At 39.0% G+C, this 72,089-nt stretch overlaps 3 protein-coding genes and 1 long non-coding RNA gene across 6 annotated transcripts in view; 2 read left to right on the top strand and 2 right to left on the bottom strand.

The window, feature by feature from the left end:
- The window catches only part of LOC104099798 (uncharacterized), a 4,947-nt gene extending 2,750 nt beyond the window's left edge, over positions 1–2,197 (bottom strand). For all 3 annotated transcript variants that reach the window (XR_004507932.2, XR_001969977.3, XM_009606904.4), the window contains exons 1-3: positions 1,994–2,197; positions 1,734–1,862; positions 1,501–1,540 (exon numbers count right to left, since the gene is read on the bottom strand). Coding sequence is in view for 1 of the 3 variants with exons in the window: in XM_009606904.4 (XP_009605199.1) it covers positions 1,501–1,540; positions 1,734–1,862; positions 1,994–2,036 (212 nt within the window). In the remaining 2 variants the exon portion in view is untranslated. The remainder of the gene's footprint in view (positions 1–1,500; positions 1,541–1,733; positions 1,863–1,993) is intronic.
- Positions 2,198–12,940: 10,743 nt separating this feature from the next.
- LOC138908003 (uncharacterized) lies at positions 12,941–34,350 on the bottom strand. The gene is made up of 8 exons (XM_070198633.1): positions 33,796–34,350; positions 32,976–33,709; positions 31,843–32,254; positions 31,708–31,801; positions 31,449–31,587; positions 31,163–31,310; positions 30,239–30,341; positions 12,941–13,269 (listed from the first exon to the last, which is right to left on the bottom strand). The coding sequence occupies exons 1-8, from the start codon at positions 34,348–34,350 to the stop codon at positions 12,941–12,943; spliced, it is 2,514 nt and encodes an 837-aa protein (XP_070054734.1).
- A 1,207-nt stretch (positions 34,351–35,557) lies between these two features.
- On the top strand, positions 35,558–44,120 carry LOC104092244 (uncharacterized). The gene is made up of 2 exons (XR_685382.4): positions 35,558–36,197; positions 43,627–44,120. It is a non-coding gene; the product is annotated as an uncharacterized lncRNA (long non-coding RNA).
- A 14,283-nt stretch (positions 44,121–58,403) lies between these two features.
- LOC104092243 (peroxisomal membrane protein 11-4) lies at positions 58,404–59,285 on the top strand. The gene has a single exon (XM_009597781.4). The coding sequence runs from the start codon at positions 58,509–58,511 to the stop codon at positions 59,184–59,186; it is 678 nt and encodes a 225-aa protein (XP_009596076.1). The 5' UTR covers positions 58,404–58,508; the 3' UTR covers positions 59,187–59,285.
- The last annotated feature ends 12,804 nt before the right edge of the window (positions 59,286–72,089 follow it).

The following is a 72,089-nucleotide window of genomic DNA, read 5'->3' as shown; positions in this document are numbered from 1 at the left end:
ATTGAGCTTGACACTACATTAGAACCTAAACAAAATTACCTTTTAAAGAAAAAGACATTGGAACCAAAAGGATGCTGTTCATTAATAGTCATACAGAATTCCTATAAACCTATCACATTTTACATTCATTTTTTGACCTTTTTCATGGTACCATTCTGCGTGATTTTACGGATTTGAAACACTACTGACTTATGAGCATGGAAGTGCTTAAGCTTTATGGGAAAGGGAAGCTTTTCAACACATGTACATAATTCCAACTGCTGCTCTCGGTTACTAACCAATGAAACTAGTTCAAAGGATTCCTTTACACCCGTTCCAACTCAAGTATGGCTACTGTCATGCAACTACTATAACTCCAACATAACTGACAGACTGGTTGTTGAAATGCTAATTCAAAACTTTTGATAATATGATCTTACCATGGAAAGAACTTAGCTGAAACTAGGGGATACAAGAAGTTGAATCTTGCTTATGTTAATTACCACAAGATTGAAATCTTGTTTGCTTTACATAATTTGCAGGTTAATTCAAGTTAAGCTCCGAGCCTCCGACTACTTGCAATCCTTATAAAGAAAGTATCAGCATAACTTCTAATATATTTATTTTGAATCAAGAAAGTATATACCATCATATTCACTAAAAGTTTGATCACACATTTGGAAACCAATTCATCTTCAAAAAGTTCGAGGGTGCTAGGAGTACCCACCAATTGAAGTTCAAGCTTTCAACTTTTCTTTCTTCCTCCATCATGTTAAGACACTAGTTTTAAGAGAGCTACTCTTTTCGTCCTAAAAACAATGACAAGTTTTGGGGTACTAGAGTCGAACAATCTTTATTTTATTTGTGAATTCAGAAATCACTCTAATTTTTTTTTAAATATGGAAAGTTGGAAACTACATAAGAAGTAATCAAAATCACAAACTTTTATATTTGAAATGTTTGAAAAGAGGATGTAGTTAACCAAGATCATTTTTTATTTTTTTTTGGAATGGTAAGGTATTATAGATATCAAAAAATCAGCACTAAGAGAGTGCTGTCGTTACAACCCAGAAAATAACCAAAAAAAAAAAAAAAAAAAAAAAACTGTGTGTCTATACAAAAGAGACTATGAATTCTAGCAGGGTTTCACTATCATCAACCAAGACCATTTGACTCTTCAAAAAATAATAGTACCATATAGATTGGGGTAGAAGGAGTAACCTTTTTGTCATTCCTAGTGTCTTGATGAACTTGTTCGACCCAAAATTATTACGTTAAGATTATTACGAATAACTATTCATCATGTGCTTGGCATAGAAATACTAGAGGTAGAAACCTCACAAGTTGCGTTGGCAGATAACAGTATATCAGCTCATTTTTTAATTTGGTTGCGGAAGGAAGTGTTGCAAGGAAAAGCTAACTTATTTTCTGCATGAAGGCCTGAAATATATCTCAGAGTTCAGCCCAAAAAATAAACAAACATTGTCAGTCTCAGAGAACCAAAGAAAGAATCAACCTTACCTTTCCTTCAACTTTGCGTCATGAATTTTCGTGCAAGCTCCTATATTTAAAAAAACAGTCAAAAACAATCAGGAGTAGTTTCAAGATGCCATTCACTAGCTAAAACGTAGATAGTAAAGTTATCCCAGATATCATATTCATGATTAAAAGAAACAAAAAAAAAAATTGGCAAAAATCCCAAAACAGTTGGTACTCTTCAATCAAATCGAGGAGAGTAAGAGTTTGGAACTGACCTAAATCACTCTTAGTATTCACGAAGAGATCGTGGGGGCAAAATCGAACCATATAGAATGCACAAACTTCCCTGTCGTCCCATTTAACTTCCTTGAACCCTCTCCTCTCGTCTTCAGTTAAATTCCGAGCTACAAACTCAAAAACGATAAAATATCAAAATTGGTACTCATCTGTATAAACATAGCAAAAACTATAAGCCTTATAGCAAATAAAAAACAACAAAGCATAAAATAGGAACAACTAGTTGAATAAAGCATACCTGAGCCCATTAGTTCATCCAACAAAGCTCTCTGAGCGTCCATGGCTGGAAAAATAACTGCAAAATATCAGGTATAAATGGAATCAATTCAAAGACTTTTACAGAAATTAGATGTGAATTTTCTTCGTTTACAGGGTGGGTGCTATAAATTAGGGTTTCATCGAAGCTTTGATGAAAACTTCGAGCCAACGGAGGACAAAGGTTGCTTCTCCCTTGGAGGGGCCTAAATTGTGGGTCTGCTTGCGTTTTTTGTTTTCAAGATTAGTCCTCTAACTTAATGTAAAACATTATATTCCCCCTCGAATTTCAAATTGTAAATTACTATAAATTGTAGAGGGCATGACAAATAACACCTTGTTATAAAATAAAGGTTGTAAAGTAAAGACAAGTATAGAGAGAAATTGATATATTAATCAAACTTCAAACATATGTACATAATGAACTGAAATCTCCTATATTTATAGAAGAAAGCAAGTTGTTGTGTAAGCTGCTTCTGCAAGCTGCTGTGTAAGCTGCTACTGTACCAGATATAGATAATCTTCTACCAAGGTAATGTTTATCGATAACGGAGTACCGAAAAGATAAGATCATTATACCAAATATAGATGATATTCTACCGGTGGTAATGTTTATCCATAATGGAGTACCGAAAGAATAAGCTCATTGCACCAGATATAGATAATCTTCTACCGGATATGATGTTTATCCATAACGGGGTACTGAAAGGATAAGCTCATTGTACCAAATATAGATAATCTTCTACCGAGTGTGATGTTTATCCATAACGGGGTACTGAAAGGATAAGCTTCTTCAGGAGACATATTTCCAATAGAGTACTAAATAGATAAACATATTTACGGCGGAGTCTCATATAGATAAACTTCTTCAGGAAGCTTATTTTCAACGGAGTACTAAATGAACATCCATAATATAATATATTTATAACACTCCCCATTGGATGTTCATTAAAAGTTAATGTGTCTCATTAAAACCTTACTAGGAAAAATCCCGCGGGAAAAAATTCTAGTGAAGGAAAAAGAGTACACATATTTAGTAATATGCATAACTAGTTGTCTCGTTAAAAACCTTATAAGTAAAACCCTGGGGGAAAAACCTTAGTAAGGAAAAAATAGTATAGCGCGTATTTTACTCCCCATGATAAAAATATTGTTTCAAATATTTGAGTCTCTGCATTCCAATCTTATATACCATCTTCTCAAAAGTTGAAGTTGGCAAAGATTTAGTGAATAAATCTGCCGGATTGTCACTTGAACGGATTTGTTGCATATCAATGTCACCATTTTTCTGAAGATCATGTGTGTAGAATAATTTTGGTGAAATGTGCTTCGTTCTAACTCCTTTTATAAAACCTCCTTTTAATTGGGCTATGCATGCAGCATTGTCTTCGTATAAAATTGTGGATCTTTTATCACATTCCAAACCACATTTTTCTTGAATAAAATGGATCATTGATCTCAACCACACGCACTCCCTACTTGCTTCATGAATAGTTATTATCTCAGCATGACTTGAAAAAGTAGCAACAATAGATTATTTTGTGGAGCGCCATGATATGACAGTACCTCCACATGTAAATACGTACCCGGTTTGAGATCGAGCTTTATGTGAATCAGATAAATAACATGCATCTGCATAACCAACAAGATCTGCACTACCTTTGTTAGAATAAAATAAACCCATATCAAGTGTTCCCTTTAAATATCGCAATATATGCTTAATCCCGTTCCAATGTCTCAGTTAGGAGAAGAGCTATATCTTGCTAGTAAATTAACAGAAAATGCTATGTCAGGCCTTATAGCATTAGCAAGATACATAAGTGCACCAATTATACTAAGATAAGGTATTTTGGGACCAAGGAGTTCCTCATCCTCTTTTGGAGGTCGGAACAAATTCTTATTCACTTCAAGTGATCGAACAACTATTGGTGTACTCAATGGGAGCGATTTGTCCATGTAAAAGCATTTTAAGACCCTTTCTGTATAGGCAGATTGATGGATAAAGATCCCGTCTGCTAAATGTTCAATTTGCAGACCAAGACAAAGTTTTGTCTTTCCAAAATCTTTCATCTCAAATTCTTTCTTAAGATATTCAATTGCCTTTTGGAACTCTTCTAGAGTTCCAACAAGATTTATGCCATCAACATAAACAACAAGTATAATAAATTCTGATGCCATTTTCTTTATAAAAATACATGGACAAATAACAACATTTATGTAACCCTCTTTAAGCAAATATTCACTGAAGCGATTATACCATATACGCCCAGATTGCTTTAAACCATACAAAGATCTTTGTAATCTGATTGAATACATTTCCTGAGATTTTAGATTTGCTTCAGACATTTCCTTCGAGGATTTTTATATAAATTTCATTATCAAGTGAACCACATAGATAAGATGTAACTACATCCATTAGATGTATTTCAAGCTTTTCATGTAGTGCTAAACTGATGAGATATCCAAATGTTATGGCATCTATAACAGGTGAATATGTTTCATCAAAATCGACTCCAGGTCGTTGTGAGAATCCTTGTGCGGCAAAGCGAGCTTTGTATCTTTCAATTTCATTTTTATCATTCCTTTTTCGCACAAGAACCCATTTATGACCAACTGGTTTTATACCAGCGGATGTTTGGACTACTGGTCCGAAGACCTCTTTTTTAGCAAGTGCGTTCAATTCTGATTGAATTGCCTCTTGCCATATAGATAAGATGTAACTACATCCATTATATGTATTTCAAGCTTTTCATGTAGTGCTAAACTGATGAGATATCCAAATGTTATGGCATCTATAACAGGTGAATATGTTTCATCAAAATCAACTCCAGGTCGTTGTGAGAATCCTTGTGCGGCAAAGCGAGCTTTGTATCTTTCAATTTCATTTTTATCATTCCTTTTTCGCACAAGAACCCATTTATGACCAACTGGTTTTATACCAGCGGATGTTTGGACTACTGGTCCGAAGACCTCTTTTTTAGCAAGTGCGTTCAATTCTGATTGAATTGCCTCTTGCCATTTTGGCCAATCAGATATTTGTCGATATTCTTTGACAGAACGGGGTTCAAAATCCTCATTATCTTACATAATGTTAAGTGCAACATTATATGCAAAAATATTATCCACCAGTATTTCAGATCGATTTAAATTAATTCCTTCAATAGTAGAACTTATTAAAAGCTTGTCACTCACTTGAGTCTCGGGTTCATTGATTTCTTCAGGAATCTCAGAACTAATCAGATCTTGAGTCTCTTCAGGGGATCCCTTCATAGTATCACTTTGATCATTTGTTGTTTTTCTTTTTTGAGGATTTCGATCCTTAGAACCCAAAGGTCTACCACACTTCAGGCATGCTTTAGGTTCACTAGCTCTCATGCTAGTAAATGGTCCTGTTGGGACATCAATTCGGATAGGCATATTCTCTGCAGGGATATGTGACTTAGTTATCCTTTTCAAATCAATAAACGTGTCTGGTATTTGATTTGCTATATTTTTTAAATAAATGATCTTCTGGACCTCCTGATTACATATAGGGGTACGTGGATCAAAATGGGATAATGATGAAACTTTACATACAATTTCTCTTTTGATTTCCTTTTTCTCTCCCGCTAATTGTGGGAAATTTGTTTCATCAAACCGACAATCTGTAAATCGAGCAGTAAATAAATCTCCCATTAATAGTTCAAGATAGCGAATAATAGAGGGTGATTCAAACCCAACATATATTCCTAATCTTCTTTGCGGGCCCATCTTACTGTGCTGTGGTGGTACTACTGGCACATATACAACACATCCAAAAATTCGTAGATGGGCAATATTTGGTTTATGACCAAAAACTAATTGTGACGGAGAATATTTATTATAATGTGCCGGTCTGAGACGGATAAGTGATGCTACATCCAACATAGCATGGGCCCAAACAGTAGTGGACAATTTTGTTTTCATAAGTAGTGGTCTTGCTATCAATTGCAAGCGTTTAATAAATGACTCTGCAAGGCAATTTTGAGTATGAACATAAGCTACAAGATGTTCAATTTTTATCCCAACTGATAGATAATAATCATCAAAAGCTTGAGATGAGAATTCTCCAGCATTGTCAAGGCGAATAGCCTTTATAGGATAATCTGGGAATTGTGCCCTTAATCGAATTATTTGGGCTAATAGCTTTGCAAACGCCAGGTTGCGAGATGATAGTAGGCACACATGAGACCATCTTGAAGATGCATCTATTAGGACCATAAAATATCTAAACAACTCACTTGGTGGGTGAATAGATCCACATATTATATCCCCATGTATACGTTCTAAAAAGGCAGGGGATTCAATTCCAACCTTCATTGGTGATGGTCTAGTGATCATTTTGCCTTAATAACAAGCATCACAAGAAAATTCATTATTTGTAAGAATCTTCAGGTTCTTTAATGTATGCCCACTCAAATTTTCAGTAATTCGTCTCATCATTATTGATCCAGGATGACCCAAACGGCCATGCCAAAGCACAAAAATATTTGAATCAGTAAACTTCTGCTTTACGATAGAGTTGCTTCAACTGTACCAATCTTTGAATATTATAAGCCAAAAGATAAAGTTGGTAACTTTTCTACAATGCACTTTTGGCCAGAAATATTCTTTGTAATATAAAGATATTCCATATTTATTTCATTTATCGTCTCAATATGATACCCATTTTGGTAGATATCCATAAAACTCAACAAGTTTATTCGGGACTTGAAGGAGAATAATGCATTGTCTATTATAAGTTTTGTTCCCTTAGACAGAAATATAGTGGCTCTTCCAGAGCCTTCAATTAAACTTATATTACCAGAAATTGTTGAAACATTTGCTTTTTTCTTATGCAAATAAGAAAAGTATTTATGATCTTTGAATATGACATGAGTTATTCCACTATCAATTACACAAATATCTTCATGATTGGTCTTTGATCCATACATAATTTGAGGATTATCCATATTCTTCAAAATGATATAAACAAAATAAATATGATAGTAAACATCAGTATCAAAGCATAACTTTTATTTATGTACAACAATTACATAACCATACTATCTACTACAAACAACAAAAATTAAAATATTTACATCTCTACAGATTCATCACCAATCACATGACTTGTTTCTCCTTCTGGGAGTGCAAAGTAATCAGCTACATCCAAATGCATGAAGTCTAAATTATCTTCAGAAATAAAATTTGCTTCAGCATTTTTCTCTGTCTTCTTCGGGGAGGCCTGATATAGCTCAACCAGGTGCTTTTGGCGTACGGCATGTACGTGACCAGTGCCCTTTTCCTCCACATCTATAGCATGCATTTTCTGGCTTTGCTGCTTGCACCGCTTCATGCTTTTGCTCATTCCTTTTCCACTGTTGGCGGTGAGAAGGGTTCTTTGGTGCATTATTATTATCATAATTAGAGTTTCTTCCTCGACCACGGCCATGACCATGACTGGGGCCACATCCTCTTCCACACTTAGCTTGGTGGAAGTTCGTCTCATTCACTTCAGGGAATGGACAAGAACCAGTATGTCGGCTTTCATGGTTTTTCATTAATAGCCCATTATGCTGCTCGGCTACAAGAAGATGTGAGATAAGCTCAGAATACTTTTTGAATCCCATTTCTCGATATTGCTGCTACAGGAGCATATTCGAGGTGTGAAAAGTGGTGAAAGTTTTTTCCAACATATCATGATTAGTAATATTATCACTACATAGTTTCAATTGGGAAATAATTCTGAACATAGCAAAATTATACTCACTGATAGATTTAAAATCTTGTAGCCTTAGATGAGTCCAATCATAACATGTCTGTGGAAGAACGACCATCTTCAGGTGGTCATATCTATCTTTCACATTATTCACAGTATGACTGGATCTTTAATAGTGAGATATTCCATTTTCAAGCCTTCATCAAGGTCATGGTGTAGGAATATCATTGCTTTGGTACGGTCTTGGTTTGATGCTTGATTTTTGTCCATGATGGTATCTGCCAGACCCATCGCATCAATATGAATTTTAGCATCAAGCACCCAAGACATGTAGCTTTTGCCCGATATATCCAGGGCTACAAACTCAAGTTTAGAAAGATTTGACATTATTTAGAAAAAGAAAGTTCGGACCTCTGATACTTTCAAAGTATTTGCTCCAGATGGCAGAGTCTCGTGTTGATAACGTGTTATAAAATAAAGGTTGTAAAGTAAAGACAAGTATAGAGAGAAACCGATATATTATTCAAACTTCAAACTTATGTACATAATGAACTGAAATCTCCTCTATTTATAGAAGAAAGCAATCTGATGTGTAAGCTGCTTCTGCAAGCTGCTGTGTAAGCTGCTACTGTACCAGATATAGATAATCTTCTACCAAGGTAATATTTATCGATAAGGGAGTACCGAAATGATAAGCTCATTATACCAGATATAGATGATATTCTACCGGTGGCAATGTTTATCCATAATGGAGTACCGAAAGGATAAGCTCATTGTACCATATATAGATAATCTTCTACCGGGTATGATGTTTATCCATAACAGGGTACTGAAAGGATAAGCTCATTGTACCAGATATAGATAATCTTCTACCGGGTGTGATGTTTATCCATAACGTGGTACTGAAAGGATAAGCTTCTTCAGGAAACTTATTTTCAATAGAGTACTAAATAGATAAACATATTTACGGCGGAGTCTCATATAGATAAACTTCTTCAGGAAGCTTATTTTCTCCCTATATTATTCTAGTTTAAGATGAATGAGGAATAATGTGTCTAGTTTACGTCAGATGAGAATCGAGAAATATACATTTAGAATTTAGTGCAAACAATGTGAATCAAATAAGGCCAGATTTTGTGACAGGTTTCATATGCAAGTTACACCAAACACATATTCCCTTTAATCAATATTCAATAATCTGAAATCTCAATATTCAGAAGTTTGATTTAAGAAATAAGAAGTTCATATTTTTTAAAGTAAAATAAGAAAAATTACAGCAAGAGGCATCAGACCAAATCACAATAACCTTTTCGTTCTTCCTGAATTAATAGTATAGTGGTCTATTTGTCTACCCTTAAAATGAGTAACAATTAAATTTGTAAACGGTTAAAGGATACGTGATTTAGTTTAACACGAATGATCTATGGACAGAAATTAATCAAAGTATAGATAAGTAAAATAATCAAACTAAACGTGAAGAACAATCAAGCATGGCTTCTTAGATGGACACTGAAAATTGACTGCGGTCAAGCCCTCGAGACTGGCTCAGTTGCAATCGAATAATTAAGTAGCTGAGGAACACAATGAACAATGGCTAGAGAACGAAAATGAACTTTTATTGCTTTGATATGCGTGTCAACAGTGGTTTAAAATGAAAAAGTCCTCCCCTTTATATAGTTGGGGAGTTTCAATCCTAGTACAAGTCTATATAAGATAAAAATCTTTTTTTCGGTAAATGTTGATATGCAGTTGATATCGGACGAGATTTGCGCCTGAGGGCGGATATTATGGCTCCCAGCTTATCGTGCTTAACTGTTTCTCTTTTTCCTTAGTCTCTAACCTTCACTCAGCTTGGACCCGATGTCCAGCCGTATCTGATCCCGAATGCACCGTTCGTCCTTCCTGGGCTCCGAAACGAGGAACCCTTCGGGTTTACTCAAGGTTGTGTCAGATCATGCTTTCCTCTCATTTCTTTACCGGGAAATCGGGGGTAACATTATCCTCGATGTTTGATCCACGCCCAATCCACACTTAATAGTGAGTGGAAACGGTAGTTGGAAGAATAGTACCCAACAAGAGTCGGGGTCGATTTCCACAGGTAGTTTAATATAGGTGTTAGGGTGTACACTTGATGAGAGTAAATGAAATGATCTTAATTGCGCTTCCAAACAAGGGATTTTTTTTTCTACTTCTAAAAAATTAACACTAGCAATTATCAACTAAAGGGAAAAGACTAGAAGACTAGTAATTATTTTTGTTATTTTTATCAAATGGGTAAAAGGACTAGGGATGTAACTTTCACCTAGGTGTTAACCTAATGGGTAAATTACGTTAATGCTTGTTTTAGTGATCGAAGTATATTATAACTCTCAACTCTAAATTAACCACTCAATACCTCTCGGTTATAGAGTGATTTTGCCTAACTTGGCTTTCTCAAGCCCAATTAGGTATCAGTTCAAATAGTTGATATGAGCTCAAGTCGGATTTTCCCTATCTTTAGTTCAAACCCTTTAATTAGACTAGCCAGAAACTTAACTAAGCCAATTTTTTGTTAGCCAAGTTTTCCTAGACTAAGTCCCTCATTCTCAAGTAAGAACCAAGTCAAATAGGCATGAATCAATGTTTGCAATTATTAATTCTAGAAATAATGCACGAACAAGGCTAAATAATAAACACTCAATCATAAACAAGCATTAGATTAATCACCCATAAGGTTCACACACAAGGGGCGTATCACAAACCTAGAGAAAATCTAGCTACTCATGATAGATATTGAAGAAAACAAAGAATAAGGACTACTTAAAGCCATAAAACAAAATTAAATTAATAAAACTAATGTTTCTTCACCCAAAAATTGTCAAACATTACCCAAGTAGTACAGTATAATGGTTACAATACTAAAAAATACAAAACTTGCCCTAAAAAAATATTTCCCGTCTATTTATAGTGGCCCAAAATTTGCTGACAAAAATGCCCTTCGGGAGGATTTATGGCCGCACAATTCCATGTGCGGTCCATGCTTTTCTCAGTTATGCAGGTGAAGGACTGCAATCGCACAATTCAGTCTGCGACTGTACTTTAGATTATGCGGCCGCATTTTTCCTTTTGCGACTGTACTTTTAGCAAGGCTTCACACTTGGTCGTTTTGCACATTCTTTGAACTTTTTGAATTTGTCAGTACGACCATGTTTTGTGGCCACACAAATTGTGTGCGGTCCATACTTTTTCAAACATCCTTTGAGCTTCAGGTACCAGATTTGTGGCCGTATAGGTAATTCTGCAGTCCGCACTTTCTTCCGCGGACCGCACTTTTGGCTTGCTGCACTCCTTCTTATTTTATAAGCCGGAGCATTCTTTTTTGAGTTAGATTTCTTCGTTGAGGTCCAATTCTCCAACATTCCTACAATTTGTACAATTTTATTAGTTTTGGGAAGAAAATCAACACTTTGGACTAAAAATAAAGCAAGAAGGTACTATTAAAGTGATTAAAACCCACACTTATTAACTCCCCCAAACTCAAGTCTTTGCTTGTACTCAAGCAAATAGATTAGTTCTCACCTCCTCAAAGTGAAAGGTCATTTTAAAGAGTCAATTATAAGCCATTCATACTCAGTTGGGACCAATAATTACCCACAATACTCATGCATTTTCAACAAGGTGACAAATCACATATTATGTACATATAGCTCTAATGTGACACTTAAGCTTCAAGAATTAACTTCACTTATCAAGGACTCTTGCTCTATCATGTTGATCATGGTGGACTCCAAACTCTTTCTCTTATACCTTCCATTTGCCAAGCTCACTTCAAGAGTTAGCACTCAATTTTCAGATCAATGAAAGGTCACTCTTCTCTCACAAAAGAATATCATAAGTAAGGCTTCAAGTATCATAGGCTTGTCCCTCATGTATATCACCACTAATGTAAGCTCACTCAGCTCAAAATAAAGTAGGACTTCTTTCAGATTGTAATGAAGGCTTTTGGATTAGGGTAAGATACCATATGGAATAAGTGGTTACACCCTTCCTTAAACATTCCGCATTTTCATTTCTTGGATCACATTTACCAACTCTTAGAGGAATTTCCTTTTTTTTTGAGGCTAGAGAGACTTGACATCACTCTTTCTTATTCATTTCATTCTTTTTCTCCCTTGATGCTCATACTAGAGATAGTTGCCTCTTTTTTTATTTCATTAACCTTCATTTTTATTCTCTTTTTGGCATTTTCTTTTTGTTCTTTTCTATTCTTGCCTTCTCTTTTTATATAGATACTTTCTTTTCTCTTTTTGGTGCCTTGATACCTCTTTCAAGTTCCTCAACTCTCCCCCTAAACTTATGCCTTAATCTACTTATTTCATAAAAGTGTCAAGGAAGGTCCGAGTGCCAAAAGAGGATTACAACAAAATGGGTAAAGGCTTGTAGCATTGTTACCAATTAAGAAAGGCTAAAGGCTCAAAGGGGGTTGACTAGGGATAACAAGCATTGGGTGGTAATAAAAAGCTCGAACAGATTAAGGAATGCCTACAATCATCGTCCAAACCAAGAAAACTTAGGTTTTCGCCTTGAAGCATATTTGGGGCAAGTTCTAGACCATTTATACAAATACTTGGACTAGCAACTAGACCATAAAAGATAGAGTCTAAATTCTACAACAATCACAATCAAGTTAAAGATCACTATGATCCAATTAATCACTCAATGATTATCAAAGTCAACTCAAGAGTCTCAAAGTCACTAACTAAAGCTATTTTCTTTCAAAAACCTTGTTTCAAACTATAAACGCAGTTAAGTGTGTTGGTGCCAAATGAAGCATGAATAACTCTAATTAGAGAATGACTTGATTATGGCTTTTATTCATTACTACTACTATTATTATTATTATTACCTAAACACAAAACAGACTTATTCTTCCTTTGGAAGAGTCATCCGGTTCACACAAAAGACTACCTTTGGAAAGAAACATGTCATTAAGAAAACCAAATGCTTATTATTCATACTACTACGAAAAACATGAAAACTACTAACATAAAAAGAAGCTACTAACAAAACAAAAATCGAAGTAAGTAATTGAAGAAGCTAATGAAAGCAATAACACTAAAGATAGATAAAATAAAAAGAAAAAGAATCATCCAATTATTACGGTCTAAATTTATCCAAATGTGTTAAATGTATCAAATAAACTCCACCCCCTTCCCCGAATAAAAGTAAGCATTATCCCCAACGCTTAACAAAATAAGAGTGAAAGGAGCAAGGGCGAAGAAACTCCCTAAGCATCCTTGGACATCTCAGTGTCCCAACAACATCAACTCTTGTTAGCTCAACCAACTGTATATCATCATCATCATCATCATCATATTTGGGAGTGGCAAATATCACGCGCACTGCGTCAGCAGTGTCGGCGGCAAGGCATGGCTCCTTAGACTGGCCAGTTGGAGCACCCTGGGTAGATGGATCTTGGGCGGACTGGTCTGGGTCAAGCAACATATCAAATGGTAAATCTCTAGCTGTATCTAGCCGAGTCACCTCAGCTCGGAGATTGTCTATAGTTGACAGAGATTGTCTATAGCTATAGCTAAAATATCTCTAAATCCCCAATGGATGGAGCAGAAGATAGTGGCGGAGGCATAGCTGTTGCACTGGTAAAGGGCTAAGCTTATGTAGATGGAGTATCAGTCATGTCAGAAACTACCACTATCGGCTCATCAGACTGGCCTGTAGTAGTAGAAGACTGAGCACTCTTCTTTGGGTTGGTCAGATCCTGTAGTGAGTACCACTCAAATGGCTTCTTTGGCTTCACCTTTGTATCAAATGGCTTAGGCTATACCTTTGTATTAGTGAGGTACTCTGTAATAGTGTTCGGGTAGGGGTAAGTCGTGTTAGTCTACTACGCTACCAAAGAGATATTGGTCGATATCAAGGCACCCACATTGATCGGGTACCCGGCCATGATAGGAGCCACTAGAACAACACGTGGAACATGCAAGTTGTTCTCATTCTGGCATGAGTCAAGCCTGCTACACATAAAGGTCTGCCAACATGTTGCCTCAAAGCTCAATGTACTCGTAGATCAGAGGGAGGACCCGCAGGATTTCATAGATCAGCTTCACAGGATCTTTCGTGTTATGCATGCCACGGAGAAAGAGGCAGTTGAGCTAGCAGCTTTTCGACTCCGAGATATAGCCATCCTTTGGTATGAGGGATGGGAGAGGTCCAGGGGACGTGATACACCTCCAGCTATTTGGGAGAATTTTTCAGATGCTTTCCTTGACCAGTACTTACCGCGGGAGATCCGACAGGCTCGAGTCGATCAGTTTCTAGCCCTCAAGCAGGGTAATATGAGTGTTCGAGAGTATAGTCTCCGTTTTGACTCATTGGCCAGATATGCACCATCCATAGTTTCTACTATGCGGGACAGGATTCACAGGTTTATAGCAGGGTTAGCCCCAGAGTTAACCGAGGCATGTGCCACCGCTGCATTGCAGGATAGTATGGATATCTCCCGGATTCAGGCATTCGCCCAGAATATAGAAAGGGGTAGGCGTCGGCAGCAGGGTACAGAGAGGGCTGAGCAAGGGCAACGTAAGAGGATGAGATTTCCCAGGTCTCAGGAGCAATCTCAGGGTAGTTATAGGACCCAGTACTTCGGACGGCCACCTAGGCCTCCGCCACCTCAGTTACAGGGTTACGGGTATGACCGCTATACTCAGTCAGGACCAGGTGAGAGCTCACGGGCGTCGGGTTTGCAGCGACAACGAGGTTCTGCGCAGACATGGTCATTTCCTCCGCGGTGTGACATCTGTGGTAGAGGACACTTGGGTCAATGCCGAGCAGGTTCTGATGCTTGTTATACATGTGGGCGTCCGGGGCATATGATGCGAGATTGCCCAAATAGAGATTCTGGGGGAATGGCACAACCAGCGAGTTCAGCAACAGGATCGTCTATGTCCGTGCATCCTTCAAGGCGTGAGTCTCAGTCTTCGGCTGGTAGAGGTCGAGGCAGAGGTAGAGGTTCCAGTTCAAGTGGTAATCAGAACCGTATCTATGCTTTAGCGGGTCGACAGGACCAGGAGTCTTCACCAGACGTTGTGACAGGTATATTAACCATTTGCTCTCACGATGCTTATGCTTTGATAGACCCAGGATCTACTTTATCGTATATTACCCCATTTGTCGCGAGGAAGTTTGGTATAGTGCCTGAAATACTAAGTGATCCTTTTGCGGTATCTACACCGGTCGGAGAATCGATTATTGCTAGACGGGTTTACCGAGGTTGTACGGTGACAATTTGTAGTCGTCAGACCTCAGCTGACCTAGTTGAGCTAGAGATGATGGACTTTGATGCTATCATGGGCATGGACTGGTTGGCAGCTTGCTATGCCACAGTTGATTGCCGAGCAAAGGTAGCCAAATTTCATTTTCCGGGTGAGCCAGTCCTTGAATGGGTAGGTAATACACCAACACCCAGAGGTAGGTTTATTTCCTATCTGAAGGCGAGGAAAATGATCGCAAAAGGGTGCATTTATCATATTGTGCGAGTTAGAGATGCAGATGCTGAGATACCTACACTTCAGTCTATTCCCATAGTCAAAGAGTATGCAGATGTGTTTCCAGATGAGCTTCCAGGTATTCCTCCAGAGCGAGAGATTGATTTTAGCATCGATTTGCTTCCAGGAACTCAACCAATATCCGTCCCTCCGTATAGAATGGCACCTGCCGAATTGAAGGAGTTGAAGGAGCAGTTAAAAGATTTGCTGGAGAAAGGTTACATTAGGCCCAGTACCTCACCTTGGGGTGCACCGGTACTATTTGTGCGGAAGAAAGACGGCTCGCTGAGGATGTGTATCGATTATAGGCAGTTGAACAAGGTAACTATTAAGAATAAGTATCCACTTCCAAGGATCGATGACTTGTTTGATCAGTTGCAGGGAGCTAGATGCTTTTCCAAGATTGATTTGAGGTCGGGGTACCACCAGGTCAGAGTTCGGGAAAAAGATATTCCGAAGACAGCCTTCAGGACCCGATATGGCCACTTCGAGTTCCTTGTCATGTCCTTCGGGTTGACTAATGCACCCGCTGTATTTATGGACTTGATGAATAGCCTATTCCGGCCATTTTTAGATCTGTTCGTGATAGTATTTATTGATGATATTCTGGTTTATTCCCGTTCAGAGGATGAGCATGCGGACCACCTGCGAGCGGTACTCCAAACCCTCCGTGATCGTAAGTTGTATGCTAAGTTTTCTAAATGTGAGTTCTGGTTGAAGTCTGTAGCATTCTTGGGGCATATTGTATCAGATGAAGGGATAAAGGTGGACACTCAGAAGATTGAGGCCGTGAAATCTTGGCCTAGACCTACCACTCCGACAGAGGTTCGTAGCTTTCTAGGCTTAGCAGGATACTATCGGAGGTTCGTAGAGGGTTTTTCTTCCCTTTCGGCACCATTGACGAAGTTGACACAGAAAGAAACTAAGTTTCAATGGACAGAGGCTTGTGAGCGGAGTTTCCAAGAGCTTAAGAACAAGTTGACCTCAGCTCCAGTTCTAACACTTCCAGAGGGTCTAGAGGGTTATGCCGTGTATTGTGATGCATCAGGTGTCGGGTTAGGATGTGTCCTGATGCAACATGGGAAGGTAATTGCATATGCTTCAAGGCAGTTGAGGAAGCACGAGAGGAATTATCCGACCCACGACCTCGAGTTAGCTGCGGTTGTCCATGCACTTAAGATATGGCGGCATTATTTATATGGTGTTCATGTTGATATATTTACTGATCATAAAAGCCTACAATATATTTTCAAGCAGAAAGAGTTGAATTTGCGACAGAGGCGATGGCTTGAGTTATTGAAAGATTACGATGTTAACATTCTCTACCATCCAGGGAAAGCTAATGTTGTAGCAGATGCCTTAAGTCGCCGATCTATGGGTAGCTTAGCACATGTAGAGCCCGAGAAAAGACAATTAGCTAGAGATATTCATCAATTGGCTTCGTTGGGGGTTCGGTTAGTAGATTCTGAGGATGGTGGAGTTGTAATCCAAAACACTGCAAAATCATCCCTCATAGCTGAAGTCAAGGAAAGGCAGTACGAGGACCCAGAGTTGGTCGAGTTGAGAGAGCGAGTTCCGCAGCAGAAGAAGCCATTGTTAGAGCTCAAGGGAGATGGGGTTCTCAGATACAAGGGTCGTTTGTGTGTTCCAGATGTAGCAGGGCTACGAGACAGGATTATGTCAGAGGCACATTATTCATGGTATTCCATCCACCCTGGATCGACGAAGATGTATCATGACATTAAGGATATGTACTGGTGGAATGATATGAAGAAGAACATTGCTGAGTTTGTCGCCCAATGTACTAGTTGCCAGCAAGTGAAGGTAGAACACCAGAAGCCCGGAGGGCTAATGCAGACTATAGAGATCCCGACATGGAAATGGGAGGCGATAAACATGGACTTTATCATGGGTTTACCTCGTTCTAATCGTAAGTTCGATTCCATATGGGTGATAGTCGATAGGCTCACGAAATCAGCTCACTTCCTACCGGTCAGATCTACATATACAGCAGAAGATTATGCAAAGTTATATATTAAGGAGATAGTGCGGCTACACGGAGTACCAGTTTCTATTATATCTGACCGTGGGGCTCAGTTTACAGCACATTTTTGGAGGTCATTTCAGAGAGGTCTAGGGACTCAGGTGAATCTCAGCACAGCTTTTCATCCACAGACTGATGGACAAGCCGAGCGCACAATTCAGACGCTCGAGGATATGTTACGAGTATGTGTGTTGGATTTTAAAAGAAGTTGGGATGAACATCTACCTCTTATCGAGTTTGCATATAATAACAGTTACCACTCCAGTATCCAGATGGCTCCGTACGAGGCTTTGTATGGGCGTAAGTGCAGATCTCCTATAGGGTGGTTTGATGTTGGAGAATCTGGGTTACATGGGCCAGACCTGGTTCAGCAGGCCATAGAGAAAGTAAAGGTTATCCGGGAGCGACTGTTGACAGCTCAGAGTCGTCAGAAGTCATATTTTGACGTGCGGCGACGAGACTTAGAGTTCAGGATTAATGACTGGGTATTCTTAAAGGTATCACCTATGAAGGGCGTGATGAGGTTTGGCAAGAAAGGAAAGCTTAGCCCACGGTATATTGGGCCTTATAGGATCATTCGGAGAGTGGGCCAACTAGCTTATGAGTTAGAGTTGCCCTCAGAATTGGAGTCTGTCCATCCGGTTTTTCACGTATCTATGCTACGGAAGTGCATTGGCGATCCTACCCGAGTGGTGCCCACGGATGATGTACAGATTACAGAGGACTTGTCATACGAGGAAATTCCAGTTGCCATCCTAGACCGACAAATCCGCAATCTACGAAATAAGGAGGTAGCTTCCGTAAAGGTTTTATGGAGGAGCAAGAATGTAGAAGAGATGACGTGGGAATCGGAGGAAGAAATGAAGTCTAAATACCCCCACCTATTTCAAAATGAAGATATGGTTCGAGATGGGACGCTACAACATAGCTCTATGTAGGCTAGCAGGTCATCAGGTAAGCTTTTATTTTTCACTTTCAATATTTATGATTTACGGTCGGTGAGGCAAATTGCTGCTATTTATAAAGATTGGCCATGTGTGGCATGCATAGTATGTTTCTGGCTACGTGCAGGTTGGTTTTAACCTAGTGTACGAAGGATACTCTGGAAAAAGTTTCCAAAGTCTCCAAGAGTAAACATTCGAGGACGAATGTTCCCAAGGGAGGAGTGATGTTACACCCTATATTTTCGTATGTAAAAATGCGTCGTAAGCAAACTAATGTAGGACAAAAAAATGAGATAATATTTAAAAGTATATAAAGTAAGTTAATCATGTTACCTCTGAGGTTACAAATATTGAAGATCATGAACAACAAGTACAAAGAGGGTTGGACAGTTCAGAAGCTAAAGCAATTAAATAAAACAATGTTTCATCGAAAGTCGACAAGTTGGGAATGTTATAACATGTACCTTTGGGGTGAGACTAGGGTGATTAATATGATAAAGAGATTATGTTATGATTTATATTAGTCATATTACATCCGTGTGTTATGTTTTTAAGTCAAGCGAGTTGTGGAACAAAAGTCGATGAAAGTCATCACAAGTTACATTCATAAGTTTTACTGAAACTTTGGGTCAAATGTAACTGCAATTTTCTCCCAATATACTTAGAGTTATGGTGTGTTCCACCCATCTAATTAAAGATCTATGAGTCTGTTTTCCAACGCATTAAACCATTTATCAATACAACATCGGAGTAGAGAGATATGTGCATTTTTGCGATACTGCGCAAGCTGCTAGGTGACAAGTAGGTGTGTCACCTACTTGCTTAAATGAAAGCCCAAAAATGGGCCATTTCGGGTCGTCCAAAGAGGCCTTTTAAGGGCCTATTTTCTTCATATATTAGACTTAAAATAGAGCATAATAACCAGACATAAGCTCTGCAAAGAATCCTCCCAAAAATTTCCCACAAACCCTAATTGATTTTCTCTCCCTTTCAAGTTCCAATTGGAGGTAAAACTTAGAGTTTGAAGAACCAAGATAGGAGCTGAGTTATCCAACAAATAAGGTGAGTTTACTGCTCTCTTTCATCCATTTTTTCTTCTGTAAATTCATGGTAAGTCGTTCTATACTTGTAAGAACTCACGGGATGGTGATCGGAAGCCGTGAGTTCGAGTTATTCACTTGTAGCGGACTGTTTTGTGGACTGTTTTGTGTTGCTGTTGGGCTGCGTGTTTTATTACTATTTTGTGGAGTTTTGGAGGAGGAAGGGGGTTTATAAACACCATATAAATGTAGGGTGGTTGGCTGGTCGTTCGTCATAACATTTTCGGGTCGTTTGACACTACTACGGTGGTCGTTTTGTGTACGAAGAGATTGGGGTGTGTTGGGCTGTTTTGTAGTATTTGATGGTGTATATAGGGCTGGAAAATGATGTATATATGTTGTTATTGTTCTGTCCTTGTATTGTTGGTGTTATCTTGAAGTTGGAGGAAGGGCATATTATAAGGGAGATGCTGCCCGTTTTAATACAAAATAGGTTTGTCGTTCGTTGTGCGATAGTTGTACCTTTCGTAACTTAACGATAGTATTATTATCATTCTTGTAGATTAAGGTGCGAAGAGGTGAGTTCAACTTGGTGATTGAAAAGATTGTGATAAGGTATGTTAAGGCTAAGCCTTCCTTCATTTTGGCATGATCTCGTAGCTACATGTGTTAGTAATGAGACAAAAGAGAAGTTCATATTCATGAATTTATTCACACTATTCTAGTCTCATAAGTTACAATAGTATTCCTTATCGAGACTCTATATTCAATTTTAGTATTGTCTTCTTCCAGTCAAGAGAGCAGCAAGCCTATATATACAGTATTACAGTATTTTCATTACCATCGAGCTATAATCGATGGGCAGGCCCCTATTGGGCAACCTCTGATCAGATGGAAAGTTATATACCGAGCCTACTGTGGCCGAGCGCCTATGAGCGAGCCCAGCATGGTCGAGATACATAGCCTAGTATGGCCGAGCGCCTATAAGCGAGCCTACTATGGCAGAGCAGTTATATATACCGAGCCTTATAAGGCCGTACAATTATTTTACTTACTATATTGAAGGAGTTGAGTCAGTATCAGCAGGTAAGTATATCTCCAGATCATCTTTGACTCCCAGTTAATTTCAGTTATCATATTATCAGTTCAGTTTCATATTTCAGTTATTTTATTGCCTTACATACTCGGTACATTATTTCGTACTGACGTCCCTTTTTTGGGGGCGCTGCATTTCATGCGTGCAGGTTCAGACAGACAGACGGGTAGACCTCCTCAGTAGGTGTTTTCCGAGTTCCGCCTGATCGGTAAGCTCCACGTCTTTCGGAGTTGCCAGGACTAGAGTTTTGTGTACATCTTATGTATATCTGTATATATGTTATGGGTAGGTCGGGGCCCTGTTCCGATCACAGTACATCTATCAGTAGAGGCTTGTAGGCATATCCTGTTGGTTAGTGCAGTATGTTGGGTTTGTATAAATTGGTGGTTTGTCAGCTGTAGTAGCTATGACGGCCTTGTCGGCCTAGCTTTATATTGATATTTAGTTAGTGCTAGTTTCCATTCAGTTTTATATTTTGCTTCGCAAATTGTCTTGCAAGGTGGCCCCATGGCCAAAGTATGACATTATGTGTTCAGAGTCCCTTAGTCGCAATTTGGTACGCCAGGTTAGGTGAGGCACGGGGTGCTTGTCTCGCTCCTAGGTTCGGGGCGTGACAAACTTGGTATCAGAGCAGTTCTGTCCTAGGGAGTCTACAAGCCGTGTCTAGTAGGGTCTTGTTTATAGATGTGTTGTGCACCACATTATATAAGCAAGGAACTACAGGGCATTTAGGAGTTGGTTACACTTCTTTGAAATCTAAATCGTGCTATAGAACTGAGTTATAGGAAATTTGAATTAAACTTATGTGTTGGTGTTTGCATGCACAGATGACGGTGACTAGGAAGACTACGGCTAGCCAGAGGAGAGATACAGTAGTAGGTGAGGGGACCAACAGGGTACCCCCAGTAGATGGGGCCCAGTCTGAAGCTCAAGGGGAGACCCCTACTCAGCCATTACCGGCTCCTCCACCAACTACGGAGATTCCTAGGGAAACCGCACATCCAGTTCCCCCTCCACTTCCATCAGATCAGGACTTAAGGAGTGCGGTGCATTTGTTGACACAGTTGGTAGCTACCCAGCAACATGCTAGGGCATCAGCTAGTGCAGGAACTTCTGAGGGGTCTGGGAGTTCAAGGGTCCGAGAGTTTATTGCTTTGAGTCCCCCAGAGTTCACGGGGACAGATCAGAGGGAGGACCCGCAGGATTTCATAGATCAGCTTCACAGGATCTTTCGTGTTATGCATGCCACGGAGAAAGAGGCAGTTGAGCTAGCAGCTTTTCGACTCCGAGATATAGCCATCCTTTGGTATGAGGGATGGGAGAGGTCCAGGGGACGTGATACACCTCCAGCTATTTGGGAGAATTTTTCAGATGCTTTCCTTGACCAGTACTTACCGCGGGAGATCCGACAGGCTCGAGTCGATCAGTTTCTAGCCCTCAAGCAGGGTAATATGAGTGTTCGAGAGTATAGTCTCCGTTTTGACTCATTGGCCAGATATGCACCATCCATAGTTTCTACTATGCGGGACAGGATTCACAGGTTTATAGCAGGGTTAGCCCCAGAGTTAACCGAGGCATGTGCCACCGCTGCATTGCAGGATAGTATGGATATCTCCCGGATTCAGGCATTCGCCCAGAATATAGAAAGGGGTAGGCGTCGGCAGCAGGGTACAGAGAGGGCTGAGCAAGGGCAACGTAAGAGGATGAGATTTCCCAGGTCTCAGGAGCAATCTCAGGGTAGTTATAGGACCCAGTACTTCGGACGGCCACCTAGGCCTCCGCCACCTCAGTTACAGGGTTACGGGTATGACCGCTATACTCAGTCAGGACCAGGTGAGAGCTCACGGGCGTCGGGTTTGCAGCGACAACGAGGTTCTGCGCAGACATGGTCATTTCCTCCGCGGTGTGACATCTGTGGTAGAGGACACTTGGGTCAATGCCGAGCAGGTTCTGATGCTTGTTATACATGTGGGCGTCCGGGGCATATGATGCGAGATTGCCCAAATAGAGATTCTGGGGGAATGGCACAACCAGCGAGTTCAGCAACAGGATCGTCTATGTCCGTGCATCCTTCAAGGCGTGAGTCTCAGTCTTCGGCTGGTAGAGGTCGAGGCAGAGGTAGAGGTTCCAGTTCAAGTGGTAATCAGAACCGTATCTATGCTTTAGCGGGTCGACAGGACCAGGAGTCTTCACCAGACGTTGTGACAGGTATATTAACCATTTGCTCTCACGATGCTTATGCTTTGATAGACCCAGGATCTACTTTATCGTATATTACCCCATTTGTCGCGAGGAAGTTTGGTATAGTGCCTGAAATACTAAGTGATCCTTTTGCGGTATCTACACCGGTCGGAGAATCGATTATTGCTAGACGGGTTTACCGAGGTTGTACGGTGACAATTTGTAGTCGTCAGACCTCAGCTGACCTAGTTGAGCTAGAGATGATGGACTTTGATGCTATCATGGGCATGGACTGGTTGGCAGCTTGCTATGCCACAGTTGATTGCCGAGCAAAGGTAGCCAAATTTCATTTTCCGGGTGAGCCAGTCCTTGAATGGGTAGGTAATACACCAACACCCAGAGGTAGGTTTATTTCCTATCTGAAGGCGAGGAAAATGATCGCAAAAGGGTGCATTTATCATATTGTGCGAGTTAGAGATGCAGATGCTGAGATACCTACACTTCAGTCTATTCCCATAGTCAAAGAGTATGCAGATGTGTTTCCAGATGAGCTTCCAGGTATTCCTCCAGAGCGAGAGATTGATTTTAGCATCGATTTGCTTCCAGGAACTCAACCAATATCCGTCCCTCCGTATAGAATGGCACCTGCCGAATTGAAGGAGTTGAAGGAGCAGTTAAAAGATTTGCTGGAGAAAGGTTACATTAGGCCCAGTACCTCACCTTGGGGTGCACCGGTACTATTTGTGCGGAAGAAAGACGGCTCGCTGAGGATGTGTATCGATTATAGGCAGTTGAACAAGGTAACTATTAAGAATAAGTATCCACTTCCAAGGATCGATGACTTGTTTGATCAGTTGCAGGGAGCTAGATGCTTTTCCAAGATTGATTTGAGGTCGGGGTACCACCAGGTCAGAGTTCGGGAAAAAGATATTCCGAAGACAGCCTTCAGGACCCGATATGGCCACTTCGAGTTCCTTGTCATGTCCTTCGGGTTGACTAATGCACCCGCTGTATTTATGGACTTGATGAATAGCCTATTCCGGCCATTTTTAGATCTGTTCGTGATAGTATTTATTGATGATATTCTGGTTTATTCCCGTTCAGAGGATGAGCATGCGGACCACCTGCGAGCGGTACTCCAAACCCTCCGTGATCGTAAGTTGTATGCTAAGTTTTCTAAATGTGAGTTCTGGTTGAAGTCTGTAGCATTCTTGGGGCATATTGTATCAGATGAAGGGATAAAGGTGGACACTCAGAAGATTGAGGCCGTGAAATCTTGGCCTAGACCTACCACTCCGACAGAGGTTCGTAGCTTTCTAGGCTTAGCAGGATACTATCGGAGGTTCGTAGAGGGTTTTTCTTCCCTTTCGGCACCATTGACGAAGTTGACACAGAAAGAAACTAAGTTTCAATGGACAGAGGCTTGTGAGCGGAGTTTCCAAGAGCTTAAGAACAAGTTGACCTCAGCTCCAGTTCTAACACTTCCAGAGGGTCTAGAGGGTTATGCCGTGTATTGTGATGCATCAGGTGTCGGGTTAGGATGTGTCCTGATGCAACATGGGAAGGTAATTGCATATGCTTCAAGGCAGTTGAGGAAGCACGAGAGGAATTATCCGACCCACGACCTCGAGTTAGCTGCGGTTGTCCATGCACTTAAGATATGGCGGCATTATTTATATGGTGTTCATGTTGATATATTTACTGATCATAAAAGCCTACAATATATTTTCAAGCAGAAAGAGTTGAATTTGCGACAGAGGCGATGGCTTGAGTTATTGAAAGATTACGATGTTAACATTCTCTACCATCCAGGGAAAGCTAATGTTGTAGCAGATGCCTTAAGTCGCCGATCTATGGGTAGCTTAGCACATGTAGAGCCCGAGAAAAGACAATTAGCTAGAGATATTCATCAATTGGCTTCGTTGGGGGTTCGGTTAGTAGATTCTGAGGATGGTGGAGTTGTAATCCAAAACACTGCAAAATCATCCCTCATAGCTGAAGTCAAGGAAAGGCAGTACGAGGACCCAGAGTTGGTCGAGTTGAGAGAGCGAGTTCCGCAGCAGAAGAAGCCATTGTTAGAGCTCAAGGGAGATGGGGTTCTCAGATACAAGGGTCGTTTGTGTGTTCCAGATGTAGCAGGGCTACGAGACAGGATTATGTCAGAGGCACATTATTCATGGTATTCCATCCACCCTGGATCGACGAAGATGTATCATGACATTAAGGATATGTACTGGTGGAATGATATGAAGAAGAACATTGCTGAGTTTGTCGCCCAATGTACTAGTTGCCAGCAAGTGAAGGTAGAACACCAGAAGCCCGGAGGGCTAATGCAGACTATAGAGATCCCGACATGGAAATGGGAGGCGATAAACATGGACTTTATCATGGGTTTACCTCGTTCTAATCGTAAGTTCGATTCCATATGGGTGATAGTCGATAGGCTCACGAAATCAGCTCACTTCCTACCGGTCAGATCTACATATACAGCAGAAGATTATGCAAAGTTATATATTAAGGAGATAGTGCGGCTACACGGAGTACCAGTTTCTATTATATCTGACCGTGGGGCTCAGTTTACAGCACATTTTTGGAGGTCATTTCAGAGAGGTCTAGGGACTCAGGTGAATCTCAGCACAGCTTTTCATCCACAGACTGATGGACAAGCCGAGCGCACAATTCAGACGCTCGAGGATATGTTACGAGTATGTGTGTTGGATTTTAAAAGAAGTTGGGATGAACATCTACCTCTTATCGAGTTTGCATATAATAACAGTTACCACTCCAGTATCCAGATGGCTCCGTACGAGGCTTTGTATGGGCGTAAGTGCAGATCTCCTATAGGGTGGTTTGATGTTGGAGAATCTGGGTTACATGGGCCAGACCTGGTTCAGCAGGCCATAGAGAAAGTAAAGGTTATCCGGGAGCGACTGTTGACAGCTCAGAGTCGTCAGAAGTCATATTTTGACGTGCGGCGACGAGACTTAGAGTTCAGGATTAATGACTGGGTATTCTTAAAGGTATCACCTATGAAGGGCATGATGAGGTTTGGCAAGAAAGGAAAGCTTAGCCCACGGTATATTGGGCCTTATAGGATCATTCGGAGAGTGGGCCAACTAGCTTATGAGTTAGAGTTGCCCTCAGAATTGGAGTCTGTCCATCCGGTTTTTCACGTATCTATGCTACGGAAGTGCATTGGCGATCCTACCCGAGTGGTGCCCACGGATGATGTACAGATTACAGAGGACTTGTCATACGAGGAAATTCCAGTTGCCATCCTAGACCGACAAATCCGCAATCTACGAAATAAGGAGGTAGCTTCCGTAAAGGTTTTATGGAGGAGCAAGAATGTAGAAGAGATGACGTGGGAATCGGAGGAAGAAATGAAGTCTAAATACCCCCACCTATTTCAAAATGAAGATATGGTTCGAGATGGGACGCTACAACATAGCTCTATGTAGGCTAGCAGGTCATCAGGTAAGCTTTTATTTTTCACTTTCAATATTTATGATTTACGGTCGGTGAGGCAAATTGCTGCTATTTATAAAGATTGGCCATGTGTGGCATGCATAGTATGTTTCTGGCTACGTGCAGGTTGGTTTTAACCTAGTGTACGAAGGATACTCTGGAAAAAGTTTCCAAAGTCTCCAAGAGTAAACATTCGAGGACGAATGTTCCCAAGGGAGGAGTGATGTTACACCCTATATTTTCGTATGTAAAAATGCGTCGTAAGCAAACTAATGTAGGACAAAAAAATGAGATAATATTTAAAAGTATATAAAGTAAGTTAATCATGTTACCTCTGAGGTTACAAATATTGAAGATCATGAACAACAAGTACAAAGAGGGTTGGACAGTTCAGAAGCTAAAGCAATTAAATAAAACAATGTTTCATCGAAAGTCGACAAGTTGGGAATGTTATAACATGTACCTTTGGGGTGAGACTAGGGTGATTAACATGATAAAGAGATTATGTTATGATTTATATTAGTCATATTACATCCGTGTGTTATGTTTTTAAGTCAAGCGAGTTGTGGAACAAAAGTCGATGAAAGTCATCACAAGTTACATTCATAAGTTTTACTGAAACTTTGGGTCAAATGTAACTGCAATTTTCTCCCAATATACTTAGAGTTATGGTGTGTTCCACCCATCTAATTAAAGATCTATGAGTCTATTTTCCAACGCATTAAACCATTTGTCAATACGACATCGGAGTAGAGAGATATGTGCATTTTTGCGATACTGTGCAAGCTGCTAGGTGACAAGTAGGTGTGTCACCTACTTGCTTAAATGAAAGCCCAAAAATGGGCCATTTCGGGTCGTCCAAAGAGGCCTTTTAAGGGCCTATTTTCTTCATATATTAGACTTAAAATAGAGCATAATAACCAGACATAAGCTCTGCAAAGAATCCTCCCAAAAATTTCCCACAAACCCTAATTGATTTTCTCTCCCTTTCAAGTTCCAATTGGAGGTAAAACTTAGAGTTTGAAGAACCAAGATAGGAGCTGAGTTATCCAACAAATAAGGTGAGTTTACTGCTCTCTTTCATCCATTTTTTCTTCTGTAAATTCATGGTAAGTCGTTCTATACTTGTAAGAACTCACGGGATGGTGATCGGAAGCCGTGAGTTCGAGTTATTCACTTGTAGCGGACTGTTTTGTGGACTGTTTTGTGTTGCTGTTGGGCTGCGTGTTTTATTACTATTTTGTGGAGTTTTGGAGGAGGAAGGGGGTTTATAAACACCATATAAATGTAGGGTGGTTGGCTGGTCGTTCGTCATAACATTTTCGGGTCGTTTGACACTACTACGGTGGTCGTTTTGTGTACGAAGAGATTGGGGTGTGTTGGGCTATTTTGTAGTATTTGATGGTGTATATAGGGCTGGAAAATGATGTATATATGTTGTTATTGTTCTGTCCTTGTATTGTTGGTGTTATCTTGAAGTTGGAGGAAGGGCATATTATAGGGGAGATGCTGCCCGTTTTAATACAAAATAGGTTTGTCGTTCGTTGTGCGATAGTTGTACCTTTCGTAACTTAACGATAGTATTATTATCATTCTTGTAGATTAAGGTGCGAAGAGGTGAGTTCAACTTGGTGATTGAAAAGATTGTGATAAGGTATGTTAAGGCTAAGCCTTCCTTCATTTTGGCATGATCTCGTAGCTACATGTGTTAGTAATGAGACAAAAAGAGAAGTTCATATTCATGAATTTATTCACACTATTCTAGTCTCATAAGTTACAATAGTATTCCTTATCGAGACTCTATATTCAATTTTAGTATTGTCTTCTTCCAGTCAAGAGAGCAGCAAGCCTATATATACAGTATTACAGTATTTTCATTACCATCGAGCTATAATCGATGGGCAGGCCCCTATTGGGCAACCTCTGATCAGATGGAAAGTTATATACCGAGCCTACTGTGGCCGAGCGCCTATGAGCGAGCCCAGCATGGTCGAGATACATAGCCTAGTATGGCCGAGCGCCTATAAGCGAGCCTACTATGGCAGAGCAGTTATATATACCGAGCCTTATAAGGCCGTACAATTATTTTACTTACTATATTGAAGGAGTTGAGTCAGTATCAGCAGGTAAGTATATCTCCAGATCATCTTTGACTCCCAGTTAATTTCAGTTATCATATTATCAGTTCAGTTTCAGATTTCAGTTATTTTATTGCCTTACATACTCGGTACATTATTTCGTACTGACGTCCCTTTTTTGGGGGCGCTGCATTTCATGCGTGCAGGTTCAGACAGACAGACGGGTAGACCTCCTCAGTAGGTGTTTTCCGAGTTCCGCCTGATCGGTAAGCTCCACGTCTTTCGGAGTTGCCAGGACTAGAGTTTTGTGTACATCTTATGTATATCTGTATATATGTTATGGGTAGGTCGGGGCCCTGTTCCGATCACAGTACATCTATCAGTAGAGGCTTGTAGGCATATCCTGTTGGTTAGTGCAGTATGTTGGGTTTGTATAAATTGGTGGTTTGTCAGCTGTAGTAGCTATGACGGCCTTGTCGGCCTAGCTTTATATTGATATTTAGTTAGTGCTAGTTTCCATTCAGTTTTATATTTTGCTTCGCAAATTGTCTTGCAAGGTGGCCCCATGGCCAAAGTATGACATTATGTGTTCAGAGTCCCTTAGTCGCAATTTGGTACGCCAGGTTAGGTGAGGCACGGGGTGCTTGTCTCGCTCCTAGGTTCGGGGCGTGACAAACTTGGTATCAGAGCAGTTCTGTCCTAGGGAGTCTACAAGCCGTGTCTAGTAGGGTCTTGTTTATAGATGTGTTGTGCACCACATTATATAAGCTCCCTGTTCTTGTTGTGGACTTCTTTCGAATAGTCTTGGGCACACTGAGAGACAAGGCATCTCTGCCTCGACCCCTAGAAGAGTCTCCTCTACCCTTGACAGTTTTGTCGCGGCCTTGTGATCGAACCATTGTCTGTATCAAAACAAAGAGGATTGTTAGTTGCACGTCATCATTCAACACATCTAGGACTTATGTAATTAAGGGAAAATGGTATGGACATAGAAGGGTATCAACATGATGACATGCTTGCAGAATATGGGATATGCGGTCCACTCACTAGTAATGCTGAAGTCCGCACAATTATAGTGTGGCCGCAAAAATCACTTGCCTTCACCAGTTGCCAAAAACAACCAAACTTCGGACCGCACAAATTCAAGTGCAGTCTCAAAATTCAAAATTAACGATTAGTCATGTTTTTTTCACTTTAGATTTTTGCAATTACTTGTACAAATCGATATGGCAACCTGGTATACACATCAAATCTAGTTAACCCAATCCATTTTAGTATGTATCAATGACTATCCAACACAGATCTATCCCACATGGACACATGGATGAACTTTAATAACAAATGGCCTAAAAAGAAACAAAAAAAGAAATTCAAAAATTAAACTAACACAAAATATTAACATGAGGTGAAGCATGCCATATGAAGTGAGTGTATTAGGTGTGTGTGGTTGACAGTGAAAACCTCTCAGTAAAGCTTGTAGAGCAACAATGATTCTATGGTGGGTGAAAAGTGTAAAATGAAAGAAGAACTCTTATTTATACTATGACTTTTTGAAAGAGAAAAGGACTGAGTGCGGCAGCACAATTCTAAGTGTGGTCCGCACTCCTTCACCTGGGCAGCAATGGTCTTTGTCACTTGTGTGGTTCACATAATTTTGAGTGCGGTCGCATAATTCCTCTCGCGGCCGCAGAATAGCCCCACATTTACAGGTTCAAACTTCAGAGAGTTTGCAATTTAGCATTTTGTCGAGCTTCCAGAATTGCGGTCCGCATGTGAAATGTGCGGCCACACAAGTTCTTCTGCTGTGGCATAATTAATTATGTGGCCGCACAATTAAAATGTGCGGTCTGCATTTCCTTCAACACTTAGCCATTGTTTTTGTCCACCCTTCTTCTATGTAACACTCAACTCTGTAGCACACTTCAAATCAAGTTAGAAACAACAAATAACATTTAACTACAAAAGAAAAAGGAAAAGAACTTGGGTTGACCCCCAAGAAGCGCCTAATTTAACGTCGCGGCATGGCGCGATATCAAATCACCCTCAAATGTAGTAAATGACCGCCACCACGTGGCTCTCTCCAACTTTACCCAACTAGTGCTTCACCCGGTGACCATTGACTCGGAATACTTCATTGTTCTTGTTATTCAAATCCAACGCTCTGAAAGATGTCACACCAACAATTTCAAACAGACCACTCCACTTGGATTTAGCTTCCTGGGAAACACCATCAATCTTGAGTTAAACAGTAATAAAAGATCACCCACCTTTTGTTCCAAATGTATTTGTTATGAAGATATTTCATTTTTTCTTTGTACACAGACGAACTCTCATATGCATGGTTCCAGAACTCATCCAATTCATTTAAGTGTGCAACCCGCAAGTTAACGGCTACATCTCAATCAAGATTCAATTTCTTTAAAGCCTCCATTGCCTTGTGCTCTAGTTCCACGGGAAGATAACAATCTTTCCCGAGCACTAACCGGTATGGAGACATTTCGATAGGTGTTTTGTAAGCCATCCGGTAAGCCCATAATGCACCACTAAGCTTCTTGGACCAATCCGCCCGATTAACATTCACCGTTTTAGACAAAATACTCTTTATCTTCCGGTTGTAGACTTCCACTTGACCATTAGCTTATGGATGATGGGAAGTCTTGACCTTGTGAGTAACACCATACTTGCTAAGTAAAGTATCAATCCTTGTTGCAAAAATGAGACCCCCCATCGCTTATGATTGCACGTGGAGTACCAAATCTTGTAAAAATATTCTTCTTCAATAAAGCCACTACACTTATCGCCTCATTGTTGGGTAAGGCGATGACCTCAACCCATTTGGACACATAATCCACCACGACCAAGATGTAAGTGTTTTCATAAGAACTCACAAAATAGCCCATAAAGTCAATGGCCCAAAAAGTCAATGCCCCAAACATCAAAAATATCAATCTCCAAGATGGTTGTGAGAGGCATCTAATTTTTCTTTGAAATTCCACCAGCCCAATGAATTCATCACATCTTTTCACTAAGTCACTTACATCCTTGTAAAGAGTAGTCCAATAGAAATCACAACTAAGAAACTTTGTCGTCGTTCTTGCTCCACCATGATGACCACCATATGACGAAGAATAACAAGTACTAAGAATATCACCCTGCTCTTCTTCCGGTACACACCTTCTTACCACCCTATCCGTACAAATCCAAAAAAGGTATGGCTCATCCCAATAATAATTTTGACAATCTCTTTTGAGCTTCTTCCTTTAGTTTGAAGAGAACTCATCTGGAATGATTCCACTCACAAGAAAATTTGCCAAGTCCACAAACCATGGCACCTCTTTCATTAAAATTGCCAAAAGTTGGTCATCGGGGACAGAATCATTGATTTCAAGGCCATCATGTGGCTTCCCCTCCTCCTCTAAACGAGACAAGTGGTCTGCCACTTGACTTTCACTACCTTTTCTATCTTGAATATCAATATCAAATTCTTACAATAAGAGTATCCATCTCAACCGGGCTTTAGAATCCTTTTTTGTCATAATATAGCGAATCGTCGCATGATCCGTGTGGACAATAATATTTGCACCCATCAAGTACAAGCAAAACTTCTCAATTGCAAACACAATAGCAATGAGCTCTTTCTCCGTAACGGTGTAATTGACTTGGGAACTATTTATGATCTTACTAGCATAGTAAACCAGATGAAAAACTTTGTTAATACGTTCCCCAAAACAGCCCTAACCGCTACATCACTTGCATCACACATGAATTCAAAAGGCAAACTCCAATTTAGAGCGGTAATGATAAGAGTAGTTGTTAACTTGAGCTTCAATAGTTCAAAATCCCTCATACAATCGTCATTGAAATGGAACTTGTCATCCTTGTCAAGGAGCTTACACAATGGGTTCACCACTTTAGAGAAATCTTTAATAAAGTGCCAGTAGAAACCCGCATGGCCAAGGAAACTCCTCACACCCTTTACCAAAGTTGGGGGTGGAAGCTTAGAAATCACCTCAATCTTTGCCTTGTCAACTTCAATTCCATTAATTGAGATTTTATGGCCAAGGGGAATTCCTTCCTCAACTATGAAATGACATTTCTCCCAATTGAGCATCAAATTGGTCTCTTCACATCTAGCTAACACTTTGTCCAAATTAGCAAGACAATCATCAAAAGAATCCCTAAACACCGAGAAGTCATCCATGAAAACTTCAAGGTAGTCCTCCACCATGTCCGTGAAAACCATCCTCTTGAAAGCAAAAGTACCATAGGGACATGTAAATGTTGTTTTCTCTTGATCTTTCGGAGCGATGAGAATTTGGTTGTAGCCTTAGTACCTATCAAGAAAATAATAGAAAGCTCGGCCAGCTAATCTACTAGCATTTGGCCTAAGAAAGGAAGTGGAAAGTGATCCTTCCTTGTAATTTTGTTGAGTTTACGATAATCCATACAAACCCTCCAACCGGTCATCGTTCTTGTATGTATCAACTCATTTTTATCATTGGTAACCACCGTCATGTCCCCTTCTTTGGGACACATTGAACCGGAGAGGTCCATGAACTATCGGATATGGGTTAGACAACCCCGACATCCAACCACTTGGTAATCTACTTCTTGACAACTTCTTGCATAGCCTCATTGAGTCTTCTTTGATGTTCAATGGATGGTTTAGCACCATCCTCCAACTTGATCTTACGCACGCAAAGGCGAGGCTTATACCCCGAATTTTCGCCAAAGTCTACCCAATACCTTTCTTTCTCTTTTGCAATACCGCCAATGTGGAATCAACCTGCACGTTAGTCAAACAAGAGGAAAGAATAACCGGTAAAGTAGAAAGGTCCAAGAAATTCATACCGAAGGTGTGGAAGCAATGGCTTTAACTCCAAAGTAGGTGGCTCTTCAATAGAAGGATTTGTAGGAGGAGTACTCTTATTCTCAAGATCCAAAGATAATTTCCGGGGTGCATAGTTGTATGACCTCATTCCTTGAAACCATTCCATGAAACCATTCATCTTGTCATCATCAAAGTTGAGCAAAACGGCTTTCAACATATCACCAATGTTGATTGTAGTACTTGTATTATCAACAATAACATTGGTCACCAAATTCACAAAAGAACACACCTCATTGCTATTTGGTTGCCGCATAGACTTACACACATGGAATACCACTTTTTTATCACCAACCCGGAAAGTGAGTTCTCCGGCTTCTACATCACAAATAGCCTTACCCGTAGCAAGGAAAAGTCTCCCAAGAATGATAGGCACTTCATAATCAACCTCACAATCTAGAATAACAAAGTCCACCAGAAGAATGAACTTATCAATACGGATCAAAACATCTTCAATCACAGCCAACGACCTCTCCATGGTACGATCAACCGTTTGCAACCTCATAGAAGAGGGTCTTGGTTGCCCAATTTCCAAAGTTTTGAAAATCAAACATGGAATCAAATTGATACTCGCCCCAAGATCACAAAGAGTTTTAGCAAACTCGGCACTCCCAATTGTACAAGGAATCGTGAAAGCACTGGAATTGTCTAACTTAGGAGTTATGGAATGAACAATTGCACTTAGTTGATGAGCGACCTTGAGAGTTTCAAAATTTATTGAGCGCTTCTTGGTAGGTCTTTCATAAACTTTGCATAACCGAGATTTTATTCCAAAGCTTATACCAATGACACATTAATCGAAAGACTCTTCATCATTTGAATGAACTTCTTGAATTTATTCTCACCATTTTGCTTGGCAAGTCTTTGAGGGTAGGGAGGTGGAGGCTTAGGCAATGGTTCCCTAACCTTTTGCACTACCGGTTCTGATATATCAATGAGGTGCTCCCTAGACGGGTTCACCTCCTCTTGAGTCTTTTCAAAACTATCATTAATATCAATTCGAACCTCATCATTTGCTTGAACAACAATATTTGGGATCTCTTTCTTTTGTACTACTTGGTCATCATCTACAAGTTGTCTTTCACTTAAGGTGGGTGCATTCCTGCCTCTTTCACTTCTTCTGATAACCGCCATAGCATGTCCCGTATTGTCACCACCCTTTGGGTTCACCATCATGTCACTTGGTAGTGCACCCTTAGGACTAGAATTTAGAGCTTGAGAGATTTTCTCCATTTGAACTTCTAGATTATGAATTGATGTGTTGTGTGAGGCAAATTGGGCATATGAATCAGCATTCTTTTCCATTATTTGCTTAAACATATTCTCAATACGACCCATATCATTGTTTGAAGATCTCGAACCATAGGAAGGATAAGGAGGTGGGTTGTTCGGTTGTTGATACATTGGGTGTCTTTGAAAACCCGACCCCCGATCTCCTTGATTGTGTCCCCAACCACCTTGATTATTTACTCCCCAATTTCCTTTATTGTTTCTACTCCAATTTCCTTGATTGTTGTTATTATGCAAATTTTCTTGATTGTTAGAACTCCAATTGCCTTGGTTATTTTGCGGTCGTCATTGTTGTTGATTTGAGCCTTGGAATTTATTTCTTTTCCCTTAAAAATTGTTCACATATTGTACTTCCTCTTATTGCTCATGATAAGAATTATCTTGATCAAAACCACCATCATCTTGCACATAATTCTCCACTCGAGTTTTTATTTGTGAACCTTTGGTCCTCTTATTGTTCAATAATACATTAACCCCCTCCATAGCATGGACTTGCTTAGGATCGTGCACTTGATTAAGTTGGACATTTGCTAGTTGAGTCATGGTTGTAGAAATATAATTTTTGACCCTCTCCGAAACTTTATACATTTTAGTGCTTAAATATTTATTTTAGGTATAATATTGCCCTTTTGACTACTTTTGACCTTTTTTGCTTTATTTTCCCTTTAAATAAAAACTACAAAAATATTTTTTTATTTATTCTATCTAATTGGTATTTTATTTAGTTACTTTTAGTTATCGTATTTCTGGTAAAAAAAAAAATCAACAAAAAACAGTCACGTGGCAATTAAGATTTTAATTTCTTCTTTCCCATTCTTGGCACGATAATTTTTCAAATGAAATAGAAAAATACATTTTTTTCTTGGTTTTATCTAATATTAGGAAGATTAGTTTTGTGAAATAATTTTTAATAATTATAGTTAGTTATACTGTTTTATGGTCAATTATTTTAGATGTTGCTTTTTGCAAATATTTTAACTTTAACAAATGAAATGAAAAGAAAAAATAAGAAGAAGATTCTATTTTTATTATATTTTATCAAATCCTCACTTACACTCACATAACAAGTGGACAAAGTTCATTCACTTTTCATTTTGAATAGATTCTCCATTTTAGAGGACGATCTTATCATTTTAGAGGGACCCTTTTTATTGTGTGGTGGGGACCACACGCTTTCTTCATACATTTTCCTTTCTTCTTGCCCAAGAACTTCAAGATATATACCCATCATTCACACAAAAAGAACAAGGAAAAAAGAACCCATCACTAGCAAAGAGAGGTAGCAGAAACTCCCAAGGAGAAACAGTCGCACCTCTCTCTTCTTCCTCTCCAACCCATTGTCATCTTCACACCACAAAAAGTCATGACAAACACCCTATTTCCTCCCTGAAACCCATCTGAAAACCTCCATTAAACCACCAAAAATCAGTTGTAACTATTACAAAAAACGCAACAACAGTGACTGCGAGAAACCATCCAAGGACAATCCTTTTCAATACCCAAAATCGACCCTTTTCTTCCACCTTAAATCACCCCAAATTAGCCCGATTTTTTCTGCTAAAAACGCCAACAAAACAACCCTCAAAACCAGCTTTAGACCACCGAAAAACCACCCCAAATCCAGCTGTAAAACCTCCCAAGAATCAAATCACCTCCATTCACAAAACCATCAGTAAAACCAGTCCAAAAAAGCTCCAAATTCAGCTGAAAAATAGCTCGAAAACAACCCTCTTTCTTCACAAAACAACAACCTTTTTGGGATCGAGTTCAGTTAATGCTCCAGACATTGGTTGCTAGTTCCATTTGAGGTATTGGTGAGGTCTCTAGTCAAGGTTACGCTTGAGCTCTTAGTCTGCAGGAAGCTTTTTATATACTTTGCATCAATACTCATTGAGGTTCAATTCTTATCTCATTTTTAATTAATGCAAAAGTTCTTGGCACTCTCTTTGTCTTCATGCGTTTTTAGCTTTAACCTAGTTTTATTTCCTTTGTCTTTATATATGTATATACATATATACATTATCATCTTGAATTAGCATATTAAATGGGTGATTCATAAATTTTGATGGTAAACAATTCATTTTATTTTTATTTACTGGATTTAGTACTTAATTCATGTTATGCCATATTTTTCATTTGCGAGTAATAAATACCTTGGTTCGTTGTTGGCTAGTTTGTTACTTAATATCGCTTTAGATTAATTTGTTGTCAGTTCTTATTTAAGCTGATGTGTAATTATTAATGGTAAATTAATCGGGAAATGGGGGTTAATTAGAACTTGTAATTTGGGTTTACATTAAAGTGATTGATAACAATTGGGTCACGGTAGTCTATGAAATTGTAAGGAGTTTTTGGTTTTGAGATGGTTTTGATAACCAGTGGGGCATGACAACTTTAAGAAGCATCTGATTTGATTAGCCTAATGACTAAATTACATCATTTCCTCCGCAATCATTTTTATCCATAACTCTGTGGCCTCAAATTGATTCCAAAATTAGGAAAAGAATAATTCAAATGCGCTAGCATGCTTAGGCCCGACTTATTTAATTATCGTGGCTATGTACACATTCGCGTGACATAGTTGTGATCTATAAGCTTAAAGGTAAAGTACGCGTTCGCGCGACTTGACAAACTAATTTCTTACAAAAATAATTAAGTGTTATTAATCATGTACACGTACGCGTGATATGATTTCGGCACCCGAATAAAACAGATTCATACACACATGGTTCGTTTCAAAGACAATCCACAATGTGATAATCAAAGTAATTAAATCGGTAAAAAGGAAAATACACATAGGTTCTAAAAATACATAATTAAAAAATTAATTGGGCCGGGTATGATTAAAGTGACCGTGCTAAAATTACGGAATTCGAAAATGCCTAATACCTTCTTCCGGATTAACAGAATTCCTTACCCGATCTTCTGTATTTTGCGGACATTAAAACAAAGTCAATTTCCTCAATTTGGGATTTTAAAACAAACTAGTAACTTGGAACACCATAACAATTATTCCAAGTGGCGACTCTAATTAATTAAATAATTCCATTTTAAATAATGTCACTTTAATTGGAAAAACTCCCTATTCTTCGGAAAAGGGAGGTGTGACAACTCTGGCGACTCTGCTGGGGATAAGAGACCCAGAACTTCTGTTTCAGGGTTCAGAATTTGAGCTTGTAATGTGATCTATACTTGGCTTTCTTGATTGTTTATATTACTGTGTTTGTGAGCCCAATGTGCTAATTGCCACTCATTTATCGCTTTGATATTATTTGAACTATATAAACTGCCTTTTTACTCCTCCCTTCCGATTCTACTGAATTTACGGTGCACACATACGCGTGACCTACTTTTCTGTTAGAGGGCATGCCAAATATAACGAGGCTGGATCAGTAACTAGGCCGGGTAGACTTTCATGCTCCCGGTACGTTGCCCCCACCTCGGCTCGAGTTGTCCGCTTGGGTAAGACAGGTCTAAAACATTCCCCTAGGATTTTAAACCTAGAATAACATAGCCTCATGCCGGATCCCTAGTAGAAACATTTGTTTGCATCACGTGCATTTGACTTTAGGAACTCAACATAGGGGTTGGGTCCATCTTGGACTGGTGTACCCAAAAATTACAAGACCATCCTGATACATCTTATGTGCTACATGTACATTATGTTTGATTCGGGCATGTTGACCGGCTTCTAAAAATAAAAATAAGAATTGAGAGAAAACCAGAAGGAAGAAAATAGGAGAGAGAAAATTTACCCTATTTTTAAAAATCTCGGTATTTGAAAATTCAAAAACCCTGTCAAAAGTTTACCCCAAAATGATTATTACGAAATAAGATTGATTTTTTTCCAAAAAAAAGTGTCATCCCATTCCTGAAATATTACCGAACTACGCGGGTCTAATTCTCACAGGATGTGAGATATGTAGGCAAACCTCATCGGTTTCGGCCCCAATTTTCAAAAAAAAAATTCAAAAATATTTTCTCTTTCTTTAATTGCTTCTTAGAATTCTTTCCTTAGGAAATACAAAAAAAAAAGAATCAAATTCAAAAATATTTTCCTTCTTTCCCAAAGTCTTTCATTCGAAAAAAAAGAAAAAAAAATCAAATCAAAATCCAAATATTTTCTTTCTTCTTTAGAAGTCGTTCTTTTGGAAATTTAAAGGCAAAAATATCAAAATCCAAAAACTATTTTCTTTTTCTTTAGAAGTCTTTTATTTCAAAAATTACCAAAGAACAAATCAAAGAAAAAAGCTAGCTTATGTACTTTGTTCCCGGTATCCCGAACTATGCAAGATCTGATTCATGCGGCGTCATGATGCATAGGTAATCCCCATCAGATTCGATCATAGCCATTAAATAAACTGAGTGGAAAAAAAGAGTGACAAAACAATAAAAAAGAAAACAAAGAGCGAAAAAAAAAGAAAAACAAGAGTGAAAATCCAAAAAGAGAACTCTGAGTCCAGTTTGAAAAGAAAACCGTGGAAAGTTTCGGTGAATATTTTGTCAAATGGCGTGAGTAAGCTGCCAGGGTAAAGCCTCCAATGGACGAAGCAGAGATGGTTGCGGTCTTCCTACAGGCCCAAGAGGCAAACTACTTCCAGAATATGATGTCCGGTATGGGTAAGCCGTTCGCTGAGGCTATCAAAATTGGGGAGATGGTCGAAAATGGTTTAAAAACGGGTTGAATCTTGAGTCATGCTGCTTTTAAGGCCACATCACAAGCCGTTCAAAATGGTTCAGAGGCTTTGATGAATAGAAACAGGAGATAAGAGGGATCCATGATGGCTTCCAGCTCGATGGGGGCTCGCACGTCATTCAACCAATCACATATGTTTCCTAAGGTCCTAAAACACTATTATCTCCATCAAGATGCTGCTTATGTCGTGGCACCGGCTCCCTATGCGGTGATGAACGCGCAACCTTAAACGAGATCATAGCATTATACACAAAATCTATCTCCACATATCAGAAATCCTCGTCCCTACCAAGATCCATATAATCCCCAACCAAATGTTCCCCAATGCAATCCTCGCCCAAAAGAGCCCCTCAGAAGGAACCAAAAGCTAATCAGGCTAGGTCTGCTGCAGCCAGTGGCCCCGAACCGGCCAAACCCTGTGTCCCCCTCACACCGAGCTGATGCTAGATGTGAATACCACTCCGGAGCAGTGGGACATAATACATAGGGCTGTTAGACCCTAAAAAGGGCAACCGAATACTTGATTGAAGCTAAGAATCGTTCTTAGGGATGAAGAGGCCCCTAATATGATTAATAATCCTCTGCCTACTCATACCAATGTGCTAGTAGTTGGAATGATCTGTGATGATGAGGAATTTGATCCGACACTGAAGGCCATTGCAGCCATTGCCGAGACAGAAGAAAAGCCAAAAAGCGGTCACCAAACCTGAAAGTTCCCTATTAGACAAGAGTCTCGGTAGCCGGTCTTGCTATTCTTTCTACGTTCGGATTATTTTTGGGTGTAATCCGAATGTTTACTTTTATTGTCTTATTTTTCGATGTAAACCCTTCTATCTATAAAAATTAAAAATTAAAAATTAAAATCAAATAAAATTAATATTTCATTGTCCGGGAATGTCTTTTTCTTAATCTTGTCATTTTTCTTATTCTCTTTTCAGTTATGTTCATGCAGATTTTAATAACATGACATGCTTGCGGACTTCATGCCCAGATCCTAAGATGCTGTCAGACTTCAAAATAATGAATCAAGAAGCAGAATGCAATGAAGATGAGGTTAAGGAAATAAAACAAAGAATCAGAAATAAGCCTAAGCCAAACCCGATTGAAACCTGCAAAAGTTAAAATTTCCTCTCTTCGGGTCATTGTTGAAGCCGAGTTTGAGGATAAAAAATGGGTCAAGACCCGGTTGGAACAGTTAACTTTGATTGATAAAAAGCAATTGGCCGCAGTTTGTCATGGGCAGTTGTACCAACAAAGAATGGTCCGTGCCTACAACAAAAAGTGAGGCCCAGAAAATTTGAAATAGGACAACTCATTCTAAGATGTATCCTCCCATCTCATGAAGAAGCTAAAGTAAAATGGGCTCCAAATGGGAAAGGTCCACACATGACGCTCTATGTAGCATTTATGTTCTCTGATTGGGATGGCGAAGACTTTCATTCTCTCTATCCAAATATCATTAACCCTTTATTAACCCTTTTGAGCTGGTTACCTTTCTTTGATTACCCTCTTTGGAACCTGAAAATATTATTTTTTTAAAAAAAGATAAAAGAGAAGAAAAACAAAACAAAGAAAAAAAGAAAAAGAAAATTGAAAAAAAAGAAAAAAAGAAAAAGGAAAAACAAAAGAAAATCAAAAACAAAGTTGATTAAACTACGTTCGACTTGATTCTGAAAGGATACGTAGGTAGCCTCTCTCTGGGGTTCAGTCACACCAAAATAAAAATTCACATTCCCCCAAAAGTTGAAATTGGGGCAGATGTTACAATGGTTCGGTGATGGTTTCACCTGAAAGGTTCCAAAGTTATAATTCAATCCAAATTCTTTTTACCTAAATCCTTTTCAAGTTCTTCCGGTCAATCGACAAGAATATTCAAGAATTGGAGGATACAATTACCTGGATCTGATGCATCCAAATGAGAGAAATAAAATAAGAGAATCTTATTGGCGAAAACCCCCACAGTCACCGTAAGACGATGGTGAGTAGAAAAATTAAAAATGAGAGAGTCTTGTTAGTGAAAGCTCGCAAAGAGCACTATAAGGTGATAATGAGAAGAGAAATGAGAGAGGTCAGCTGGTGAAACCTCGAAAAAGGCACTACTAATCTAAAAGAGGATTCCCACAGTCATTGGCATCTACACAGTCTTGGGGAAGGTTTCTCGGTTTCGAGAAAAAAGTCGTGATGAATTTATGAGGGTCGGACGGTTTACACAGATCATGCATTCAGTACAAAAGGCATGTCATGTTCATTGAAGTCCGCATGTACTCCATATAAGTCCATCTTTCCTTTCCCCAAAAGGGATTCCTCTTGTCCAAATTCATTGTCCATTCCAATATTTTTATATTTGAATCCCTTTTAGTCTAACTTTGTTCCAAAACTAAGGCAAAGAATGGATGGCAAGACTGATTTACAGGGCTCTCGTTTGATACAAGCTAACATGTAAAAACAAAGGGCATCCAGCCTCGGCAAGGGCATCAAGTCAACCCCGACTGGCCATAGTTGCTAATGTTGTAAAATCACAAAACTCTCGAAAGAAGGAATTCAAATTGACGTGCCTACAAGGGAAAAAATGAAGTTGGAAAGGTTAAATCCCAAATGGCTAACCGTCTTGACAAAGTTTGAAAAGCCAAAGATTCCTAAATGCCATAATATTGAAATTGGGAGAAAGAAGTCAGAAGCAAAAGCCCTACAAAGGCAAAATAAAGTTGAAAAGGTTAAGTCCCACGCGACCAACTGTCATGGCAAAATTTAGAAAAGCTGAAGGTTCTCTGGGGCCAGAAGTGCAATCAGTATTCAGGAAACAACCAGTTGCAAGTGAAATTATCATCAAAGAAACCGATAAAGATCAAATGATGAAACACTCAAGGCCGCAAAACCAACCACCGTTTCAAACTAACAATTGTTCTTTGTTTGAAAAACAGAAAACATGTGCAATCCAAAAGCAACCTTGCAAGAAGCAGATGCAAGAAAAAAAAAAAGAAAAAACAAATCGCGCGGGAGCTAGAAACAGCTCTGCAATAGCAACAACTTCAAAAGTGAAGTCTTCTCCAATTTCTTTCCCGCATTTTACTCATTCTCTAAATAAATAAAAAAAGTTCAAAATTATTATAGTATAGGGTACACCAATCCCTAGTCTTCTTTTCCAACATAGGGTCTCCACTCCCTAGTCTCTTTTCCAACATAGGGTCTCCACTCCCTAGTTGATCTATTTTAGACATAGGAACTCCACTCCCTAGTCTCCTTTCCAACATAGGGTCTCCATTTCCTAGTTGATTTTATGTTAGACATAGGGTCTCCACTCCCTAGTTGAGTTGATCTTAAATACATGGTACTACATCCCCTGGTCGCATCATCTTATTGTCAACACATGGTACTACATCCCATGGTCGCATTATTTTCTGCCAACATAGGGTACAACATTCCCTAGTAGCATTTTTGAGTGACACGAGCCTCATTTTATTACCAACATAGGGTACAATATTCCCTAGTAGCATCTCAGATGCCACGAGCGTCATCTTACTGCCAATACAGAGTACTACATCCCATGATTGCATTTCTTATTGCAAACATATGGTACGACATTCCCTAGTAGCATCCTAGAGTGCCAAGAGCCTCATCTTATTGTCAACACAGAGTACTACATCCCCTGGTCGCATTATATTCTGCCTACATAGGGTACGACATTCCATAGTAGAATCTTAGAGAGCCAAAAGCCTCACCTTATTACCAACATAGGGTACTACATCCCTTGGTTATATTTCTTATTGCAAACATAGGGTACAACATTCCCTAGTAGCATCTCTGAGCGCCACGATCCTCATTTTATTGCCAACGTAGGGTACAACATTCCCTAATAGCATCTCAGATGCCACAAGCCGCATCTTACTGCCAACATAGGGTACTACATCCCCTGACTGCATTACTTTCTTCCAACATAGGGTACGACATTCCCATGTAGCGTCCTAAAGAGCCAAGAGCATCACCTTATTGCCAATACAATGTACTATATCCCCTCGTTGTATTTCTTATTGCAAACATAGGGTATGACATTTTCTAGTAGAATCTTAGAGAGCCAAGAGCCTCATCTTATTATCAATACAGGGTACTACATCCCCTGGTCGCATTATTTTCTGCCTACATAGGGTATGACATTCCCTAGTAGCATCTTAAAGAGCCAAGAGCCTCATCTTATTGTCAACACAGGGGTACTACATCCCCTGGTCGCATTATTTTCTACCTACATAGGGTACAACATTACCTAGTAGAATCTTAAAGAGCCAAGAGCCTCACCTTATTGCCAACACAAGGTACTACATCCCCTGGTTGCATTTCTTATTGCAAACATAGGGTACGACATTCCCTAGTAGCATCCCAGAGTTCCATGAGCCTCATTATATTGCCAACATAGGGTACAACATTTCTTTGTAGCATCTCTGAGCGCCATGAGCCTCACCTTATTGCTAATACAGGGTACTAGCCGTGGTTTCATATCCTCACATAGCTAGGTTATACTGTTGTATTTGTCTATATTTCAATAAGTTAGATATTTTATAGCTTCTCTAATAACTCATAAAATTTCCCTAGTCCAACATGGGGCAAAAATAAATTGTTTTGTTCGTCTTTGATAGCTTTGCAGGCCCCGTCGTAGAGCACATGTGATGATTAAAGCTTGTAGTTTTAGTTTTCTTCAGAAAAGAAAAGGTTTTTCGATCACAAGATAGTCAGAGTTAGCTTTGATAATATGTCAGCAACCCGGCTTTCCAAGAATCAAGTTCCAAACTCTGATCGAAAAGTAGGTCGTCAATCTTCAAAGTCAAGGCACCCACCTTCCAGTTCGGGTTACAAGATTTCAAGTAAACATGCAGGATGCAAGACACAAAAAGTGGACAAGACTTTGTATTTTACTTTTTCTTTAATGTTATTTTATTTTTCACTTTCTTGATGTAATAAATAAGACCGCGGACCGGAGCCTCGACGGAACACTCGACTCTCCAACTCATCATTCCATCATTTTCTTTGAACTACACCTGATTTGATTCTCTTATAACCCAGGATATGTAGGCTGTCCAAAACAAGGACTCGGTCGCACTCTCCTTCTTTTACTTTTGTTCCCTTTTGAATATTGGCCGGGTCAAAAAACTTGTCTAGTTATTCTTTGTATGAAAACTTCGTGTTTTCAGTCAAAGAGGGGTAACTGTAGACATGTAATTTTTGACCCTCCCCGAAACTTTATACATTTTAGTGTTTAAATATTTATTTTAGGTATAATATTGCTATTTTGATTACTTTTGACCTTTTTGCTTTATTTTCCCTTTAAATGAAAACTACAAAAATATTTTTTATTTATTCTAGCTAATTGGTATTTTATTTAGTTACTTTTAGTTATCTTATTTCTCGTAAAAATAGAAATCAACAAAAAACAGTCACATGGCAATTAGAATTTTAATTTCTTCTTTCCCATTCTTGGCACGATGATTTTTCAAAAGAAATAGAAAAATACATTTTTTCTTGGTTTTATATAATATTAGGAAGTTTAGTTTTGTGAAATAATTTTTAATAATTATAGTTTGTTATACTATTTTATGGTCAATTATTTTAAATGTCGCTTTTTGCAAATTTTCTAACTTTAACAAATGAAATGAAAAGAAAAGATAAAAAGAAAATTCTATTTTTATTATATTTTAACAAATCCTCACTTGCACTCACATAACAAGTGGACAAAGTGCCTTCACTTTTTCATTTTGAATTGATTCTCCACTTGAGAGGACGATGTTATCATTTTAGAGGGACCCTCCTTTCCATTGTGTGGTGGGGACCACTCGCCCTCTTCACACATTTTTCTTTTTTCTTGCCCAAGCACTTCAAGATATATACCCATCATTCACAAAAAAAGAACAGGGGAAAAAAAACCCATCACTAGCAAAGAGAGGTAGCAGAAACTTCCAAGGAGAAACAGTCGCACCTCTCTTCTTCCTCTTCAACCCATTATCATCTTCACATCACACAAATTCATGACAACCACCCTCTTTCCTCCCTAAAACCCATCTGAAAACCTCCATTAAACCACCAAAAATCAGTTGTAACTATTGCAAAAATGCAACAATAGTGATTGCGAGAAACCATCTAAGGACAATCCTTTTCAACACCCAAAACCGACCCTTTCTTCCACCTTAAATCACCCCAGATTAGCCCGGTTTTTTCTGCTAAAAAATGCCAACAAAACAGCCCTCAAAACTAGCCTTAGACCACCGAAAAATCACCCCAAATCCAGCTGAAAAACCTCCCAAGAATTAGATCACCTCCATTCATAAAGCCATCAGTAAAACCAGTCCAAAGAAGCTCCAAATTCAGCTGAAAAACAGCTCGAAAACAACCCTCTTTCTTCACAAAACAACAATATTTTTGGGATCGAGTTCAGTTAATGCTCCAGACATTGGTCGCTAGTTCCATTTGAGGTGTTAGTCGGGTCTCTAGTCAAGGTTACGCTTGAGCTCTTAGTCCGTAGGAAGCTTTTTATATACTTTGCATCAATGCTCATTGGGGTTCAATTCTTATCCCATTTTTAATTAATGCAAAAGTTCTTGGCACTCTCTTTGTCTTCATGCGTTTTTAGCTTTAACCTAGTTTTATTTTCTTTGTCTTTATATATGTATATACAATTATCATCTTGAATTAGCATATTAAATGGGTGATTCATAAATTTTGATGGTAAACGATTCATTTCATTTTTATTTACCGGCTTTAGTACTTAATTCATGCTATGCCATATTTTTCATTTGCGAGTAATAAATACCTTGGTTCGTTGTTGGCTAGTTTGTTACTTAATATCGCTTTAGATTAATTTGTTGTCAGTTCTTATTTAAGCTGATGCGTAAGTATTAATGGTAAATTAATCGGGCAGTGGGGGTTAATTAAAACTTGTAATTTGGGTTTACATTAAAGTGATTGATAACAATTGGGTCACGGTAGTACTATGAAATTGTAAGAAGCTTTTGATTTTGAGATGGTTTTGATAATGAGTTGGGCATGACAACTTTAAGAAGCATCTGATCTGATTAGCCTAATGACTAGATTACATCATTTACTCCTCAATCATTTTTATCCATAACTTTGTGGCCTCACATTGATTCCAAAATTAGGAAAAGAATAATTCAAATGCGCTAGCAGTGTTTAGACCCGACTTATATAATTATCGTGGTTATGTACACATTCACGTGACATAGTTGTGATCTATTAGCTTAAAGGCAAAGTACGCATTCGCGCGACTTGACAAACTAATTTCTTACAATAATAATTAAGTGTTATTAATCGTGTACACGTACGCGCGACATGATTTCGGCACCCGAATAAAACGGATTCACACACACGTGGTTCGTTTCAAAGATAATTGACAATGTGATAATCATAGTAATTAATGCGGTAAAAAGTAAAATGCACATAGTTCGAAAAATACATAATTAAAAAATTAATTGGGCCAGGTATGGTTAAAGCGACCGTGCTAAAATTACGGAATCCAGAAATGCCTAATATCTTCTTCCGGATTAACAGAATTCCATACCCAGTCTTCTGTATTTTGCAGACTTTAAAACATAATCAATTTCCTCAATTTGGGATTTTAAAATAAACCGGTGACTTGGGAAACCATAACAATTATTCCAAGTGGCAACTCTAATTAATTAAATAATCTCATTTCGAATAATGTCATATTAATTAAAAAAAACTCCATATTTTTCATAAAAAGGAGGTGTGACAATGGTTGTTGTCAATTAGGAAATGGCTTGTCCATGGTCTTGCAACTCTTTGTGGAGGTGTATCATGTTGGGATCACCTTGTGTAACATTAGCTCGGGATTTCCTAGCCGATGACGTTTTCGCCATCTCATCAAGAATTTCATATGCCTTTGCATAAGGTGTTGTCATAAAGTTGCCACCGGCCAATTGATTGACCACACATTGGTTTGTAGTATTGATACCACAATATAAAGTTTGTTGAATCATGTTGTCGGTCATATCATTGTTTGGGCACTCTTTCACCATTGTCCGATATATCTCCCAAATCTCATGTAAAAGTTCGTTGGGCTCTTACTTAAACGCCAATATTTCATTCCGAAGAGTAGCCATGTGCCAGGGAGAGAAAAACTTAGCAATAAACTTCACCGCCAACTCATCCCAAGTATGTATAGAATGATTCGGTAAACTTTCCAACCAATCTAAAGCTTAACCCCGTAGAGAGAAGGGAAAAAGCCTTAGCCTCAAGGCATCCTCGAAAACATTAGTTTGCTTGCTCCCCCAACACGTATCCACAAATTCCTTCAAATGTTTATATGCATTTTGACTTGGCGCACCGGTGAAAAAGCCTCGTTGCTCTAGCAAAGTGAGCATCATATTAGTAATTTGGAAGTTGTCCGCTCTAATACAAGGGGGAACTATTGCACTACCATAACCTTCATTGGGCAATATCCGGTGCCGTATGTGGTTATGATGGTGGAGGTGGGGGTGGTACGGGCACGTTGTCTTGTGGAACCTAGCCTCGCCGATTCGGTTGTGGTATTTAAGGTACCTCATCGAGTTGTTCCTCCCCTCCATCCAAGTCCCCCAATGGTATATTTCCGAGATCATTGTTCGCCATGTTTGTACCTATGATTTCTTCAACAAGTTAGTAACATTGAAGGGAAAGAAGATATTTTAAAAACACATTCAAATATATAGTTAACACCGTTAAAACTCCCCAGCAACGACGTCAAAAATTGATCCACACTCAATAGTGAGTGGAAACTGTCGTTGAAAAAATAGTACCAAACAAAAGTCGGGGCGATTTCCACAGAGAGTTTAACATGGGTCTTAGGGTTGTTCACTTGCTGAGAGTAAATAAAATGATCTTAATTGAGCTTTCAAACAAGGGATTTTATTTTCTACTTCTAAAAATTAACAGTAGCAATTATCAACTAAAAGGAAAAGACTAGAAGACTAGTAATTATTTTTATTGTTTATATCAAATGGGTAAAAGGCCTAGGGATGTAACCTTCACCTAGATGTTAGCCTAATAGTTAAATCACGTTAATTCTTGTTTTAGTGATCGGGGTATATTATAACTCTCAACTCTAAATTATCCACTAAATACCTCTCGTTTATAGAGTGATTTTGCCTAAATTGGCTTTCTCAAGCCCAATTGGGCATCAATTCAAATAGTTGATATGAGTTCAAGTCGGGTTTTCTCTATCTCTAGTTCAAACCCTTTAATTAGGCTAGCCAAAACCTTAACTAGCCCACTTTTCTTTTTAGCCAAATTTTTCTAGATTAAGTCCCTCTTTATCAAGTAAGAACCAAGTCAAATAGGCATGAATCAATGTCTGTAACCATTAATTCTACAAATAATGCATGAACAAGGCTAAATAATAAATACACAATCATAAACAAGCATTAGATTAATCACCCATAAGGTTTACACACTAGGGTTGGGTCACAACCCTAGAAAAAATCTAGCAACTCATGATAGAAATTGAAGAAAACAAAGAAGAAGAACTAATTAAAGCCATAAAACAAAATTAATTTGATAAAACTAATGTTTCTTCACCTAAAATAGTCACAAATTATCCAAAGTAATAAAATATAACACCTACAGCACTAAAAATTACAAAACTTGCCGTAAAAAGTGTTTCCCGTCTATTTATAGTGGCCCAGATTCGTTGACAAAAATGCCCTTCGGGAGGTTATGCGGCCGCAAAATTCCATGTGCGGTCCGTACTTTTCTTAGTTCTGCAGTTGAAGAACTTCTGCAGTCGCACAATTGAGTCTGCAGCTGCACTTCAGCTTCTGCGGCCGTACTTTTTCTTCTGCGACTGCACTTTTGGCCAGGCTTTACACATGGTCATTTAGCACATTCTCTGAACTTTTTGAATTCTTGTCAGTGCGACCATGTTTTGTGACCGTACAAATTATGTGTGGTCAGCACTTTTCCAAACATCCTCAAGGAGCAGGTCCAGTAGAAGGACGTGTACAAAGCTTTTAGCAAGCAAATAGATGAGTCCCTCAAGGACCTCCCCATCCTCCAAGCCGAGCTGGAAAATGCTCAAAAGGAGGCCTCGTTGTGAAACGGGAGCATGCCATTATAGTCGAAAAGGTAAGGGTATTTGAGATTAATAACGAGAGGCTAAGCACAGTTGCTAATGCCACAACCTCGTAGGTCTAAGAGAAGATAGATCTGATCGACCAGCTCTAGGCCAAAATGAACAAGGTCAAAGCCTCGGCCGAGGTGTTGAGGAGCAAGATGGATATCCTAGACTCGAAAACAGAGGCTACCAAAGAGGATTTGGCATCGGCCAAGGACTAGCTTAGGGTGATGAAGGATAAAGTTGATAAGTCGTCTAGGCTGAATGATTAGCTCCGAGCATAACTGGACTCGGCCGTCTCGGAACGGGATACCCTCGGTCGGGAGTACACCGTGTTGAAGTCCAAGTTGGAGGCATCTTCGAACGAGTCCTCCGAGTTCCAAGATATTCTAGCACAGTACAAGAATGATGTGGAGATGGTCGAGGCCCGTATAATAACAAAGGTCGAGTATGTAAAGTGGCTATCCCAGAGGGAGACCCTCGAGGAGATTCATGCCCGAGAGTTAAGGCAGTGAATCGGGCTCCGGTGAAGACTAGGCGAAAATGCCTTAGTTTATTTTTTGTTCTCTTTTGTATATTTTTATTTATTTTGGGGTTGGTTTATAGTACCTTTGTAAATACTTTTGATATGTATAAAAAATTTTCGTTTTGTTATATTGTGTCCTTTACTTTTCAGCATCCACTTACAACTCTTTGTTTGAAATATGTCATTAATGCCTTAGCATAGAATTTGACATAATTTAGAGTGTTCATTCCTCTAGAGCCCGAAAGAGGCCTGGTTTAAATAACAACTCCGACTTTCTTTGACTTCGGTATATCCAATAAAAAATGATGTCTTTAAAACGCTTGAATGTTTCAACCACACATGATGATGTTTGCCGAAGGTGGCTCTTTTTATAGACGGGTCTGAAGTATTTTTTTATAGGATTTAACCATGTGTAAGGACCTTACTTTCTACGTACAGACTTAGACGTCTTCAGGCCATTTTAAGTTAGTCGTAGCCTTTTATGTTCGGGCCTTGCCTAATAGGCTCGGTGCCTCCGGGATTCGATAGCCCGAGTTGTCCGATCGTATTGTCGGATAGTAGTCTCAATTCGAGGAGGCCCGTGGGCTCTAGAGTATTGAACCCACTATTTATTCTAAGTAACTTAATGATAATATCGTTAGTACAAATGTGAACTGATGAAATATTGAAGGCAAACTTCTTATTTTTACTTTGAATGTAGAGTATATGATCGAAGGCACAAAAGCTTTCTACCATGGAAAGAATGATCTACACGGTCACGGTTCATTTGACCGTTTGACCCTTACAATTAATTCTAATATTCAAGCCTTGGCTTTTAATATGCCCCCCAATATTCGAGATTGAGCTCATGAGGTCTCGAATACTATCGATCCAATACGGGTGATCGATCAGCAATCCTAGCCTCAAGCCGATCTTTAAAACTAGGGTAGCACGTGCTTTCAGACCGAATCCTCAGATTTAACCTCCACTGATTATCTGCATAGCTTAGTTCAAAGGGTAATAAAATTCAAAGGGAATTGTGTTCATACCTTAGTAGTAGTACCGCTTTAAGTGTGTCACATTCTAGTTGTTCGGTAGCTATACATTATTCCCTGACTCGAGCTTATACGAGCCTTTCCCGGTTAAACTGGTAACTTTGTATGGACTTTCCCAGTTCGGGCCTAGTTTCCCGTTATTTGGGTTTTTGGTATGTAGTGTGACTTTCTTTAATACCAAGCCCCCGACTTGGAAGTGTCGAAGATTAGCCCTTCAGTGATAATATCTCTCATTCGCTGCTTTTGGGCCGCTAATCGGACTAGGGCATCTTCTCACCGTTCGTCCCATAAGTCTAATCTTGTGGCCATGGCCTCGTCATTCAACGTCTTGGTAGCGTACTGGAACCTTAGGCTCAGATCTCCTACTTCGACAGGGATTAAAGCTTTCGTGCCGTAGACTAAAGAGAACAGAGTAACACCGGTGCTTGACTTCGAAGTCGTTCGGTATGCCCATAAGACCTCGGGAAAATCCTTCTTCTATTACCGAGTTCGTCAATTTCACTTTTCTCCGGAGTCAAATTTGTTAGAGTCGACTGATGACCCTAAATTAGCCAACACATCGGCGTCATTTTTTTGGTCTCGAGATACGTGTTATAGAGTCCATTCCTTGAATTGGTACAAGGTCACCTGCAACTTATCCGAGTATCTCTGCATCCGTTCCTCTTTTACTTCAAATGTCCTCGATTACCTCAACCCTCAGGCTCTTAGCCAGTTCTAGACCTGCAATCATAACCTTATATTTGACTTTGTTGTTAGTCAATTTCACAGTTCTAATACACTTCCTTATTACGTTACCCGTAGAGCATTTTAATACGATGCCCAGCCCGACCCCTTTGCGTTAGAAGCACCGTCCGTGAACAGGGTCCAGACCCCTGAGCTAGTCCTTGAGGTGATCAGTAATTCCTTCTCAATCTAGGGGATCAGGGATGGTATAAAGTCGACCATGAAGTTTGCCAAAATTTGAGATTTTATAGCGGTCTAGGGTTTGTACTTGATATCGTACCTGCTAATCTCTATGGCCCATTTGGCTAGCAGGCCCGAGAGATCGGGTTTATGCATAACATTCCTCAATGGGCGAGTGGTCATGACACATATGGGGTGACACTGAAAGTACGGTATTAATTTCCTACATGCGCTCAATAAGGCGAGCACTAATTTTTCTAAGTGTGGATACCTTGTTTCGGCATCGCCAAGGGTTCTACTAACATAATAAATAGGAAATTGTGTACCTTCTTCTTTCCAGACTAGGACACCACTTACCGCTACCTCAAAAACTGCCAAGTATAGGTATTGTTGTTTGTTCATCTTCGAAGTGTGCAGCAAGGGAGGGATCAATAGGTACCGTTTGAGTTCTTCTAAAGCTCGCCGGCACTCCGGGGTTCAAGAGAAGTCGTTATTCTTTTTAAGTCACGAGAAATCAGTGGCTCTTGTCTGACAACCTCGAAATAAACCGGCCCAACGTGGCTATTCGCCCAATCAGTCTCTGTACTGCCTTGACATTGTCAACTACAGTGATATCTATGGATTTTATCTTGTATGAGTTGATCTCTATTTCCCGATTGGATACCATGAACCCGAGGAACTTGCCTGAGCTGACCCCAAAAGCACACTTCTCCGGGTTCAACTTCATGTTGTATTTCCTCAATATGTCGAAGGTTTCCTGCAAATGCTTCAAATGGTCCTCTGCTCGTAGAGACTTAACCAACATATCGTCAATATAAACCTCCATTGATTTTCCTATTTGTTCTTTGAACATCCGGTTAACTAGGCATTGATCACCGGTATTTTTTAGCACAAACGACATTACATTATAACAGTAGGTGCCGAATTTGGTTACAAAAGAAGTCTTTTCTTGGTTGCCCAAGTCCATTGAATTAGGTTGAACCAGGAATAGGCGTCGAGAAAACTTAGGTGAAGTTTAGTTTGGAAAAACATGAAACATGACTTATACCCACAAGTTCTAAAAACTATCACAAATATCTAACAATACTATTATCAATAACATTCTTTGATACAAAATTATCATTTTTATAATGAACTACATGATACACTATCAGATGACCGAGAAGACAAAGCAACATCGTTACAAAATAATAAATTGTGGGCACTTTTATAAAATATAAAAGTTTGGGGCAATTTTTTAAAAATATAATAGTGATATTTTGGCCCAAAACTAGCTATTGAACTGGTTTTGGGATTTGGGATTTGGGACTTGGGATTTGGCCAAATATAGGCAAAATTTATGGCCAAACATGTGTTTGCCAAATAAAACCCAAGTTTATTTTGGCAAAATCTATGGCCAAATGGGTCCTTAGTATCTCGTGTCCGGCCGTCGCACTGATCATTCTAAGTTTGTTTCCTTTTTTAGGTACGACTACTATGTTAGCTAACCAATCTAGGTACATAACTTCCCGGATGGAACCTATTTTTAAAAGTTTAGATACCTCGCCTTTGATGAATGCTTGTTTGATCTCGGACTCTGACCTTCTCTTTTGTTTGACCAAGTGGAACTTTGGATCCGGGATCAATTTGTGAGTTGTCATCTCTGGTGAGATCCCTGTCATATCTAAGTGGGACCAGGCAAACAATCAGCATTAGCTTTAAGGAAATCAATAAGTTTTTTCCTGAGTTCGGGATTTTGATCCGGAAGGTGCTCGATCAATATGACCTGCTCCAATTCCTCAATTGTCGATTTAGCGGTATTAGTGTTATCGGGTGCTATAAAAGATCTCGGAACACCGTAATCCTCATCCTCGTTTGTTGTGTGCTTCTCTTATTTTCTCGACTCGGTCGAGATCGGTATCGTTAATTTCTATTTGGTTTTCTTTTCTTCAACCAGTCCCCTATTTTTTAATGTCAAAACCGCGGGCACCAGGATGACTTCATCGACAGAAACATCTCCTTTGCAGCCGGCTATTCCCCGTAGAATATTTTGATTCCTCCCGGAATGGGAAATTTCAACGCTTGATGTAAGGTTGAAGGTACCTCTCTCATGTTGTGAACCCATGGCCTTCCGAACAAGGCGTTGTACCTCATATCCCCCTCGATCACGTAGAACTTTGTTTCATGGGTGGTCCTGACAGTGTTCACTAATAGGGTTATTTCACCTATTGTCGTCTCGCACGCCATGTTGAATTTGTTCAACCCTCAGACCGCCAGTACGATTTTCACCAATAATCCTAGTTGTTCTACGATCCTCCATCGGATGGTGTTATCCGAGCTACCTGGATAAATTAACACATGTTTAACTCTAGATTTATTGATAAATATGAATATTACCAGTGCATCGTTGTGAGGTAGGTGATGCCCTCGGTATCATCGTCGCTGAACGAGATGGCTCCTTCCGAACATAATCTTGAGTGCCTTTTTCCCTTGTAATAGAAACTTTGGTGCGTTTTATCATTGGCCGTTAGGGGAAATCCACTCCCCCAATGATCATGTTGATCACGTGTTGGGGCTCCTCTTGTTCAATCTATTTGTTGGCGTCCCTATTTTTGAAATGATTTTTCGCCCGTTCGCTTAGGAATTCCTCGAAGATGTCTATTGTTGAATAGTTGAGCCACTTCTTCCTTAGCTGTCGACAATCTTCGGTCCTGTGACCATGAGTACTATGGTACTTACACACAAAGTTGTGATCCTTCTATGGGGGATCAGACTGAAGTGGCCTAAGTCACATGGTCTCTTTAATGCGACCAATGGCCCACATTATACTCGCAACATCCACGTTGAAATTATACTCTGAAAATCTTGGTGCTTCACTACCGCCAAGCGATCTGTAAAAACTGCTCTTACTCATCAAACTTGATTGCTTGGTCTTTGATAATTTCTCATGTCGTTCCTAGTTGGGTGGGGCCCGAATCCCTTTCCCCATCTGTCCGAGCTGTATGGCTGATACTGATCTCGGACCGGCCTTGGCTCCTGGTCCATAATCCTTTTAGACATGTCATTCAATTTGTTGGGATGGTCGTCCTCGACTCTAATCTTCGACTGATACCTGTTATGGACATAGGCCCAAGTAGCCGCGGGGTACTCTACCAAGTTTTGCTTTAATTATTGAGAAGCAACGGAACTTTGTGGGTTGAGTCCTTGAGTGAACGTCTGGACGGCCCAATCATCCACGACCAGGGGCAGGTCCATCCGCTCTATCTGGAACCTCGATACGAATTCCCTAAGCATCTCGTTATCTCTTTGTTTGACCTTGAAAAGGTCCTATTTCATCGTCTCGACCTTAATGGCACCGACATGGGCTTTTACGAAAGCATCTGCAAGCATAACAAATGAATCAATAGAATTCAGAGGCAAGTTATGGTACCATATCATCGCTCCTTTGGACAAATTTTTCCCAAATTTCTTCAATAACATCGATTTGATCTCGTCGTCTTCTAGATCATTGCCTTTGATTGCGCACTTATAGAAGGTTACATGCTCGTTATACTTGGGAATGTCAGATATTCAGAATCTCTTCGGAATTGGCTTCGGTTCCGCACTCGGGGGGAAAGGCTTCTGAATGAATTTCTTAGAATCCGAACCTTTAAATATTGGAGGCGCTCCCGGGATCTGATCGACCCTCGAATTGTAAGTTTCTACCTTTTTGTCATTTGCCTCTATCTTTTTCTCACCAGACTCCACCCGTTTTGTTAGTGCTTCGAGCATTTTCATCACTTCGAAAGTTTCCCCGGGCCCGAATTCATCTGGTTCCACAATAATTTGTTCATCCCTTCGAGCGTTTTCTCTGGCCCGCTCGGGCTCGATCCTGTTAGGGCATGACTTTGGGTTTGTAATTGCGCTATTGCTGCTTGATGAGCTTGTAACATTTCGAAGATCAATTGCAAGCTAACTCCATAACCTTCCTCCTCATATGCTTCTCAAGCCTATGGTCAGGGTGCCCCGCAAATGCTATTTTCGGGGTCAGTTGGCAAGTTGTTGTTGATGGCAACCTGTGAGTTAACATCGACTGGGTCAACGATTGGAAAACCATTGGGATCAATAGGGGGTATGTCATTGCTGGGTACCACGTTATTGTTTTCACCATGGTGGCCTGACTCGGCGTCAATATTCAAGTGAGCAGACTCAGAATTTGATATTCTTAGATTAAAGCGAAATCAAACTTCAAAGAGCAAGTGTAAAGTAGGGTGTGTTACGGAGATTTGTATTAAATAACCACTATTATTCTTAGCCATACGGTGAGCGTCAAACTGTTTACCCTTTAAATGAGTAACAATTAATTTTGTATGCGGTTAAAGAATACGCGATTTAATTTAACACGAATGATCTATTGACAGAAATTAATCAAAGTACAGATAAGTAATATAATCAAACTAAACATGAAGAACAATCAAGCCTGGCTTCTTAGATGAACACTGAAAATTGACCTTGGTCGAGCTCTCACGACTAGCTCGGTCGCAATCGAATAATTAAGTAGCTAAAGAACACAATGAACAATGGCTAGAGAACGAAAATGAACTTTTATTGCTTTGATATGCGTGACAACAGTGGTTTAAAATGAAAAAGTTCTCCCCTTTATATAGTAAGGGAGTTTTAATCCTAATACAAGTCTAAATAAAGTAAAAATCTTCTTTTTTCAGTAAATGTTGATCTGCAATTGATAGCGGACGGAATTTGTGCCGTAATATCAGATTGAGAGCGGATATTACGGCTCCCCACTTATCGTACTTAACCGTTTCTCTTTTTTCTTAGTCTCAAGCCTTCACTCAACCTAGACCCGATGTTCGGCCGTGTCCGATCCCGGATGCACTGTTCGTCCTTCTCGGGCTCCGAAACGAGGAAACTTTCAGCTTTACTCAAGATTGCATCAGATCATGCTTCCCTCTCATTTCTTTATAGGAATATCGGGGGTAACATTGTTTTCGATTTTATCCGTACACACTATTACTACTCCAAGTTATTTTGGAAATCTCAGTTCGGCTCTTCAAATTCGATCCAACCAAAGAAAAAGAATAAATAGAAAGTTTAAAAAATTTCCGATTAGAATTAACAATTTAGATTGGAGAGGCTTCCCAATCCCAACCAGATTATAGCAATTGCCTCATGAACCCCCTTAAGTTCTAATCCTAATCCAATCATCGTAGAATTCCTTCCTTCGGCTATATAATGAAACAATTATTGGGGAAGTAGTGTACCCCCTACCCTAACCAATTTAAGTCCATATTCTTTCTTTTCGTATCTACTTAGCTTATTTTGTATATAATTTAAAATTTCCTTTTTCCTATTAATAGGGTAGTAAGAAAATTTGTATTAGAAACTAATTTGAGAGTGACTCGTGTTTATCATCACAGATTTAAACTTTATTGTATGAACTAAAGTTTGGAACTTTTAAAAGCTTGAAAACTCATAAATGAATTTTGTGATTAGTTCAGCTTTTTGCATCCAAGGACATGGTCTAGCAGTCAATGAAGTGGATTAAGAACTATGAGATCTCATGTTCAAATCTCGGAGGTAAAAATATTAGTAGGTGATATTTTTTCATTTGTCCGAACATTGGTGGACATAGTTATCTGGTACCTGTTGCTGGTGGGAGGTAGCAGGTATTTCGTGAAATTAGTCGAGATGTGCATAAGCTGGCCCGGATACTACGATTATCAAAAAAATATTTGTTACTATAATTTTTGATAAATTGATGATTGAGTTTTATTGGGGATGACATTTTGAAGTTGTGATTAAAATTTAAAGATATTTGATGAAGATTTGAGATATTTAGTGGCATTTTTCGTGAGTTTGAGTTTATATGAGACAAAACTCAGTTTTTATGCAAAATATTATACAATATATAATAACTGTATAATATTATATACCGGGTATATAAACATTTGCAGAAAATAATGGGTTATGCGATTATAAACTTAAAAACATGGTGACGTAAGTACAATGTAGGGTGTTGACCTGTACTTTTGTGCAAATCGATATCTTGCGCCAAAAAGTTGCCAGCATTATCTGGGTGTGTTAAGTTAGTTTAACTTGAAATATTAATATTAGTAGCTCCAATCAACAAAAACATATCATGTATGTTTTTTTGGAATAATTTTTTATAAAGTTTAGATCTGGTTTGTTTAAATCTTATAATAACTCTGGTTGCATAACTTTTTAAATACTTCAAGTCTATCTCACTTTAAAACTGTACACCAATTCCATAGAAGTGTTCAATGCTCCGTTGACATATACTAGTAACTTATTTGAGTTAAAATTTGGGTTTTATTTCTCTATATAATATGTTGCTCTTTTATAGGAAGGTGACACAGGGATATAATGAAAGGATTGTTTGCAATAAATGAAGAGGTTGAAGGAAATTAGCACACCCTTGATAGATTATGTTGTGTTGTTTCCTATACAACTAATGACATAAACAAAGCTATAGTGTAGAATTAAAGTGTAATCCCAATGGTTAAGTTCATATAACGGTGGGAACTAATTGAAGGTGAAGACGAAATGGGATACAACAAAATACTAAAATAATTGGTCCAAAATTGCTAATCGAACACTCATAAGACCAAAAAAGAACCCATTGGTGGTAGTGAGAGTCCCTCTTGTAGTCTTTTAGGCCATTGATTGAAAATCAAATTTTCTTTTTTATTATAACCCCAAAAGGATATAAAAATAAAAATAAAAATTATGGTTTGCAAGGAAGTAACACTAGAACGCAAAACAATTATGTCCAAACAAAAATTCCTGGATTTATCCAAGAACTTCAATTTGTGGCCATCCTTTAATGCTCTAATGCTAACAATAATAGCAACTCTCTTCTATCAAAGATAGCCCACTCAACTCTATGTCCAAGCAAAGCAACCAAAAAAAAAAAACTTCAGCTCCTCTTACCTCTAGCTAGCAATGAATGACACAGTTGACAAGCTAGTAATTTTCTTGGCAAAGAGAGATGGAATTGACAAACTTGTCAAGACATTCCAATACGTATCCAAGCTCGTAAATTGGCACGTCGAGAAAACTTACCCTGAATTTGCCACTAGAGCTAAGCAATGGGAAGTTGCTTCTGGCCTCAGTCGAAAAGCCTTCCGAAGTGGTCGATTCCTCACTGGATTCAATGCCCTCCGAAGGAGCCCCGGCACGTCCTCAGGTTTCAGGCTGCTAGCAGTTCTTGCCAATTCAGGAGAGATGGTCTATTTCTTCTTTGACCATTTTCTCTGGCTGTCGCGAATCGGAGTTATGGATTCTAAATATGCAAAAAGGATGAGCTTCATTTCTGCATTTGGTGAGTCTGTTGGATACGTGTTTTTCATTATCTCGGATTTTATTCTCATTTCAAGGGGCCTAAAAGCAGAAAGGAAGCTTTTGACTGAAGAGGAGGAGTCTAAGGAAACAGAAGGCGAAATCAAGAAAATTAGAATGGATAGAATTATGAGACTGATGGCTGTGGCAGCTAATATAGCTGACCTTATAATTGCTTTGGCTGAAATTGAACCAAATCCATTCTGCAACCATACTGTAACTTTAGGCATTAGTGGCTTAGTTTCTGCATGGGCTGGTTGGTATAGAAACTGGCCCTCCTGAACATACATAAGTTATCAGATTGATGGCGAATTTCAAAGCATATGAATGTAACAAACTTCAGTTATATATGATCAGCGGGAGCTTAAACGTTCTGATTTACTACTATACATGTAAGAGTTGAGGCTTTTCTTTTTCTCTTTTTCTGTTCTAACTGGATTTTGTTGCAAGACTTCTGCATAGTTCAGATTTAAGTTATAAACATTGTTGAAGATAACACAACTATGGATCAGGTCATTCAAAACTCACTTTTAAAAAGTTGTCTAAGTCAAGCATGAGTAGCAGGGGTGGTTCAATAAACATAGTGGCCCAAAACAAAACTTCAACGAGAGGCCGTAAGCTTTTTGTTAGACAAAAAAAAAAAAAATCATACGTATATAATTTCATTTGAAGTTCATTTTTCTAATTTTTTTATATGCAAAGTTATTAACAATTTGTTGTAATCGATTTCTTCTAATAATTTCTTTTTTAATTTCTAATATATCTAATCCATTTAATAGACATACTTTCTAATTTAAGATATTAATTTATTGTTTGTTAAATATTTATCAAGAGTTCTTTTTGGAATTATATTAAAGTTTCAATCTTTTTTTGAGTTATGAATAATCATATTCTTTCTCGATTTATACTCTAGAGAGTGATTCCCCAAAAGACTATTTCTTTTCTCAATTTATGCTCAACGCTTTAACCTTTCTTCTTCTTTTTTTACTATGAAAAATTATACTTCATCATTTAAAACACTAAATATTTTTTTCTAATAACATATGCACTTATTAGGAAAATTTGTGACCCCAAAAAATAGGGGGCCTTGGGTCGGCACTGATGAGTAGGTAACCTAAAAAATAAAGTAAATAACTTGTAAAAGATAATTATATTGTCCACTATACAGTTAAATTCATTTGTAATTACTCTATTAAAGGTTATCTATTCAGGTTTTAAGAAGAATTGCTTATAACTCCTGCACTATATTTTTTGCTTTCTCCTCTGTTTTTTTTTTTTTCCTTTTATAACTTTTGCGCTAATATGTGTTACAGCCTAGATCCTTATGACTCTTCTATATGATCTTTTAGTTTTTTTCTGGCGAAAAACATTCACTGGAAATTAAAGACGCTAAATACCACTAGCTAAGGAGAATACTATAATGAAAATTACATCTAGAAGCTTTCTTTTCAATCTTCTCTTCTAGTAGTCCAAGTTGGAAGTGGAATTATGACTTTGTGCATTGTATTTGTAGGTGAAAATTAGTTTCTGTTATGTTAGGATATACTATTACCAATCCAGTTCGTTTTTATTCTTAAACACGTAAAGTGGTTTTAGCTTTATTTACCTTTTACGAATATGACTTTCTAATTATCAGATATTTTAATCTTATTTTTGTTCGGCTTCGGCATGTTGTAAAACTTTAATGAACTGAACTATTTCTAAAGTGAAATATTTACATCATCAAAATCTTTTAACTTTTGAATGTAAACTTTCTCTTCAAAAGCAAAGCCAAATATCAAGGTGAGAAGTAGTAGATGAAATTCAATGGGTGTACTTCCAGATGCAAGTGAGAAAAATTTCACACAGTTAAAACTTATTGAATATGGAAACTTCGTGACATTTTAATTGAGAACATTGAACTCTATCTAGTTTCCTGAAAAGAATATAAAAAGATATTCATCTGATGACCATTATGACTAATTAAAGATACCATGCAGTTAAGCGTAGAGATTAATCTTCTTAGATCGTAAAAATTTATCTACAAAATGATACTTACATCAAATTAATAAATACATAATATGCATTTGCATATAAGATTTTCACTTAACTATAGTTAATTTTTATATATTCTCGCCTAGCTAATTTTTTTCACCTAACTAATAAATTTACATAATTTGATGTATACACTAGTGGCTAATAAGTAGGAGTAGTAAGTTTTTACGAAATCAAAGTGCTCATCGCCAATAGCTTACAATGGAAAGAGAGAGCAAATCAAGCAAAAACTACTTATAAGCTTTTACAATTGATAGTATAAACGATTTTAACTATGCAACTATTAAAATATATAGACGATTGTAACATGTTATTGTTCGCAACAAATTTTCGTTGTACAGAAAATAACTGCAACAAAAATAAAATGAATAAAAAAATTTTTTATTGATGAATATTTATGAGTACACTTCTATGTATCCCTTGGTTCCTCTCTCTCAGATTCTCCGTGATTCGAGGACTTGAGAAACGTCTTTCTTAAATGTACGATGATGCAAACCTCCTTGTGATGTATTCAATCGCCAAGAACGTCGAGCAGCGCTTCGTTTTTTCGGGTTGAACTCTGGGAAGAACTCCGTTGATCACTCCTTTGTTGAAAAACTTTGCACTTGATGATTGATCTCTCTGTTTTTGGATACCTTCACCAATTGCAGAATGCTCTTCTCCAACTCTGAATGTCCTTAGAGAGTTATGTAACCCCTCTATTTATAATGGTAGATGATGGACAATCCAGCTACATATAAACTCTCTTGCTTGATTCTGATTGGCTCATGTGAGTCATCAAACTTATCACACAAGCTACCTGATAAGCTTGCTTGTGATTGGCCAAAACATGTCATTTTAGATACTTGGAGACTCTTGATTGGTCACTGTTTTAGATCACGCCATTTCAGTTCACACATGGCGTCATCTTGTTGGCTTTGGGTTTGACTGGACATGCCATGTCACTTGACACATGGCATGAGTTTGGGCCTTAAGATAGAATGAAACTTGGGCTTGAAGATAATAAAATGGACTAATTTTAATTTATAAAGTCCAAATTAATTATTTAACCCAAATAGGTTTAATCCAAATTTTGTATGGATTAGACCCAATAAATTTTATATGTCTACATATGCCCCCTATTTCAAGGCTTATCAAAGTGTAGACTTGTTAAAACTCGAAGACGAGGCCTGAAGTATCCATGTGAAGAATATTTTCTTTCTTGTCCATAAATAAAGAATTTGAATTCTTTGGGCAATCGTGACTCTCCAGTGAAGCATGTAATCAAAGACATCAAACAAGGCCTTCTTACTTTGCTTTCATTTTCTACGTTGGATATAAATTCAATGACATATCCCTTGCTACGTGAAGTTCACCAAATGAAACTGACCTAAATCGAATTAGAAAAAAAATTTTGATACCAAGTATGTTGTACTTAAATAATACTTTGTTAGTAACCTTTATAGCAAAATTGTGGTAACCAAAATAGGTCACATTGAACAATGTATGACAGTTCCATCATAGATCAATTTCTTATGACAAAGCCACGTGAGGCTCATGCAGGAAGCCTTCCCCTCTTCCACTTTGACTTGAATTCAAATACTTCTTAGAAGTTACTTTCTAATGAATATTTACCATTCAAAACTTTCAAGTCAAACAAGAATTTCCTTTTTTACTTTAAGAAGAATTCTTTTTCCATAAGGAAAGTTCCACCACCTTAAACATTATATATAAGGGATCTTTGTTACTTTTAACTTGAAATATAAGAGTCGTGAATATAGAGTTCCTTTCACGTTGTACACGGCCGCTCGTAGTCTGCTTTCACTTCTTTTTTTGTTTATTTCTCCCTCTAAAACAAAGAGAATATCAGTCACGCCTTTTTTAATTGCAGTACCAGTAAGCCAATTTTGTACCCTTGCGAAAAAGCATTCATATTTTATTGTAGGAGACTTAAAATTATGAGCCACTTATTTTTACCATAACTAGACGCATAGGACTGAAACATATCAAAAAATCAGCACGAATCTCCTTTTGTATCAGTTGGAATTAAATTTTGAAGTTGATCTACACGTCTGGCCCGTGTTGATCTCACAGCTTTGAGCACTCTTGACACAAGATTCATATCTTGATATCGGAGAAATCACGAACCGTTTTCACCATTGGAAAGGAAACTCTGAGCTCTACAACATGTGCAAGGATCAAAGCTCTATCATTTTTAATGTCGTCACTGTAAACTTTGAATCGAGCGCTAAAAATCGGAAGGATTGTTCCGGTAGCATATACTTCTCCCCTTCTCTTTGCACATTTAGAAAAGATATACATGGCAAGTTCTCCAATCCACATCAAGCAAAGAAGTGGATGATCACCACTTCTTTTTGTAGGTAAGAGGTTCATGAAGCGTACGATCCGTCGAGATTTGACGGAGAAGTGCACGTCACAATGTTCACCATCTGCATTGAAGCGTCGTGTCATTGACACAGTTCTTATTGTTGAGTGAAAGCTCCGTGCCGTTGTCTTTTTTGCTTGCGCGTGGCTGGTGGAATTGCTGATTTTGTATACTCAACGACCTAACTCATAGTCAAGGCCAGAGATTAATGAGGCTCCCCAATTTTAACTTCCCTTTCCATGCTGATTAGTTTTAATCAAACTTTTTTGTTACTCATGATAACCTTTTTTCTTCTTTTATTTTCTTAGAACGTGGGGCTGTGGAGAAGTATTCATGAAGTAGCAGAACCACTAAATAAAATTAGCTATAGCCCATGAAGTACTGGTCTGAAAGCAGGAAGTCTTTATTAGTGCACCGAATGCGTCTATTGTTGTTAACAAACCCAACTAGCAGGAACCACATGTAGAAGCATACAATACTCTACAAGAAGATAGCAGTAAGCCTTATGTCAAATTAAGCAACTTGTCGTCAACATTGATACTTACTTCCGAATTGAGCTTTGCACCGTCGACACCAATCAATCACCTAAAATCAAAAGCTTCATGTCGTCTGCATCGATATTTATGGGTGGAGTTGAAGAGTCATGTTGCTGAAATGTTGTGCTACTGGCACCGAGGACTTTCAAGATACTTTCTTTTGTAGGATTTTGAGATAGTTCCAGCGATCCTTATATCCATAAGAAGATGCATTGCTAGTGAACCTCTCGTCTCTTTGTTGCGGCTTGGCGAGAGAGACACATGAAGTGTTCTCTCAACCTCAGCAATAAAATTCCTACTCTTGGAGGCTTGGAGACACCATATTTCATTATTGGTGAGCCAACATGCACCACATCGCATCATTGCAGGTTGACGAGGAAGACACCTGGAGTAGGCATTTCCAACTTCGGCGAGCAACCACCTAGCGTCTCTGCAAAATATTTATTTTTCGATGCAAAAGCGATGAAATCACGAGCCGCTTCTTCCTAAAGAATCATAACTCGAGGGGCTGGAACATATAAACAATTCAGCACCAAATTCCTTGAGGATTAGCTGCAATATTATTTTGAAGCTGATAAACGTGTCCAACATTTTAACTTTATAACATTGTACAATCTCGCCAAAAGATTGATATCTCGAGTTAGGAGTGCCCAAATCTTGGTCCGTCTGTGCCATTAGAAAGAATACTCAGAAAAAAGAAAATTATCAAGATATCAAGGAAGGATTCCTTCCATAATGGCCCCAACAATTTCAAAAATTTGATCCATCTGTCTGTGAAATTGCTCTTCAGCTCGGCGCACTTTTGTGGAAAAATTCATATCTCGAGCTAGTAATCTCCAAATGGCGATCTGTTTGCTCTGTTAGAAAGTAAATTCAGAGACCTAAATTTTCGGCTATCAACAGAATTGTTTTGAAGTTGACATAACTGCAGAGAGCTTTCATGTTGTGTACTTTCGGACAAGAAAAACTATATGTTGAACTAGGAGCGCCGGAATCACCAACGGTTTGATCGTATAAAATTCGTATATCAAGAACTATAATCATGTTAAAGATGAAGGCTCTATTCATTCCTAGCTAGCTTAACAAATATTTTTGAAGTTGATTCTACAGCTTCGCATGTAATGGCTTTGGCTATCATCACAAATTTTATCTCCTTGTTTATTTCTTTTGCAGACTTGCGAAGGAGCTCAAAAGGTCACAGTGTCGGATCAAGAAGGCACACAAGATGTGGATATATTAATGCTTATAGCAACAAGAAACGAGCAAAATCTCCATGCAAAAGACGTACTCGATATTGCAGAGAGATCATCATGTGAAAATACTCATTTTCCAAAAGTTGTGTATACTCGAATTTTTCATATCCATGAAGCTTATGATGGAACTTTGGAGAGTGATGTATATACTCATGTATGGAAGCTTGAAACAGAAGAAGTAGATCCTTGCGCCCACGACTCAAACTACGATATGCATAGTTAAGGGATTATGGAAGCTGCTAAATACTATGAGCACACCATCAAAGATGACCCATCATATGGAGAAGTCACGAACGAGTTGGCAGCCAGATTTATCTTTAGATCATCTACATGGCGTTAGATTTCTTGTATAGGATGGCGTCTTATTTTACTTTTATCATTGATGTACATAACTCTTTTAATATTCAAGCAATAAAATATCTTTTATGCTTTGGTGCCACATTGTCTTATTTTCCTTATTTATATGTGCCCCTACGTTTGGTAGAGTTAATGTGATGATCCCATAAGGAAAACCATTTTTTTTAAAAAACTCATACGACAAAACATAGAATGAAAGTCTAAGCTGCCTACGTACCTCAGTGAAGAGGATCAAGTCATAACGTAGTTTAGAGGGGTGAGTTTCTTTTCTTTTTTTTTATGTCCTAATTTTTGCCTAGGCTGCCTCTCGCGAGGTTTTCAACTTAGAGGACTTTTTTGGGGGGGTCCTAACTCTTTTGGTCTTGACTTTTGCCTAGGATGCCTCTTTCGAGGTTTTCAACCTAGAATATTTTTTTTGGCCGTACACAGTTTAGACACATGCGGGCCATGAGTGTAGCAACGTACAATTTAAGCTCATGCGTCAAGGAGCGTCATGAATTGCAGTTTATGTTCGTGCGTCGAGGAGCGTAGGTGACTTTCATGGGAAGTACTGCTTCAAAAATTTTCCGTTGATCGGACCGACTCTGAAACCATCCTTATCAACGATTTTGTATGCGCCACTTGAATAGGATTCCTTCACAACATATGGCCCATTCCATTTTGAAGTAAACTTGTCGCACATGCGTTTGTTGAGGATTATGGGTCTTCGAATAGCTAGGACGAAGTCTCCCACTTGGAATGATCGTGGCCGCACTTTCTTGTTGAAGGCTCTAGCTAGTCGAGCTTGATAGCACTCCAATCTTTGTTGAGCTTCCAATCTTTTCTCATACAGTGCCTCTAACTCTGCTAGGCGAAGTTGAGCATTCTCTTCAAATGCGAGTCCTTCTTGGACTGCGATCCATTATGATTGAATTTATTGCTCTAGTGGAAGGACGGCTTCTACGCCATATACCAAAGAATAAGGAGTTACTTGTGTGAAAGTTCTGAAGGTTGTCCGGTATGCCCATAAAGCTTCACCAATTCTCTCATTCCAGTCTCTCTTGTTCTTTGAATTTTTTTTTCATTAGGTTACCAAGCATCTTGTTAAAAGCTTCAACAAGGCCATTGACAAGTGCATTGTACATTGAGGGCTTATGTTGCTTGAAACCAAACTTCTTGCATAGACTCCTTACGAGCTTATTGTCAAATGGCTTTCCATTATCAGTGATTATATATCTTGGTATGCCGTACCTAAAAAATATATTCGACTTGATAAAATCAACAACAGTTTTCTTTTCTACTTCCTTGAGTGGAACAACTTCAACCCATCTAGAGAAATAGTCTGTGGCATCCAATATGCACATCTGTCCCTTTGATGACTTTGGAAGTGGTCCAACAACGTCAAGTCCCCATGCATCAAAAGGTCATGAAACTGCAGTTGGATGAAGAGGCTCCGGAGGTTGGTGGATATAGTTGGCATGGACTTGACTCACTTGACATCTTTTGGCATGTTCCATGCAATCATTCATCATTGTCGGCCAGTAGTTGCCCATCCTCTTGATGCAAAAATAGAGCTTAGGACCATATTGGTGTGCTCCACATGAGCCAAAATGTGCTTCCTCCATCGCTTGGCGAGATTCTTCTTTGTCAAGACATCGCAAGAATAGTCCTTCAAAAGAGCGGCGAAACAATGTCCCCTTATAGAAGATGAATCGTGGTGCCCTTCGCTTGATGTATGTTCTTTGTCGCGGATCCTCAGGTAACTTTCCATGTTCAAGGTACTCTATAAATGGTTGCCTCCAATCTTCTTCTTCAATCACTCGAATAAACGTATGATGGCTTTCGTTGATTTGAATATCAAGAAGTCTAGGAATAACCCATCGATGACACATATATACCTTTGTTGACTCATTCTCTCCAAGTGCCATCGTCGTGGCCAAGTTAGACAATGTATCAACCTTGCGATTTTCTTCTCTTGGGGCGTGATTTAAGAACACTTGGTCAAATCTTCCAAGTAAACCAGAAGCATATTGATGGTATGGTAAGAGATCTTCCTTTTTTACCTTGTAAATCCCCAAAAGTTGGTTGATGATCACCTTAGAGTCGTTGTAGATCTCCAACTATAGAATCTTCATGTTTAATGCCATTTCGAGACCGACGATCAAAGCTTGGTACTCTGCGGCATTGTTAGAGCATGTTTCAGCTAAAACAAAGGAGAATGGCAAGACTTATCTTTCTGGAGAGATCAACACAACACCTGCCCCCGCACCGTTATGACGTTCAAATACATCAAAAAACATTATCCATAGTGGCAATTCTTCAATGAACAACACGTCTTCATTTGGAATTCCGTCAGAAGAGGGAGATTAGCTAGAAAATTGGCGAGTGCTTGTCCTTTTACAACCTTTTGAGGTGTGTATGTGATCTCATATTGGTTAAACAATATGGACCATCTTGCTAGGCGTCCAGAAAAAACATGCCGAGTTATCACAAACTTCACTGGATATACTCTAGAGATGAGTTTAATGGTGTATGATTCAAAATAATGCCTTAGCTTCTTTATCGCATAAAGTAACGCTAAGCATATTTTCTCAATAGGCGTGTAGTTTAACTCGGCTCCTACCAGAGTTCGACTGAGGTAGTACAAGGCTTGCTCCTTTCCTTCCTCATTCTCTTGAGCAAGTAGTGCTCCAAGTGAACGTTCTTGTGCCGCGATGTAGAGTATCAATGGCTTCCCAAGCATTGGTGTCCCTAACACAGGTGGATTCAGCAAGTACCTTTCGATGCTTTCAAAAGCATTTATATATGACTTATCCTAGTGAAATGGGACATCCTTCATCAGTGATGATTGAAGGGTTGACACCATCCGGCCATATTAGAGATGAACCTCCAGATGAGTGCTAAGTTTCCTTGGAGACTACGAAGCTCCCTCAAGTGCTTCGGCTAGGGCATTTTTTGAATGGCATCAATCTTTGTGGGATCAACTTTAATTCCACGATGACGCACAATAAAGCCAAGAAACTTTCCCGAGGTAACTCTAAATGCGCATTTAAGTGGATTCATCTTCAGGTCGAATTTTCTTAACCTTTCGAAAATAATTCGAAGGTGTTCAAGGTGGTAGCGGCCTATGCTTTGTCTTCACTACTAAGTTATCGACGTTGCATTCAACCCTCCTATGAAGCATGTTGTCAAAGATGTTTTGCATAGCGCATTGGTAGGTGGCACCAAAATTCTTCAGACCGAAGGGCATCACTTTGTAGCAGTATATCCCTTTTGGAGTTCGAAAAGTAGTACACTCTTCATCTTTTGGAGACATTCTGATTTGATTGTATCCGGAGGACCCATCCATGAATGACATAGCTTTATGCCATGTTGTAGCATCAACCATGAGTTTAATAATTGGTAGCGGAAAGTCAACTTTCGGACATGCCTTGTTTAGGTCACGAAAGTCAACACAAATATGTATTTGACCATTCTTCTTCTTGACAGGTACAATATTCGAGATCCATAATGGGTATTGCACCTCTCAAATAAATCCCGCCTCGATGAGCTTGTTGACTTCGACTTCAATTTGTGGTACTAACTCGGGTCGAAACATCCGTTGTGACTGCTTCACTCTTGATTCCAAAATGGTGAACGAACCTTAGGACTAAGGCCAGGCATTTCTTTGTACGACCAAACGAAGACATCTTTGTAATCAGTCAACAACTTGAAGTATTCCTCCTCCTCTTGAGGTGTAAGAAGCGCACTAATGAAGTGTCACGCCCCAAACTAGGGGAGGCACGACTGGCACTCGATACTGTATTCGATCGAGTTAGCCACTAAACATACTAGCTAACTAGACTGGGGGCCCAACAGATCGGGCAGCACAACATCTGAAATACTAAGCCTGGACCGTAAGGTTATGACATCAATAACAATAAGCCATATAAACATATGTAGACAAGCCAAAAAAATAAAATACTAGCTGGCCGACGAGGCCGCGACTGAAAACATACATGCCTACACACCTATATATACATGCCAAGCCTATGGGCTGGAGACTGAAAGCAGCAAAAAAAAAGATACCCAGAATATCATGTTATGAGGTATTATAATATTACATTGGTCACATGTTAAGTTTTGGAGTCAAGCAAGTTGCGAAATAAAGGTCGGCATAAGTTATCGTAAATTTCTCTAATAAATTTTCTAAACTTTGGGTCAAATGTATTAGCTCATTTCTCCCAATATATAAAGAGTTATGGGACCCACAACCTACCAAATCAAAGGTCTACGAGTCTAGTTCGCAACCAAAGAAATCTCACATCAAACCGATATTGGAGTAAAAAGTTATGACTATTTTACCGCGGACTGTCCGGGCTGAAATCGGGTCGCGAACCGGGTCGGGTCAAACAAGTGGTATAAGTCGGAAAATCCGACTTTTAAGACCCCAAAATATTTCATCTTCGTCACAAAACAGTGAGAAAGCTTAAGAGAGGGTTTCATGGTGTTCTTGAGTGATTAAGGTGCATTTTTAACGATTTCTATCGTTAAAGTTTGCCCCCGTGCCTAGAAGCGCAATCTTTACGCTTTGCAATCGTTTTTCCCTTCTATTAGCTATGTTTGGAGCTATTTTTGGAAGATAGGAAATTGTTTTTCTTGCTGGTTCTTCAGTATTTATACTTGGTTTGCCAAGGTAATCATCTTGGGACTCTTTTATGATCGTTTTTATAAAGTTCTACGGGCGTTTCGTCAAGTTAGGGTCATATGGCAAATCTGCCGATTTAAAATCATTTATAAACTATTTATAGGTGTGTATAAGCTGCATATATATAGTGGTTTCGAAGCTTAGGACGTAAGGAACAACTTTCGTGAAGGAACTACAGGCATTCGGACGTTCGTTGGAGAGGTATGTTAAGGCTAAACTTCGTCCTTCCTTTTAGCACGAATTTTGGGAAATTCCTAAGACACCAAATGTGATATTTTACTATTCTGTTGCTAGAAAGACCTTCTATGAAAGGCATTGGTATCGTAGCTGAAGTATTTTCATGATGCTATTAGGTTGATATTCCACTCATTCGGTTAAAGAGGGTATTCGACATCTATATATGTCATTTTGTCGGCTTTCTTAAATATATGTCCATATATATGAATTCTTATTCGTCTTTGGGTTGTGTGACTTAAAAATAAAGGCATTTAGTATTTGTGATCAGTCCTTCTTCCTTGTTAAAGTGTATTTTAAAATCTCTAAAGTGACACGTCGATTTCAAAATTTTCAAATATAATTTTTATGTTTAAACTACTAAAATATTTGATTTTTTTTTTTGAAATACTTTCTTTTACTAATTATCAAGAAATCAGGTATAAGGACTAAATGAAGCACCTTAAGATTTTTATGAACATATTCAGAGTTAAGTTATCTTTCTAAAAGTCGAGTTAAGTTTTCAAACTTATTAAAAAAGATATGAGGTTCCACGAGACATTTGTATGCGATACGAAGGTGATTATGAGATTATGAGAATAAGAGTACCAATGAGCCAAGGTTGGCTAAGTTCTTGTTATGGCCTATTATGTGCATTCAAAGTTCATATCATACATGACATATTATGCATGGACTTCGAGCTATAATAGGAGGTAAGGGGCCTATTTGCCCGAAAGACTATATATATTGTACAGATGGCCACAGGTTGGCAATATGATACCGGTTAGCTACCGGGAGAGACCACCATTGCTAGCATTTGGTTGGGTATGTCATGCATTTACATCAATATATATGTATTCACGACATGCGATTACACGAGCATACCATGCATATTTTATTACTATGAGGTCGGATGTCGGCCATGGAGGCTATCAGAGTTTCAGTATCAGGTGGTATCTTTATTACCTTTTTACATCAGCTATGTATGATTCTACTTTCTGCCTTACATACCAGTACATTTTTATTCGTACTGATGTCCCGTTGCCTGGGGACACTGCATTTTTGTTTCGTGCGTGCAGGTCCAGGTAGGGACTCTGATCGACCCCTCCGCTAGGATTTCGGGGTTCAGCTGTGAGTTGGTAAGCTCCACCTCTTCCTGGAGCTTTCATAGGATGGTTACTTTTGTTGTACAGTTTGGGTATAGTTGGGGCCTTATCCCGACAGTTCTTATGACACTCTTAGAGGCTATTGTGGACACAATATTCTGGGTTTCTTTTTGCTGCTTTCAGTCTCCAGCCCATAGGCTTGGCATGTATATATAGGTGTGTAGGCATGTATGTCTTCAGTCGCGGCCTCGTCGGCCAGCTAGTATTTTATTATTTTGGCTTGTCTACCTATGTTTATATGGCTTATTGTTATTCATGTCATAACCTTACGGTCCAGGCTTAGTATTTCAGATGTTGTGCTGCCCGATCTGTTGGGCCCCCAGTCTAGTTAGCTAGTATGTTTAGTGGCTAACTCGATTGAATACAGTATCGAGTGCCAGTCGTGCCTCCCCTAGTTTAGGGCGTGACAAACTTGGTATCAGAGCAGGTCGTATCCCAGGGATTCCATAAGCCGTGTCTAGTAGAGTCTTGCTTATGGGTGTGTTGTGCACCACACTTATAATCAGGAGGCTATGAGGCATTTAGGAATGGTTACATTTCTTTCAATTAATAGATCGTGCTATAGAGCGAAGTTACAAGAACATATGAAATCTAA

Source organism: Nicotiana tomentosiformis, chromosome 3 (assembly GCF_000390325.3).
Source record: "Nicotiana tomentosiformis chromosome 3, ASM39032v3, whole genome shotgun sequence".
Classification (NCBI taxonomy): Eukaryota; Viridiplantae; Streptophyta; class Magnoliopsida; order Solanales; family Solanaceae; genus Nicotiana; species Nicotiana tomentosiformis.
Note: the sequence above shows the minus strand (reverse complement) of the source record. Positions and strands in the feature narration are given on the sequence as shown.

Coding starts and splice junctions, on each gene's coding strand:
- LOC138908003 (XM_070198633.1), bottom strand. CDS start 34,350: ATGGGTCGTATTGAGAATATGTTTAAGCAAATAATGGAAAAGAATGCT. Junction 32,255..32,975: donor CCATTGCTTCCACACCTTCG/GTATGAATTTCT, acceptor AGTGTTAGCTAG/ATGTGAAGAGACCAATTTGA. Junction 31,802..31,842: donor TTAGGGCTGTTTTGGGGAAC/GTATTAACAAAG, acceptor TATGCTAGTAAG/ATCATAAATAGTTCCCAAGT.
- LOC104092243 (XM_009597781.4), top strand. CDS start 58,509: ATGAATGACACAGTTGACAAGCTAGTAATTTTCTTGGCAAAGAGAGAT.